The following is a 72089-nucleotide window of genomic DNA, read 5'->3' on the forward strand; positions in this document are numbered from 1 at the left end:
CGCACCCGCACCGTGAGAGGTATCAACCTGAGAACACTTGGCAGCCTGCACAGCTAACCCCGAATAACCTACACTCTGCTGACGAGGAACAACTATTCCGAAACACCGGTGTCCAGAGTTGGTGCTGCAATCTTGCTTTACACACTGTTTCGATATAGCGCACACGCTATCAAAAGACTGCATCTACCATGATGCTCCTGGGGCACACCTGCTGGTGGGTGGAGTCGGAGTGCGACCCATTGTGTATATTTAATTGGCTCCCTCGAGCTAGAGCTGACGAGCTCGGATCCTGCACCCGCGCCGTGAGAGGTATCAACCTGAGAACACTTGGCAGCCTGCACAGCTAACCCCGAATAACCTACACTCTGCTGACGAGGAACAACTATTCCGAAACACCGGTGTCCAGAGTTGGTGCTGCAATCTTGCTTTACACACTGTTTCGATATAGCGCACACGCTATCAAAAGACTGCATCTACCATGATGCTCCTGGGGCACAGCTTCTGGTGGGTGGAGTCGGAGTGCGACCCATTGTGTATATTTAATTGGCTCCCTCGAGCTAGAGCTGACGAGCTCGGATCCCGCACCCGCGCCGTGAGAGGTATCAACCTGAGAACACTTGGCAGCCTGCACAGCTAACCCCGAATAACCTACACTCTGCTGACGAGGAACAACTATTCCGAAACACCGGTGTCCAGAGTTGGTGCTGCAATCTTGCTTTACACACTGTTTCGATATAGCGCACACGCTATCAAAAGACTGCATCTACCATGATGCTCCTGGGGCACACCTGCTGGTGGGTGGAGTCGGAGTGCGACCCATTGTGTATATTTAATTGGCTCCCTCGAGCTAGAGCTGACGAGCTCGGATCCCGCACCCGCGCCGTGAGAGGTATCAACCTGAGAACACTTGGCAGCCTGCACAGCTAACCCCGAATAACCTACACTCTGCTGACGAGGAACAACTATTCCGAAACACCGGTGTCCAGAGTTGGTGCTGCAATCTTGCTTTACACACTGTTTCGATATAGCGCACACGCTATCAAAAGACTGCATCTACCATGATGCTCCTGGGGCACACCTGCTGGTGGGTGGAGTCGGAGTGCGACCCATTGTGTATATTTAATTGGCTCCCTCGAGCTAGAGCTGACGAGCTCGGATCCCGCACCCGCGCCGTGAGAGGTATCAACCTGAGAACACTTGGCAGCCTGCACAGCTAACCCCGAATAACCTACACTCTGCTGACGAGGAACAACTATTCCGAAACACCGGTGTCCAGAGTTGGTGCTGCAATCTTGCTTTACACACTGTTTCGATATAGCGCACACGCTATCAAAAGACTGCATCTACCATGATGCTCCTGGGGCACACCTGCTGGTGGGTGGAGTCGGAGTGCGACCCATTGTGTTTATTTAATTGGCTCCCTCGAGCTAGAGCTGACGAGCTCGGATCCCGCACCCGCGCCGTGAGAGGTATCAACCTGAGAACACTTGGCAGCCTGCACAGCTAACCCCGAATAACCTACACTCTGCTGACGAGGAACAACTATTCCGAAACACCGGTGTCCAGAGTTGGTGCTGCAATCTTGCTTTACACACTGTTTCGATATAGCGCACACGCTATCAAAAGACTGCATCTACCATGATGCTCCTGGGGCACACCTGCTGGTGGGTGGAGTCGGAGTGCGACCCATTGTGTATATTTAATTGGCTCCCTCGAGCTAGAGCTGACGAGCTCGGATCCCGCACCCGCGCCGTGAGAGGTATCAACCTGAGAACACTTGGCAGCCTGCACAGCTAACCCCGAATAACCTACACTCTGCTGACGAGGAACAACTATTCCGAAACACCGGTGTCCAGAGTTGGTGCTGCAATCTTGCTTTACACACTGTTTCGATATAGCGCACACGCTATCAAAAGACTGCATCTACCATGATGCTCCTGGGGCACACCTGCTGGTGGGTGGAGTCGGAGTGCGACCCATTGTGTATATTTAATTGGCTCCCTCGAGCTAGAGCTGACGAGCTCGGATCCCGCACCCGCGCCGTGAGAGGTATCAACCTGAGAACACTTGGCAGCCTGCACAGCTAACCCCGAATAACCTACACTCTGCTGACGAGGAACAACTATTCCGAAACACCGGTGTCCAGAGTTGGTGCTGCAATCTTGCTTTACACACTGTTTCGATATAGCGCACACGCTATCAAAAGACTGCATCTACCATGATGCTCCTGGGGCACACCTGCTGGTGGGTGGAGTCGGAGTGCGACCCATTGTGTATATTTAATTGGCTCCCTCGAGCTAGAGCTGACGAGCTCGGATCCCGCACCCGCGCCGTGAGAGGTATCAACCTGAGAACACTTGGCAGCCTGCACAGCTAACCCCGAATAACCTACACTCTGCTGACGAGGAACAACTATTCCGAAACACCGGTGTCCAGAGTTGGTGCTGCAATCTTGCTTTACACACTGTTTCGATATAGCGCACACGCTATCAAAAGACTGCATCTACCATGATGCTCCTGGGGCACACCTGCTGGTGGGTGGAGTCGGAGTGCGACCCATTGTGTATATTTAATTGGCTCCCTCGAGCTAGAGCTGACAAGCTCGGATCCCGCACCCGCGCCGTGAGAGGTATCAACCTGAGAACACTTGGCAGCCTGCACAGCTAACCCCGAATAACCTACACTCTGCTGACGAGGAACAACTATTCCGAAACACCGGTGTCCAGAGTTGGTGCTGCAATCTTGCTTTACACACTGTTTCGATATAGCGCACACGCTATCAAAAGACTGCATCTACCATGATGCTCCTGGGGCACACCTGCTGGTGGGTGGAGTCGGAGTGCGACCCATTGTGTATATTTAATTGGCTCCCTCGAGCTAGAGCTGACGAGCTCGGATCCCGCACCCGCGCCGTGAGAGGTATCAACCTGAGAACACTTGGCAGCCTGCACAGCTAACCCCGAATAACCTACACTCTGCTGACGAGGAACAACTATTCCGAAACACCGGTGTCCAGAGTTGGTGCTGCAATCTTGCTTTACACACTGTTTCGATATAGCGCACACGCTATCAAAAGACTGCATCTACCATGATGCTCCTGGGGCACACCTGCTGGTGGGTGGAGTCGGAGTGCGACCCATTGTGTATATTTAATTGGCTCCCTCGAGCTAGAGCTGACGAGCTCGGATCCCGCACCCGCGCCGTGAGAGGTATCAACCTGAGAACACTTGGCAGCCTGCACAGCTAACCCCGAATAACCTACACTCTGCTGACGAGGAACAACTATTCCGAAACACCGGTGTCCAGAGTTGGTGCTGCAATCTTGCTTTACACACTGTTTCGATATAGCGCACACGCTATCAAAAGACTGCATCTACCATGATGCTCCTGGGGCACACCTGCTGGTGGGTGGAGTCGGAGTGCGACCCATTGTGTATATTTAATTGGCTCCCTCGAGCTAGAGCTGACGAGCTCGGATCCCGCACCCGCGCCGTGAGAGGTATCAACCTGAGAACACTTGGCAGCCTGCACAGCTAACCCCGAATAACCTACACTCTGCTGACGAGGAACAACTATTCCGAAACACCGGTGTCCAGAGTTGGTGCTGCAATCTTGCTTTACACACTGTTTCGATATAGCGCACACGCTATCAAAAGACTGCATCTACCATGATGCTCCTGGGGCACACCTGCTGGTGGGTGGAGTCGGAGTGCGACCCATTGTGTATATTTAATTGGCTCCCTCGAGCTAGAGCTGACGAGCTCGGATCCCGCACCCGCGCCGTGAGAGGTATCAACCTGAGAACACTTGGCAGCCTGCACAGCTAACCCCGAATAACCTACACTCTGCTGACGAGGAACAACTATTCCGAAACACCGGTGTCCAGAGTTGGTGCTGCAATCTTGCTTTACACACTGTTTCGATATAGCGCACACGCTATCAAAAGACTGCATCTACCATGATGCTCCTGGGGCACACCTGCTGGTGGGTGGAGTCGGAGTGCGACCCATTGTGTATATTTAATTGGCTCCCTCGAGCTAGAGCTGACGAGCTCGGATCCCGCACCCGCGCCGTGAGAGGTATCAACCTGAGAACACTTGGCAGCCTGCACAGCTAACCCCGAATAACCTACACTCTGCTGACGAGGAACAACTATTCCGAAACACCGGTGTCCAGAGTTGGTGCTGCAATCTTGCTTTACACACTGTTTCGATATAGCGCACACGCTATCAAAAGACTGCATCTACCATGATGCTCCTGGGGCACACCTGCTGGTGGGTGGAGTCGGAGTGCGACCCATTGTGTATATTTAATTGGCTCCCTCGAGCTAGAGCTGACGAGCTCGGATCCCGCACCCGCGCCGTGAGAGGTATCAACCTGAGAACACTTGGCAGCCTGCACAGCTAACCCCGAATAACCTACACTCTGCTGACGAGGAACAACTATTCCGAAACACCGGTGTCCAGAGTTGGTGCTGCAATCTTGCTTTACACACTGTTTCGATATAGCGCACACGCTATCAAAAGACTGCATCTACCATGATGCTCCTGGGGCACACCTGCTGGTGGGTGGAGTCGGAGTGCGACCCATTGTGTATATTTAATTGGCTCCCTCGAGCTAGAGCTGACGAGCTCGGATCCCGCACCCGCGCCGTGAGAGGTATCAACCTGAGAACACTTGGCAGCCTGCACAGCTAACCCCGAATAACCTACACTCTGCTGACGAGGAACAACTATTCCGAAACACCGGTGTCCAGAGTTGGTGCTGCAATCTTGCTTTACACACTGTTTCGATATAGCGCACACGCTATCAAAAGACTGCATCTACCATGATGCTCCTGGGGCACACCTGCTGGTGGGTGGAGTCGGAGTGCGACCCATTGTGTATATTTAATTGGCTCCCTCGAGCTAGAGCTGACGAGCTCGGATCCCGCACCCGCGCCGTGAGAGGTATCAACCTGAGAACACTTGGCAGCCTGCACAGCTAACCCCGAATAACCTACACTCTGCTGACGAGGAACAACTATTCCGAAACACCGGTGTCCAGAGTTGGTGCTGCAATCTTGCTTTACACACTGTTTCGATATAGCGCACACGCTATCAAAAGACTGCATCTACCATGATGCTCCTGGGGCACACCTGCTGGTGGGTGGAGTCGGAGTGCGACCCATTGTGTATATTTAATTGGCTCCCTCGAGCTAGAGCTGACGAGCTCGGATCCCGCACCCGCGCCGTGAGAGGTATCAACCTGAGAACACTTGGCAGCCTGCACAGCTAACCCCGAATAACCTACACTCTGCTGACGAGGAACAACTATTCCGAAACACCGGTGTCCAGAGTTGGTGCTGCAATCTTGCTTTACACACTGTTTCGATATAGCGCACACGCTATCAAAAGACTGCATCTACCATGATGCTCCTGGGGCACACCTGCTGGTGGGTGGAGTCGGAGTGCGACCCATTGTGTATATTTAATTGGCTCCCTCGAGCTAGAGCTGACGAGCTCGGATCCCGCACCCGCGCCGTGAGAGGTATCAACCTGAGAACACTTGGCAGCCTGCACAGCTAACCCCGAATAACCTACACTCTGCTGACGAGGAACAACTATTCCGAAACACCGGTGTCCAGAGTTGGTGCTGCAATCTTACTTTACACACTGTTTCGATATAGCGCACACGCTATCAAAAGACTGCATCTACCATGATGCTCCTGGGGCACACCTGCTGGTGGGTGGAGTCGGAGTGCGACCCATTGTGTATATTTAATTGGCTCCCTCGAGCTAGAGCTGACGAGCTCGGATCCCGCACCCGCGCCGTGAGAGGTATCAACCTGAGAACACTTGGCAGCCTGCACAGCTAACCCCGAATAACCTACACTCTGCCGACGAGGAACAACTATTCCGAAACACCGGTGTCCAGAGTTGGTGCTGCAATCTTGCTTTACACACTGTTTCGATATAGCGCACACGCTATCAAAAGACTGCATCTACCATGATGCTCCTGGGGCACACCTGCTGGTGGGTGGAGTCGGAGTGCGACCCATTGTGTATATTTAATTGGCTCCCTCGAGCTAGAGCTGACGAGCTCGGATCCCGCACCGCGCCGTGAGAGGTATCAACCTGAGAACACTTGGCAGCCTGCACAGCTAACCCCGAATAACCTACACTCTGCTGACGAGGAACAACTATTCCGAAACACCGGTGTCCAGAGTTGGTGCTGCAATCTTGCTTTACACACTGTTTCGATATAGCGCACACGCTATCAAAAGACTGCATCTACCATGATGCTCCTGGGGCACACCTGCTGGTGGGTGGAGTCGGAGTGCGACCCATTGTGTATATTTAATTGGCTCCCTCGAGCTAGAGCTGACGAGCTCGGATCCCGCACCCGCGCCGTGAGAGGTATCAACCTGAGAACACTTGGCAGCCTGCACAGCTAACCCCGAATAACCTACACTCTGCTGACGAGGAACAACTATTCCGAAACACCGGTGTCCAGAGTTGGTGCTGCAATCTTGCTTTACACACTGTTTCGATATAGCGCACACGCTATCAAAAGACTGCATCTACCATGATGCTCCTGGGGCACACCTGCTGGTGGGTGGAGTCGGAGTGCGACCCATTGTGTATATAACCTCATTCTCTGTTGTACAGTTGCCAATTGCAATTAGTCAACTTGGTAAATTTGTGAATACGCAATCAGGTATTTCCAGTAATCTCTACGCTTTGAACACGTGGGTAGTTCCTCTTCATATGTACGCAGAGTGTCTGTACAATACCCCAGATCTTGAATCCATTGTTTAACCTTTGGGGCCTTTCTACTACCCAGTACATTGATATTCTGTGGTTAGCCAGGTAATGCAATTGCACAAAACTTGTGCCTAGTGGCACGCACCTTGGGCAACAGGCCCAACAAGCATACGCGAACAGTGCAGTCAATAGTAATGCCTACCATAGTACCTAATATTTGTGTCACTTTTACCCAGTATTCCGCCACTGCTGCACAAGACCATGCAAGGTGCATAAAATCAGCTAAGTCAGTATTGCAGTGTTGACATTTAGAATCTGTGCGTAGATTACACCTACAGCGCCTTGCAGGAGTATAATATGTCTGGTGAAGGTACTTATAATGTAACATGCGTAAATTCCCATTGGGTGTTAGCAAACCAGCTAGTGAGCATGTTATAGCTCATTCTTCCTCTGTCAATGGAACATCCAGGCTATCATTCCATTTCTTTAGCACTTTCTGTGTAGTGTCCCCTATATCTTCCTGCAATTTAACATATAGTCTAGACACCATGTGTTTGGCAGTAGGAGTGGTTAGCAATAGTTGTAATGTGGACAACTGATGTGGATCCTCAGGGTAGGATGTATATCATTTCTTTATCTCCCCCTGTAGTCTATGATATGTAAATCTAAACAGTAATGTGTGATTGCTTATGTAGGAAAGCTCATCAAGCGAACTAAAAAAAACCTTTAAGTATAAGTCCCCCATAGTATCAATGCCCACTCGTCGTAACAGACCCATGCCTTCTTCTTCCTGGGTAACCGATTTTTCAGGGTGAAATTGTAGCGGTAGTGTAGGGGCGTACAGTAGCATCTTATGTGCCTTTCGACCCATTTCTTGCCAAGCACTATTTGTCGCATCTTTTGTGTTTATATCTTGATTGTGAAGCGGTGGCCGGCAGTGAGTGATAATAGCATTTAACGGAATTGGTAATGCATCGCCTTCTTCAATGGCGACATGAGTTAGGTAAGGGATATGATGATACCAAAAATGCGTGTATTGCGCGTGTGTGCATAAGTAATAAAGCAAAAAATCTGGGACCTTTAACCCTCCTTATGAATAGGGCAGTGTAAGAGCACGTAGTTCGATCCTAGCCTGTTTACCTGCCCATATCAGGCGAAGCACCATGGTGGAGATTCTGCAAAAGACCTCTGCCGGGGGCTTAATCTGAATATTATTTGGAGAATCATTTTTCTTATTCTATTTTTTACTAACTTAGTTTGGGAATTTTACTCTGGTGTCTTCTAATGTAAACCGTGTTTTGGTTATGCTATAATATCCCACAAATTTTTCTTTGTTGAAAAGCCTGAGACATTGCTTTGTAGCTCATGGGGATTAAGCTCAGGTTTGCCCTGTTTTGACTTAGCAAGACGTGATATTATTAACTTCATCTGATCCCTAACCCCTGCAATAATACTCACAACTCAGTTATCAAAAGTCATTCAGTATCATCTCCAGCTGACACCTAACTATGGGGTCGATTACGATTGCGGACGGAAGGACGACCGCCGGCCTGGAGTAGGCGGAAAATGCCTTTTTCCAGTCCACCTGCCGCGGTCTCTCCGTCCGCCACATTAGGATGGGAAACACTGTCAAATGTCCATACGCGGTTGAAGAGCACGCAGGGCCGCAGAACTACACCCGACCCCGGGGCGGACGGAACCAATCCAGAGACACCGCCGTACGGAATGACGTCTCCGACCGTCCTCCAAATCACAATGGCGGAAAACACACATCAAATCGCTGCGGAAAAACAACCTGCCTGAACACGGCGGAATTACCACAGCGGAGAGACAACACATTGCAGAGATACCCACCACAAGCAGATCGCCGTCATGGACCCAGCACTACACGCATTTCCGATACTCTTCGTGCTCCACCCCCAGCAAGTCATGGCCCATCGCCGACGACGACGCAGGTACGCCAAAACACCAATTGCTGTCGGAAGGGGAGTACCTGCCAGGGCTGTGACGTAGGGAGGGGGAGTGTCATGTTTGAGAAACTGCATTTACGATCACACCAATATATCAACAATTCAAGTGCACAACCAGGGATGACAACGACAAACCACGACACATGATTGACTTGCTTTATTAAACATAATAGGGGTATAATCTTACACTACCCAAGAGCATGGGCACTGGATAGAACAGAGCAGGTACATCTGAAGCAGCACATGAGAGGGGCTATGTGCATCAACAGTCCATGGTACAGAACAGGTACATCAGAGGCAGCACATGAGAGGGGCTATGTGCATCAACAGTCCATGGTACAGAACAGGTACATCAGAGGCAGCACATGAGAGGGGCTAAGTGCATCAACAGTCCATGGTACAGAACAGGTGCATCAGAGGCAGCACGTGAGAGGGGCTAAGTGCATCAACAGTCCATGGTACAGAACAGAGCAGGTACATCAGAGGCAGCACATGAGAGGGGCAACGAGCATCAACAGTCCATGGCACAGAGCAGGTACATCAGAGGCAGCACATGAGAGGGGCTAATTGCATCAACAGTCCATGGTACAGAACAGAGCAGGTACATCTGAGGCAGCACATGAGAGGGGCTAAGTGCATCAACAGTCCATGGTACAGAACAGAGCAGGTACATCTGAGGCAGCACATGAGGGCACAATGCAGCATCCTAACAGCAACAGGGCAGTGTTCATAACAGAGCAGGTACATCAGAGGCAGCACATGAGAGGGGCTAAGTGCATCAACAGTCCATGGTACAGAACAGAGCAGGTACATCTGAGGCAGCACATGAGAGGGACTAAGTGCATTAACAGTCCATGGCAGAGAACAGAGCAAGTACATCTGAGGCAGCACGTGAGAGGGCACAATGCAGTATCAGAACAGCAACAGGGCAGTGTTCACAACAGAGCAGGTACATCTGAGGCAGCACATGAGAGGGGCCATGGCATCAACAGTCCATGGCAAGGCACAGGTACATCAGAGGCAGCACGTGAGAGGGGCTAAGTGCATCAACAGTCCATGGCAGAGAACAGAGCAGGTACATCTGAGGCAGCACATGAGAGGGGCTAAGTGCATCAACAGTCCATGGCACAGAGCAGGTACATTAGAGGCAGCACATGAGAGAGGCCAAGTGCATCAACAGGCCATGGCAAGGCACAGGTACATGAGAGGCAGCACTTGAGAGGGGCTAAGTGCATCAACAGTCCATGGCACAGAGTAGGTACATCAGAGGCAGCACATGAGAGGGGCTAAGTGCATCAACAGTCCATGGCAAGGCACAGGTACATCAGAGGCAGCACGTGAGAGGGGCTAAGTGCATCAACAGTCCATGGTACAGAACAGAGCAGGTACATCAGAGGCAGCACATGAGAGGGGCAACGAGCATCAACAGTCCATGGCACAGAGCAGGTACATCAGAGGCAGCACATGAGAGGTGCTAAGTGCATCAACAGTCCATGGTACAGAACAGAGCAGGTACATCTGAGGCAGCACATGAGAGGGGCTAAATGCATCAACAGTCCATGGTACAAAACAGAGCAGGTACATCTGAGGCAGCACATGAGGGCACAATGCAGCATCCTAACAGCAACAGGGCAGTGTTCATAACAGAGCAGGTACTTCAGAGGCAGCACATGAGAGGGGCTAAGTGCATCAACAGTCCATGGTACAGAACAGAGCAGGTACATCTGAGGCAGCACATGAGAGGGACTAAGTGCATCAACAGTCCATGGCAGAGAACAGAGCAAGTACATCTGAGGCAGCACGTGAGAGGGCACAATTCAGTATCAGAACAGCAACAGGGCAGTGTTCACAACAGAGCAGGTACATCTGAGGCAGCACATGAGAGGGGCCATTGCATCAACAGTCCATGGCAAGGCACAGGTACATCAGAGGCAGCACGTGAGAGGGGCTAAGTGCATCAACAGTCCATGGCAGAGAACAGAGCAGGTACATCTGAGGCAGCACATGAGAGGGGCTAAGTGCATCAACAGTCCATGGCACAGAGCAGGTACATTAGAGGCAGCACATGAGAGAGGCCAAGTGCATCAACAGGCCATGGCAAGGCACAGGTACATGAGAGGCAGCACTTGAGAGGGGCTAAGTGCATCAACAGTCCATGGCAGAGAACAGAGCAGGTACATCTGAGGCAGCACATGAGAGGGGCCAAGTGCATCAACAGTCCATGGCAAGGCACAGGTACATCAGAGGTAGCACATGAGAGGGGCCAAGTGCATCAACAGTCCATAGCACAGAGCAGGTACATCTGAGGCAGCACGTGAGAGGGGCTAAGTGCATCAATAGTCCATGGCAGAGAACAGAGCAGTTACATCTGAGGCAGCACATGAGAGGGGCTAAGTGCATCAACAGTCCATGGCACAGAGCAGGTACATCAGAGGCAGCACATGAGAGGGCCAAGTGCATCAACAGTCAATGGCACAGAGAAGATACATCAGAGGCAGCACATGAGAGGGGCCAAGTGCATCAACAGTCCATGGCACAGAGCAGGTACATCAGAGGCAGCACATGAGAGGGGCCAAGTGCATCAACAGTCCATGGGATAGACCAGAGCAGGTACATCTGAGGCAGCACATGAAAGGGGCTAAGTGCATCAACAGTCCATGGCAGAGAACAGAGCAAGTACATCTGAGGCAGCACATGAGAGGGCACAATGCAGTATCAGTACAGCAATAGGGCAGTGTTCACAAAAGAGCAGGTACATCTGAGGCAGCACATGAGAGGGGCCAAGTGCATCAACAGTCCATGGCAAGGCACAGGTACATCAGAGGCAGCACGTGAGAGGGGCTAAGTGCATCAACAGTCCATGGCAGAGAACAGAGCAGGTACATCTGAGGCAGCACATGAGAGGGGCTATGTGCATCAACAGTCCATGGCACAGAGCAGGTACATCTGAGGAAGCAGATGAGAGGGGCTAAGTGCATCAACAGTCCATGGCAGAGAACAGAACAGGTACATCTGAGGCAGCACATGAAAGGGGCTAAGTGCATCAACAGTCCGTGGCAGAGAACAGAGCAGGTACATCTGAGGCAGCACATGAGAGGGGCTATGTGCATCAACAGTCCATGGCAAGGCACAGGTACATCAGAGGAAACACAAGTACGTGGGTGAAGCGCCCCGTCCCAAGGACATTAACAATGCAAGGGTGCTTACAATGGACAATCTAGACACCAAGTCAAATTACATGTGAGTGATGGGAGCTACACCTCACAGCACAGAATCTGGTAGACTGCTTGAACTAGTCACCTCGGACACACTGCCAGCACCAGAAACAGGAGTGTGAGACACAGCCACAGCTCTAGTGACTGACACATGAGCTATAGACCCAGGCACACTGCCAGCACCAGAAACAGGAGTGTGAGACACAGCCACAGCTCTAGTGACTGACACATGAGCCATAGACCCAGACACACTGTCAGCACCAGAAACAGGAGTGTGAGTCTCAGCCACAGCTCTAGTGACTGACACATGAGCCATAGACCCAGACACACTGCCAGCACCAGAAATAGGGGTGTGAGACACAGCCACAGATGTAGTGACTGACACATGAACCATAGACCCAGACACACTGCCAGCACCAGAAACAGGAGTGTGAGACACAGCCACAGCTCTAGTGACTGACACATGAGCCATAGACCCAGACACACTGCCATTACCAGAAACAGGAGTGTGAGACACAGCCACAGCTCTAGTGACTGACACATGAGCCATAGACCCAGACACACTGCCAGGACATGTCCCTGTACAGTGACCAACAAATACCATGCCAGCATCTGACACATGAGAGTGGCTGACACACACAGTGCCAGTACCTGAAACAGGAGAGGGCACAACTGACACAGTGCTACTACATGATGCATGACAGCGAACAACAGACACAGTGCCACTATCTGACACATGAGAGTGAACTGCAGCTGAGCCACTAGGACCACTGAAATGATGAGCCACAGGGCTGTATGGGCCAGGAGGCAGGGTGGCTCTGGGAGCTGGGGACAGCTATACTGGAGCGACATTGGGGTGGTCAGGTCTCACTGGTGTGTGTCTCCGTTTCTTTGTGTAATGTAGGGGCACCCATGACATGACTGGACTGGAAAGTGGTGTGGCCTCATCAGACATCAAAGGTGGATCATGTGCTTGTGGTGGTCTGCTCTCTGTGGACGTGCTGGACCCTGCTTGACATTTGCTGTGGCCCTGCCTTCTGCCCTCTGCATCATGTGTAATGGGGGATGCAACTACAGTGTACTTCTTCTTCTGCTTCTGCGGTGTGGATGGGAGTTGAGGTATGTGGGGACTCCACCGCTGACACATGTGTTTTACATTCCTTCAACAACATCAGCTTCAGGGCAGCCAGGGTGATGTATGCCTGTCCTTGATGGAGCTCGTGTCCATGGGAGAACCCTTGGCCCTGGGATGTGCCTTGACCGTAGGAGGTGTCCTGTCTCTGGAATGTCCCTGATCCCTGGGAACAGACTTGTCCATTGTAGTGTACCTGTCCTTTGAAGTGTCCTTGTCCTTGGGAGTGTCCCTGCTCTTGGGAGGTGCCCTTTCCTTTGAAGCGTCCTTGTGAGTGTCCCTGCTCTTGGGGGGTGCCCTTTCCTTTGAATCGTCCTTGTCCTTGTGAGTGTCCGTGCTCTTGGGAGGTGCCCTTTCCTATGAAGCGTCCTTGTGCTTGGGAGTTTCCCTGCTCTTGGGAGGTGCCCTTTCCTTTGAAGCGTCCTTGTCCTTGGGAGTGTCCCTGCTCTTGGGAGGTGCCCTTTCCTTTAAAGCGTCCTTGTCCCTGGGAGTGTCCCTGCTCTTGGGAGGTGCCCTTTCCTTTGAAGCGTCCTTGTCCTTGGGAGTGTCCCAGCTCTTGGGAGGTGTCCTTTCCTTTGAAGCGTCCTTGTCCGTGGGAGTGTCCCTGCTCTTGGGAGGTGCCCTTTCCTGTGTAGTGTCCTTGTCCTTGGGAGTGTCCCTGCTCTTGGGAGTTGCCCTTTCCTTTGTAGTGTCCTTGTCCTTGGGAGTGTCCCTGGACTTGGGAGGTGCCCTTGTCTTGGGAGTACCTTTTGAGGGGGATGCGTGTGTTACATGTGAATCCCTTTCCACCAACACCCATTGAGGATCCTGTGTGTCAACTCCAGTGTAGCTCATGTCGTGATGGGTGAAAGATTTCCCTGTCCTAGGGGATGGTGTCTGTGCCCTCCGTGCCCTGCCTTGCTGCCTGTGGCTGCTTCTAGTGCAATACCCCGAAAATGACGCCTGGTCTGAAATTTCACTCTCCCCTGAGACATCTAGTGGTGTGGATGGGGGAACAGAAGTAGCACCCTGTCCATGGGACTGAAGAATGGCTGAAGACACAGTGTTTGCTAATGACTGAACTGTTCTGTGGAGACCAGCAACATCGCCATGCATCCCCTCCATGAATGCTACCACCTGCCCCAACTTCCTATCGTGGTCTTGGAATGCATTGATCATATTGGTCTGCCCTACACACAGCTGTCGCAGCAGATCAACAGCCTCAGCACAAAGTGCACTTTGTGGCACAGGGGCAGGGGCAGCGGTGCCTGCACCGAAGGCAACTCTGCTCCCCCTACTCTGGCAAGCACGAGCAGTACTTGTTGCAGTTGGTGGCAGTGTGGGCCCTGTGTGCTGTGTACCGACTGAAGGTGTTGATTGCCCACTCCCTGTCTGTGACAACAGTGCTGACTCACCAACACTGTTTGAAGATGAGGACGATGGTGTCTCCACATGTGAGTCCTCAGGGACGGTTCTGTCCTCCTCTCCGGGGCTGCCCTCTTCAGTGTCGTCCTGCGTGTGTGTGATCTCGGATCCGGATGCATTGCCACCACTCATCTCCATCGTCTGTGGGTCAGTGCCCTCGGCCAAAGCTGAAAGAGAGGGAAGAGATGTTAACCTAAGTGCCACACTCACGTACTGAAGGTTACAAATTCACAACTTTCCTTACAGTCGAATAACATGTAGCACCCATCCTGCACACGAACCACCCCTACCAGACATCCTCATATCAAAGAACCAGGGGTGCCTGTGAAACATGTACATCATACAAACAGGGCATGTGCATGCAGACCACCACACATGTCATGCCATGGGACCACAGACCTCAACGGCATGTCCTGGAACCCTCAACTACAAATCAACTGGTATGTCCACCTGGCGGACATGGATGCTAACGCTCACTCTGCTAATGGCACCAACATGCAATTGCTGCAAAACATACGCACCACAGATGTCACTACTGTGTCTGAGCACCAATAGATGCATGCATTCACAAGTTACAGACACATACAGTCTGCTTACAGCTAGTTTGCTGTTGATCCCCTCTCAGCCGGGCAGACAGGTCAGGATGCGTCACAGCAATTATACGGTGCATTAGAGGGGTCATGGTGCGTCGGGCAAGGCGGGTTGATCTTGGAATCATCCCCAGTGTCATCTCCGCTACATTCTTGCTGAGCCTGGATATGTCGTCCCAGCGCTTGTGGCAGTTTGTGTGTTGTCTATTGCATACCCCCATTGCCCGTACATCACGTGCTATGGTCCTCCACACGGCCTTGCGAAGGTGCAGCTTGACCTACCAGGATGGGAGACAAGAGGGGAACGTCAGTGGACAGTTTGACATTCACAAACATCGTAGAACCACGTATCTTCATGCAGCCATGCTCAGTACAACACATGTGAAGGTCCCACAGCACACCGCCAAGCTTGCAGAAGCCAGGAGTCAGTGACCACCTCATGCCCACCAACATGTTACCCACTGCACTTACCACCTGTCTGGGGGCACCGTAGAGCCGTTCATAGTGGCTGAGCACACCGTCCACAAGGACATCCAGCTCCGCAGCGGTGAAGGGACAAGACCGGATCTCTCACACTCTCTGGATGGCAAGGTCCAAGACTGTGGCACTACAGCAGCAGTTGTTGGATAGCTCAGCAGCAGCAGGTCGAGGTGACGGTTGCAGGCAGCAGTTGTTGGATAGCTCAGCAGCAGCAGGTCGAGGTGACGGTCACAGGCAGCAGTTGTTGGATAGCTCAGCAGCAGCAGGTCGAGGTGACGGTCGCAGGCAGCAGTTGTTGGATAGCTCAGCAGCAGCAGGTCGAGGTGACGGTCGCAGGCAGCAGTTGTTGGATAGCTCAGTAGCAGCAGGTCGAGGTCACGGTCGCAGGCAGCAGTGGCTGGAAGCAGTGAATGTGTGCAGAAGAAATTCACACATATATAGGGTCCTGAGCTCATATCTGTGGCACACGTCTGCAGCAATTGGTTTTCCCTGGATGCATCATTCAAAAAGAGCCAATGACTCACCCTGGTGCACGGTTTCTGCTATTTTTTGAATGCACTTACGCGCCCCGCGTAACCTGTTTCCATTGGCTACATGTGCACGGACCGTCACGGTCACACACCGGCAACCGCATGTGCGCGCTACCGCGACGGTGCATCATTTGTAAATAATCACTCAATGAGGTCGTTATGGCAGGGCACGCATTCCGCGGGGGCGGTGCAGGCTAACACATACATTTGAATATGCAATTCGAAATGGCAGTTGATACCCCCCCTTACAGTCACATTGCAGCACCCACTGCAGCCCGCCGGTCCTGGCCGGTCACCCACCGCCGGTCCTGGCCGGTCACCCACCGCCGGGTGCTGGCGGTGGGTGAGCGGCCTGTGCATTGAGGTCACCATGGCATGGATGGCCCTGGCCGGTCACCCACCGCCAATCCTGGCCGGTCACCCACCGCCGGTCCTGGCCGGTCACCCACGGCCGGTCCTGGCCGGTCACCCACCACCGGGTGCTGGCGGTGGGTGACCAGCCAGGAGCGGCGGTGGGTGACCAGCCAGGAGCGGCGGAGGTTGACTGGCCAGGAGCAGCGGTGGGTGACCGGCCAAGACAGGCAGTGGGTGACCGGCCAGGAGCAGCGGAGGTTGACCGGCCAGGAGCTGCGGTGGGTGACCAGCCAGGTCCGGCGGGCTGCGGTGGGTGCTGCAATGTGACTGTAAGGGGGGTATCATCTGCCATTTCGAATTGCATATTCGAATTTATGTGTTAGCCGGAGGTTGATGTGTATGTAAGGGTTGACGGATGATGATTCCGTGCCACCAGCACTGAATTATTCACCCTTGATGAGTCTGAGCCCGGTAGTGATAGAGAGGAAGTCGAGTTGGAGGGCCCGTTTCTGGTGTAGTGCCCCACTAGATGCACACTAATATTCCTTGTTCTGTATAACTGTGATGTGCTCTTCTCCTGGATATAATGACTGCACCTTCTTGGGCCTCACATAGATAACCTGATTCTTTAAGTACTACAATAATGATGCCACGCACGGGGGGGTTTGTTTTTTGTTTCTATGTTAAAATAATGTTTTATTATATACATTAGAGAAAAAGCAAAAATGCCTATCCGGAGAGATGGGAGTGAGATTATATAAAGGACATCGAACAGAGAGAACTTTGTAAAATTCAGCGAATACAATGGTATGTATGCATTCTTAATACATGGCTGAGTTTTTCTCGAGACATGCTCTAATTCTACGCCGCCCAGCCTCCGGGATGTGGGCCTATATGGCTGTGTATTGTCCTGAATATTGCATGTCAATGATCTTGAATTCGAGAGGCCTGCAATGCCATGAGAACTAGTGCCTTTCTATGGTTTCGCAATAAAAATATTTTTCAAAAAAAAAAATGTATGTGTTAGCCTGCACCGCCCCCGCGGATTGCGTGCCCCGCCATAGCAACGCCAGTGAGTGATTAGTTTCAAATGATGCACCGTCACGGTAGTGCGCACATGCGTTTTGCGGGGTGTGACCGTGATGGTCCTTGACCATACAGCATATGTCATGCTTAATTGCTGTATCAACGATCATCTTCTGTGTTGGTGGAAGGTGCCCCCAGATGGGGTATGTACAAACACTGCATGTCTCCGCACACATGTAATGTTCATAGTTGTACATGTGTGTCAGGACATGTCCGGAATGCTGCAAGAATAATTATGTCAAGGCAATGGCCCGTGTCCACGTGTGACATTCATGTCCATTTGTTGCAAGTGTGCTCATACTGTTGAACTTGCCAGTGGTTAACAAAGGCTAGTGATGTGCACCCAAGTTGCGTCAGATGTGCATGGCGACGTGTTGACGTCTTAGTTTTGCGGACGCACGTTTCCATTTGTACACATCTACACAGTACATCAAGGGTGTATACCCACATTCAGAAGCTGTTGTGAGTGTGTGGTTTGTGTGTGCAAGTAACAATGATGGGGGTGTACATGCATTCTGTTTATGCGTGTCTGTTGTTGTGTGCCCACGCATGTCATGTGAGGATGCCCAGCATTGTAGGTGGGGTCATGGGTGCATGAAGACAAGGAGGGTGTGTTCCATGTTCGTGTTGTGTGTGCACGTACATGTGTGTCTGTGGGGACGCTTGTCCACATTTGGGCCCTCAGTCATGTGTTGTTGCTAGATCTTTCAACATGTGTGCATGTTACATTGGACATGTTTGCACACAGGATGTTGTTTGTGGGTGAATATTGTGTGTGTAGTTAGCTGTATTGCCTTATATATTGGTCACGTCACACATATAATGACTGTCTGCAACATGTGTTATTTGCATTGTGTTTGTCAAGATGTGATAGTGTGGCACAGCTATGCGTTGTTGGTCAATTGACATCTGCTACCATCTACTCCTACACAGGAGGGCTCCAAATGTGCATCGACCTTACACTGTGCTGGAGGACATGGTTAACGAGGAAGTGATCCGCAAATTCCGGCTTGACCGACGTAGATTGCAGGAGCTTGTAGCACAATTGTCACCTCATCTGCAGCTGCGCAGGACATATCCAGGAGCTATTACACCCACAGCAAAGGCACTTCACTTCTTCGCAACTGGCACTTTCCAGTACACAGTTGGTCATGCCAGGGGGATGTCCCAATCCATGTTCACCATGGTACTGGGGGATGTTCTGAATGCCATGATGCATTACAAGGATGATTACATCCATTTCCCACGGCCGGCAGAGTTGGCAGCAGTCAAAGGGGACTTCTATGCCCTGGCCCAGATACCACACGTAGTGGGTTCCATTGATGGCACACATATTGGTCTCATTCCACCCCAGGCACGTGAACCTGTATATCGCAATCGGAAGCACTACCATTCGATCAACGTGCAAGTGGTGTGCCTGGCTGACAACATCATCTCCCATGTGTGTGCCAGATTTCCCAGGTCCGCCCATGACTCACACATCCTGCGGAGCAGCATTGTCCCCCAACTGATGGCTAATCTGCATCCAGAACGTGCGTGGCTTGTAGGTGAGTGTGCTGTGAGGACAATTGTGTTGTATGTGTGGCATGGTGTTCCCACCAATCCTGGTAATGATATTTGTGTCTGTCATCCCCTCACCTAGGCGACTCTGCATACCCAAACCGGCCGTGGCTGCTGAGCCCCATTCGGAATCCTACTACCCCCGGTGAAATGCGTTATAATGATGCCCATGGGAGGACACGACGAGTGGTGGAACGTACTTTGGGACTGCTGAAGTCTAGGTTTCGCTGCCTGGATAAAACTGGAGGGGCCCTGCCATACTCACCAGGCAAAGTATGCCAAATCGTGATTGCCTGCTGCATGCTCCACAACCTGGCCTTGCGCAATAACATAGAACTGATCATGGACCCTGAAGACCAACAGGTTGCTCCGCCTCCCATCCCACCCATGTCCACTGATGAGAATAGTGGGGAGGAAGAAGGTGTGGACCAGAGTCGTCAGCTCATTGATCGCTATTTTCCTTGAATGTAACTACCTCTTGTGTAGCTAGACAATGCGTGATGTATGTTTGCTGGTGATGTGTGGGTGTGGTGTGTCTATGCTGCCTATTCTGGTATGTTTTGTTTGCAAATGTGTGTGGGAGATGGTGTACATTCAAAGCTCCCTGATGTGTGTCCTGTGATCAACTTACTTGGTGATGAGTGTGGTTTGTGGGATGTTGCAGTACAGTGTGTTGTGATGGGTGTGAATCACTTTCCTGACCTGTGCTTGTTGTTCTCTCATTATCCCTAGGTCACTCCCACAGAGGCATGATTCTCCAGAACATTGATCCCTGCACCTGATAATGACAATTTATTAGACAAACATGTGATTAAAACATGGAGGTCACACAGCATAGAGTGTTTACGTGGTGTTTATTTACAGATTGTGGATTGATGTTGGTGCATATTTACAAGTAGGTGTTGGGGGGAAGTGATAGTTGAAGGTCATGGCAGATGAAAACACCGTGGGGACACCACATTGTGTGATGTCCACCTAGTCCAACAGACGTGTGCCAATGCTTGGCATTGTGGGGCAGGAAAGTTGACAGGGTGAATGCCAGGCTCAAGGAAGGGTGAAGTCAGTGGCGGCCCCTCTTCGAGCGGGTAGATGGTGAACTTCCACTGCTCTCAGCTGCATCCAGCCTCGGACGGCCCCTCCATCTTGGAGCCGGAGCGGAGACAGCTGTGTGGGCAGGTTGGTCAGGGGCCACCTCCTTGTCCGTGGCCTCTGGTGATGGTGGCGGTGGTGTTGGTGACCTGTCCTGCTGGGCACTTGGGGGAGGGGGTGGTGGTGTGCGCAGGATAACCACTCCCTCCACAGAGCAGTTTGCTGGCCCATGAGGTCCACAATTTGGCCAATGCGAGTGTCGATGGACCACAACAGCTGGCTGCTCTCTTGCGAGTCTTTGTGGGCCCGATCGGCCTGTGCCTGCGACCGCTCATAGGAGGCATTGACTCTGGCGATGGCTTCCAGGGTCTCGGCCCCAGGATGGGGTGGGTCTTGTTCCCGACCTCGCCTAGCAACTGCAGTCCTGGTTGTGAGCTGTGGCCTCACCTGTGTCCTCTCATGCCCACTCTCCCTGCTAGCCTGGGATGTTGATGGCCCATCATCGGGCGATGGGTCAGGCAGGGTGGCACAGGCAGGAGTGGTGGTGGTGGTGGTGGTAGCTGCACAGCTCACAATGGCAGGTTTTGGTGTAGTGACACAGGCCAAGGTGGTGGAGGCCGGGATGTCCTGGGAGCCTGATGGCCCTGGGAGTCTGCTTGGGCCAGCATCGTCCTCTGCACCCGAGCTGTCAATGGGATCGTCCCCAGAGAGTCCTGGCTGTGAGGGGGGTGACTGGTGCTGGCGGTTCCTGCTTTCGCCGGTCAAGTTTCGATCACCTGAGGGACAAGATTTTCTAAATTAATGCTGTGGACATGACATGTTTTTGGTAGCAACATTACAAATCACTATGGAATCAGGACATGGTTGTTGTTGTCATCATGTTGTGGTTGACAGTACAGGGCAATATGGTGGCATGGAGATGGGTAGGCACTACTTGGATATGTGTGGTCCTGTCCTGCAATTGGATGTTCCCCCTGAGAAGATGTCTATCTACCTGTCAGTTTGCAGGAGGAGATGTACTGGTCAGCAAATGGTGGGCGGACTCAATCTTGCTCTAGGGTTGAAGAACTCGAAAATTTCGTTCTCAGGGAATACTTACTAATATAACAAGAACTTGGCACAGACTCTGAAAATAATAAAAAGACATCTTTATTAAACTTAACATAGTGAGGCCACGTCACTGAGAAGCCGTAGCAAGTGAATGAGGTAGTCAGAGGAATGAAGAGGACAGAGGCCTTTTATATGTTTTAGTGTTACATGACTCAGTACAAAAAAGAAAGGGGCAGTTCTAGCTTTTGCAAACATGCAAAAAACCAACATTCCTTCTTACACAAGCTGCAGAAACCCATAATAAAAACCCGGCACATACCCATCGTAAACAGGCCATAAAGAAGGGAGCAGAGACAGGTGTGAGCAAGATTAGGCAGGGTGTGTGTGCGATGAAAAGGTTTATGGTAGGCTGTGCCTAGATGCTATCTCGCTCGGCCACTGGGAAAGGAACAGGTTTGACCTGGGGCGATGGTTCCAGCTTGCCCAGGTCGCAGAGAAGTCAACCAAGGTGTACGTGTCCTTTGGAATCATGTTTGGTTTTAATCATTGGCCTATGTGAGGGCAACTCACAAAATGGCTGCCGTACACAAAATGGAAGCCAAGGGTTCAGGACGCAAATTACGATTTCGAGGTGAAATCGTCACTCGAATATGACGAAAATGCTTGTACATAGTGTACTAGCCATTCTCGGTCTTTTGATACCAAAATCGTCATGATACGACGATGTTTATGACACAGGTCCAAATTTTTCAGTACCACAGACGCTCCTTTTGCCCTTACATACGCAATAACCTAGTCTCACGCTAGTCTGAGTCCGGGTCTATATTCATCAAATCATCAAGATGTTGCTGAAGCATAATTCTATTACTTAGCGACTCTCTCGGGACAGGTCTCCTTACACACGCAGTAGCACAAAGGCCATATATGGCAGGACCAAATAGGGAATGCCTCTATCTGTAGTATGTGGTATAAGACCACACACCCAACAATTAGTGATGTTCACTACTAACTGGTGTCGATGCAGAAACTGTACAAAAGGAATTATCAGTAACTCTGACCTCCTAACTAGTCCATGTTCAGGTAAAATCTGGAAAGAATGCAAAGAAGTAGAAGTAGGAAGAGACATAGGTTGGGAGGTGGGTGCAGATGTGAATTGGGCAGCAAAAACAATCCCACCCATAAAAGACAATGCCATGTTTAAAAAACACTAGAAAACACGTCATTAAGAACATATAGACAAAGTAGTGACCGCTATTACAAATTAAATCATAATTTTTCACAACCCTAAGCAAAAGGTAAATCCTAAAATTATCTAGTAACATTGTAGGTCTTCCTATGCATTTTCTGTAATTTATTATATGTTCAAGTGAAACAGTGCTGACCCTCATTAATGTTCTGAGGTGAAAAGGGGATACTCTTCCACAGGAAATGGACTTTATTCTGCTTTTACTAAACAGAATACTACTTAAAAATAATGCCAGTTGAACAATAAAAACATTCTCCTAACACTTAGTCTATACAATCACAAGGAAACCTCTTGTGAAACCAACTATGCCCAGAGTCTGTTCAAAAAGCCTCTCTGGCAGGCTTCTATTGTCCAATCAAGTCTGCTCCCGTTGTTGCATGGGCCTTTGGATTCAGGCCTCCCATGCTCTGATGCTCAGTATCTGTTGGAGTGCCCTCCTGGCAAACACTCATAGCTCATTCAAAAAGTCTCAATGTCTCAAGGCAGTGCACCGTATCTCTCCTCTGCGGCAGACACTACAGATATGGGCACAGATCATCTCGTGCAGACCCGGGACCATTCTCAGACTCCAACACTCATCATTCAGTGTCAGAGGACACTCAGGCTGCTCTTTCATGGGCACCAGAATGGAGTGCCTTTTGCCACTCTTGGATCCTCCGGTGCACTGCACTTCCGTTGAAGCAAAAGAAAAAGGGGTTGTGGGTGGCCAAAACTCAGGCCAAAGGGCTCAAGGGACTGCACACTGTCAGAGGCTAACCAGCACATGACAGGCGCTCTTTTGCACTGAAATTCGCAAGGCAATGCACACTGTCAGATGTTAACCAGCACATGACAGGCGCTCTTTTGCATTGAAATTCGCAAGGAACTGTGGCAAAAACCAGCTCCTCCTTCTTTTCTGATGTTGAATGCCTTCTGATGAAGCATGTGCGATGCTTTAAATAGTTCGTTGTATAACAAGGGGACTGCAAACAGGTGGCCTGCGATCTTCAAAGGAGTGGCCACACGCCATGGGACAATTCTGCGTTGAAATACACTGTCATTCTCAAAGGCAATACAAAAACAAAGGCAATAGGCAAAACAGTGCCTCTAGGCTCTTCAATTGGGTTTCCGTGTGAGAGCATATCCTTCACCATTTAAGGGTAAACATCGACATGGGAATTCTATCTGAATGGATGTCCTCACACATAGTGGCATGTCTAATGGGGCAAACACATTTTATCTCAATGATTGCATATAGGTGTTCCTAAATTCCTCATCTAGAACATCTCAAAAGCGGGATCACATACATGTTATCATAATAATTGTGCATCAGGTCGGACTATGCAATGCAAAAGCTAATGATCAAGATGTGGGAATAAAAGACAAGAACTAGAGAGTCCTGGTGTGAGAAGTTGGCCTGATGTGCAGTGTTCACTATTCTAGTGATCACTATATATCAGTCCAAACAACCCTTATTGATGATTGGTTGTAAGTCAACCTTATAGACCAGCTATCCTAGTAGCATGGATACGAGCAGTCTAAGGCTAAGACTCTAGAGGGCGTGTTAAGCCAGCTGTTTTACCATCACATTACCCCTTGAACACCCAGTGAAAGGACACCACACAAGTGTTATGAAAATAAACAATGTATTTATTAGAATCACAACAACCCTGTACTCTTTATGAGGACAGGGTGCTAGGCACACAACAACACTCTTACGAAAACACTTAAGTTAGCACGGTATACACAAATGCCCGAGGGGCACGAAAAACCATATACTTTAAAAGTGGAATGCGAAATTACTAGCAGGTAAGTACAGTACTAATAGGCTTTGGAATCGCTAGGACTTGACTAGGGAATCGTTAGATTACTTCTAGGAGACCTAGGGGACTCGGGTGCAGAGTGTGCACTCTCACGCGGGATGCGGGACAAAGTCTATGGAAGCTAGTAACGCTAAAGTTAGTGTTCACGGGCGAACCCGACCTGGTAGGGAGAAAACGACAGTGGATCCTGACCCTTAGATAGTGAGGCTATGCTGGGGCACCGAAATGCCGAAGTTAACTAGCCCAGGGGCTGCAGCTGCATAGGTCTCAAAAGACGTCGGGAATCCTCGTTGCCGGACCAGGAGCCTGGAAGAAAGATGCTGGCAGGCAACCAGTGAAGATTGTTCGAAGTGATCCAAGCCTGGATCTGGAAGATGGATGACACCTGAAAGCAGAGGGGACCAAGTTTGTGACTACTAGCCAGTAGTCAGTGGGCACCAGGAGGGCACCGGATGGTAGTCACCTCGACTAGGTGAGTGGGCGACGCTGGCTCTGCAGATCTCACGGACCAGGAGGCGTTGTCGGCGACCAGGATGGAGAGGCGAGCTGTCCCACGATGGATGAAGCTGTCGGCGTCGAAGAACCCAGGATTGGGCAACAAAGCCTTGGCTAATTCAAGCCCACGCGGTGGACTCAAAATGGCGTCTTGAGTGGACCAGGAGGGTCCGGGGTGCTCCTCTTCTGGAAGGGAGCAAGGGCCAGTCTGGAGCAACCAGACCAGCAGCAGTGATGTCGTCGGGCGTCGTTCAGAAGGCCACAAGCCAGCGGGCTAGTAGCCAAACAACGCGGTGAGCAGCAAAAAGCAGAAGGGCCCCACGCCGATCGTGGAGATGCTGGGGGGCTGATCTTCGGTGCTGGAGCTGCTCAGGGTCGGGGCTTCTCGGACCCCAAAGCACTCACCAGGAAATTACTCGGCGGGCTTGCTGTGCAGAAGTCATGCAGTCTTGGCAATAGTCGGTCCCTTGAGGTCTCGTCGCACTCACGGTTCTCAGCTTGGCTGTAGCGGTGAGTAGAGGTCGGAGGTGCCAGGGAAGCCGGGTCTTGTCGAGCTGGGCAGTCGGATTCCGGAGGAAGGACTTACAGCAGACCGCAGTGTTCTTGCGATGGTGCCTGCGGATGCAGGGTGACTACTCCTTAGCCACAAGGGAGAATCTTGAAGAAGGAAATCTTGAAGTCCTTTCGTAGAAAGTCGTATCTTGATTCCAAAGATGATCTAATTTGGAAGGGGGCCTGCTCCTACCTTTATCTGGAAAAAGGGGGCTGGCACGCGACTAAGTCCTGCCCTATGGGTGGGACCAGGAGGGGGGTGGTTACACCCACTTCATTGGCGGGCTTTTCCCCAGCTCAGGGTCTGGAGTGTCCCTGGAACTGGCTCAAGCCGGCCTATGCATAGTGAGCACCGGGGTGCCACTTGCAGTCACCTTCCTCTGAAGCCCTGCCTACCTGGAATACACAAAACCCTGTCTGGGACGGTGCTGGCACCGCCCCTGGCAGGAAACCCTTTGTCCTTGCCTCCTGCTCTGGGAGGACTCCCAGCAGCAGGAGGGCAGACTTGTGTCTCGGTGGCAGCATCCATTTTGTGGAGCTGAGGCTATGTCTGACTTTAACCGGGGTTACAGGTTACCTACATGTCGTGTCCCTCTAGAAGGGTGGAATGCTAACCCAGTCGCCAGAATTGGCGAGGGGTTAGTATTCCAATTCGTATGACACCTTACTCGACATGTTTTGATAAAGCGATACCAGAGTTGGCATATAACCGCGAGGATTATAATGCACTTAAGAGTATATGGTATGCGATATCATGGAAACGGCTAAGGGATAGATCCCGAAAGCCGCAGACAGGCTCAGCTCATGCCAGAGCACCATCTCACACGATTCCAAGCACTCTGCCTTCAGGATTGTTAAGGCCTGCCATAGGAGTGACTGATAGGAGATCTGTGTGTCCATTTTAGGGTTAGATATAGGTATACTATATCTAAAGCAAAGGGTGATTACACCACCTTGCCCCAGCTGTCAAGCAGCCAGTTGTGTCAGATTTGGATGGCCAGCCAGGGGTGGCATAATACATGCTGCAGCCCCTGGTAGGCCCTGGGTACACCTACGCCCTGGGTACCTAAGGTACACTGTACAGGGACTGATAAGGTGACTCAGTATCCAATTTAGATATGTACCTAAGGTACATGGAATCCATTTTACAGAGAGAGCAGTAGGCCTGGGGCCCTGAATAGCAGGGTCCCAGGTCAACTAAGTCAGAAAACCAGCAAAACACCAGGCAAAAAGTTGGGGGCAACCATAGTCAGGGATCTACCTTCCTACATAACCCCCCCCCAAACGAAAGGAGATAAGGCTAGCCTTGCCAGGTAAGCCTATATTGCCTGAGTGGCCATATAAGGAAGTACCAGCACTGGCATGGTTACCCCCTATCTCATGGTCCACTAAGCAATCCCTCACCCTAAGGGTGTCTGAGGGTCTCCACCATAGGGAATCTCTACCTGTGGTGTGTTTTGGCAAAGTAAAAGGCTGGTGCTGAAATGGAGTACTGAAGTGAGGCTCCACTAATTGTGGGCTCAGCTTCCTCCAATCATTTTCCACCATAGAGGCCTTTCTTTCCAAGACTGAGTTGTTTTGGGCTCTCAGGGTCAACCTCTGGCTACCTACAGCTGGAGGTTGGGTCCCTCTGTTTGGCTTACTGGAGGGACAGGTCAGGTTTGGGGCCCTCAGGTCCCAGGTTTGGCTGTGCCCAACAGTGTCCATCTGTGGGAGGTCCCTAACTAAATTTAAGGGGGATCCCTCAGGAGTTGGTTTTATTTTCACTTGGCTAGGACTACTAGCTTCAGTGCCCTTAATCTGCTGATTGGGGAATTCTTTTGGACAGGGGGCCCTTTGGGGTCCACCACTGGCCTCCCTGACCTCTACAGCCCTGGGCTGACTGAGGCAGGGTAGAGAGGGGCAGGTTACCTGCTCCAGACTGGGTCCCACCTTGGAAGGGTCCACTGACATCAGGGGTTCTGCCAGGCTAGGCCTGACTACCTCTGTGGCAGTTTCTTCACAAGGGGTCAGATCAGTTCCCTGAGGAGGCTGACCCTTTCCTAAAGTCTGGTGGGAGGGAGATTTCTCTTCCTCCTCAATGCTCTCTGTCTGAGTGGAGTGATCCATAGTTTCAGGCTTCACAACACTATCATCTGTCTGAGTTTGAGCTGTGGCCATCACAACTCTCCCAACCTTTTCAGGAGGGGGCTCAGTTTGGGTGTGGGCTGTGACCATCACAGCCTTGACAACCTGTTCTGGGAAGGAAGTTGTCTGAGATTGGGCTGTGACTGGCACAGCCCTCCTGACCTGTTCAGGGAGGACATCTTGGACTGGGGCTGTGGCTATCACTGCCCCACTAACCTTACCATGGATGTTTACCATTTTAAAATGGGTTTCTTGCTCTACTTCAGCCCAGGCTGAGAGCTCTAAATCATTCCCCAGTAGGCAATCTACAGGCAAGTTTGGTGACACTGCCACTCTCTTGTGGCCAGTGACACCTCCCCAGCTGAGATTGACCACTGCCATGGGATGATCTCTCTGTACTCCATCAATATTGGTCACCTGGTATGTGGCACCAGGTAAAAGTTGCCTTGAGGGGACTAGACTCTCAGTCACCATAGTGATGCTAGCCCCTGTGTCTCTATAGGCCTCAACTTTTAAACCATTGATGAGGGGCTCCTGTCTGTACTTGCCCAAAGTGTTGGGACAAGTTGTGAAGTTGGCAAACCCCATGCCAGTCTCACAGACGAGAGTATCTAAGTTTGGGGACCTGGTTAGGCCAGAGTCCCCAGGAACTCCCAAAGAAAATGCACCCAAATTCTTGGGGGCACTCCCACCACCTGGGGGATTACTACTAGTAGTAACAAGAGGTTTTGGAATGTTACCTGGGGGTATGTTCTCCTTATTGTTATTCTTTGGGCAACTGCTGTCAGTTTTTAAATGACCCACCTGTTTACAGGGATAACAGTAAGGCTTTTTCTGGTTATTGGAAGGATTCTGGGACCCACCCCCCTCAGAGGATTTTTGGGGCCCTGATTTGGTTTGATCTGGAGATTTATTCCCACCCTTCTCTTGAGGCTTGGTTGATTCCTTTTTCTGGTCACCACCTTGGTTCTTGGGCCTAATCCTGGTTCTGACCCATTTGTCTGCCCTCTTACCCAATTCTTGTGGAGAGGTCAGATCAGAGTCTACCAGGTGCTGGTGTAATAACTGGTTCTGACAATTATTTAAGACTTGCTCTCTCATAATTAGATTATACAATCCCTTGAAATCAGTAACCTTACTACCCAGTAGCCAGCCTTCCAAAGCCTTAGTGGCACAATCAACAAAGTCAGACCAGTCCTGAGACTGAGTTTTCTGGGTGTCTCTGAACAGCAACCTGTACTGCTCAGTGGTTAAGCCAAACCCAACAACCAGTGCATTTTTCAGGACCTGGTAATCATTAGCATCCTCCACTCTTGTAGTGAGGAGCTTATCTCTACCTTTACCATCAAAGGAGAGCCACAGTATAGCTGCCCACTGACTCTGGCGAATGCACTGCACAGTGCAGGCCCTCTCCAAAGCAGCCATCCATTTCTGGATGTCATCCCCTTGCTTAAAGGGGGGCACTATCTTTGTCAGGTGTTTAGTATCTAAACCCTTCTCTTTTTCTCTTGGGAGATTGCTGCCACCAGTGGGAGCTAACCCACTCATCTTCTGCTCTCTAGCAAATGCAAGCTTTTCTTTGGCCAGGGCAAGTTCTAAACCTTTCTCTTTTTCTCTTGGGAGATTGCTGCCACCAGTGGGAGCTAACCCACTCATCTTCTGCTCTCTAGCAAATGCAAGCTTTTCTTTGGCCAGGGCAAGTTCTTCCCTTTCAATCCTCAGTCTAGCTTGTCTCATCCTTGCTTCGTGCTCTCTTCTCTGAGGGGAAGTCAATCTCCTCTGGGGAGAGTTCCTTCTCCCCTGAGAAGAGGCATTAGAGTGCAGAGATCTAATGGAGTCCCTAGAAGGAGATCTATCTCTCCTAACTCCAAGGTTAGGCCTTATTAGTGTCAGTACTGGGGGTCCCCCAGATCCTTCCCCAAGTAGGTCTAAGTTGGCCCTAGTTAGCCTTCTGACTACCTCAAGACCTTTGTCTACCTCATCCCCAGAGAGTTCCTCCTGATCCTCCTCCTCCTCCTCCTCAACTGCAGTAGCAGTGTTGGGGAGGTCTGGATCCCCAGAGGTTCCCTCTAAGGCTGGCATGTTCTCATGTAACTGAGAAATCTTTCTGGCATCATATGTCTCTAAGAGACCTATCAGAAAGGGAATGGTGGGGTTAGACCCCTGCTTCAGTTTCCTGGAGGTACAGACTTGTCTCATCTCCTGGAAACTGAGAGCTGCATATCTTGAAGTGACCTGTGGAGGGTCAACACTTACCAGGGGAGTCTCAGTGGACTCTCCATGGTTAGACATGCTTTTCTAGTGAGGTGTAAGTGGTGCACTTACCTACACTATGTGTTTGCCTACTGATCCCTTGCTAGAGTTGTAGTTTAGGGTGTGCTAGGCCCTAGGAGCTACAACAGCTGGTTCAGTAGAACTCAGAGTATTCTAAGCTAAGTTATATGTACCTTTAGTACTTATGTGATCTTTCACAAGATATTCTTAGGGCATGTGTGGTAAAACAACAGCAAGCTCAAATCCCAACGCTGCCCACCAATGTGAGAAGTTGGCCTGATGTGCAGTGTTCACTATTCTAGTGATCACTATATATCAGTCCAAACAACCCTTAATGATGATTGGTTGTAAGTCAACCTTATAGACCAGCTATCCTAGTAGCATGGATACGAGCAGTCTAAGGCTAAGACTCTAGAGGGCGTGTTAAGCCAGCTGTTTTACCATCACATTACCCCTTGAACACCCAGTGAAAGGACACCACACAAGTGTTATGAAAATAAACAATGTATTTATTAGAATCACAACAACCCTGTACTCTTTATGAGGACAGGGTGCTAGGCACACAACAAAACTCTTACGAAAATACTTAAGTTAGCACGGTATACACAAATGCCCGAGGGGCACGAAAAACCATATACTTTAAAAGTGGAATGCGAAATTACTAGCAGGTAAGTACAGTACTAATAGGCTTTGGAATCGCTAGGACTTGACTAGGGAATCGTTAGATTACTTCTAGGAGACCTAGGGGACTCGGGTGCAGAGTGTGCACTCTCACGCGGGATGCGGGACAAAGTCTATGGAAGCTAGTAACGCTAAAGTTAGTGTTCACGGGCGAACCCGACCTGGTAGGGAGAAAACGACAGTGGATCCTGACCCTTGGATAGTGAGGCTATGCTGGGGCACCGAAATGCCGAAGTTACCTAGCCCAGGGGCTGCAGCTGCATAGGTCTCAAAAGACGTCGGGAATCCTCGTTGCCGGACCAGGAGCCTGGAAGAAAGATGCTGGCAGGCGACCAGTGAAGATTGTTCGAAGTGATCCAAGCCTGGATCTGGAAGATGGATGACACCTGAAAGCAAAGGGGACCAAGTTCGTGACTACTAGCCAGTAGTCAGTGGGCACCAGGAGGGCACCGGATGGTAGTCACCTCGACTAGGTGAGTGGGCGACGCTGGCTCTGCAGATTTCACGGACCAGGAGGAGTTGTCGGCGACCAGGATGGAGAGGCGAGCTGTCCCACGATGGATGAAGCTGTCGGCGTCGAAGAACCCAGGATTGGGCAACAAAGCCTTGGCTAATTCAAGCCCACGCGGTGGACTCAAAATGGCGTCTTGAGTGGACCAGGAGGGTCCGGGGTGCTCCTCTTCTGGAAGGGAGCAAGGGCCAGTCTGGAGCAACCAGACCAGCAGCAGTGATGTCGTCGGGCGTCGTTCAGAAGGCCACAAGCCAGCGGGCTAGTAGCCAAACAACGCGGTGAGCAGCAAAAAGCAGAAGGGCCCCACGCCGATCGTGGAGATGCTGGGGGGCTGATCTTCGGTGCTGGAGCTGCTCAGGGTCGGGGCTTCTCGGACCCCAAAGCACTCACCAGGAAATTACTCGGCGGGCTTGCTGTGCAGAAGTCATGCAGTCTTGGCAATAGTCGGTCCCTTGAGGTCTCGTCGCACTCACGGTTCTCAGCTTGGCTGTAGAGGTGAGTAGAGGTCGGAGGTGCCAGGGAAGCCGGGTCTTGTCGAGCTGGGCAGTCGGATTCCGGAGGAAGGACTTACAGCAGACCGCAGTGTTCTTGCGATGGTGCCTGCGGATGCAGGGTGACTACTCCTTAGCCACAAGGGAGAATCTTGAAGAAGGAAATCTTGAAGTCCTTTCGTAGAAAGTCGTATCTTGATTCCAAAGATGATCTAATTTGGAAGGGGGCCTTTTCCTACCTTTATCTGGAAAAAGGGGGCTGGCACGCGACTAAGTCCTGCCCTATGGGTGGGACCAGGAGGGGGGTGGTTACACCCACTTCCTTGGCGGGCTTTTCCCCGGCTCAGGGTCTGGAGTGTCCCTGGAACTGGTTCAAGCCGGCCTATGCATAGTGAGCACCGGGGTGCCACTTGCAGTCACCTTCCTCTGAAGCCCTGCCTACCTGGAATACACAAAGCCCTCCCTGTAGACATGGGGGCCTATTGGGAGTTGTAGTGCTGGTCTCTCATACACCCCACCCACCCCTCTCACACACCCCACACCCCACCACCCTCCCTGTAGACATGGTGGCCTCTTGGGAGTTGTAGTGCTGGTCTCTCACACCCCCTCCCTGTAGACATGGGGGCCTATTGGGAGTTGTAGTGCTGGTCTCTCACACCCCCCCAGCCCCCACAACCCTCCTTGTAGACATGGGGGCCTGTTGGTAGTTGTAGTGCTGGTCTCTCACACACCCCACCCACCTCTCTCACACCCCCACCCCCCACCACCCTCCCTGTAGACATGGTGGCCTCTTGGGAGTTGTAGTGCTGGTCTCTCACACCCTTCACCCCCCACCACCCTCCCTGTAGACATGGGGGCCTATTGGGAGTTGTTGTGCTGGTCTCTAACACCCACCACCACCCTCCCTGTAGACATGGGGGCCTCTTGGGAGTTGTAGTGCTGGTCTCTCACACCCCCCACCACCCTCCCTGTAGACATGGGGGCCTGTTGGGAGTTGTAGTGCTGGTCTCTCACACACCCCATCCACCTCTCTCACCCCCCACCCCCCACCACCCTCCCTGTGGACATGATGGCCTCTTGGGAGTTGTAGTGCTGGTCTCTCACACGCCCCACCCACCACCACCCTCCCTGTAGACATGGGGGCCTCTTGGGAGTTGTAGTGCTGGTCTCTCACACCCCCCCAACCCCCACCACCCTCCCTGTAGACACGGGGGCCTGTTGGGAGTTGTAGTGCTGGTCTCTCACACCCCCCACCCACCACCACCCTCCCTGTAGACATGGGGGCCTCTTGGGAGTTGTGGTGCTGGCTGCTTTGACAACTTGCAAGGCTGGGAACGTAGGAGGCAACATTTGTGTTTGGTCATGGTGGGTGCATTTGAGCCCAGGACTTCACATTTGGGTGACTATGTGGCACACATACATGGATTGGAGCCAGGGATATGTGTGTTGGCAGTTGTGCAAGGCAGACCATGGCAGTGTGATAGTGGTCATTGGTTTGTACTTACCAGCCTCTAGTCCCTCTTCGATTCCTTCCAGGCTCTCAGGGCGCAGTATGCCCAGCACCTTCTCCTCCCATTCTGCAAATGGTATGGGCTCCGGGGGAGTGCTGCCGCCAGTGTGGTGTGCCCGCAGGTGGTTCTTGGCCCTGATGCCTTTCACCCTTGCCTTGAGGTCGTGCCACTGCCTCTGGATCTCGTGTTTGGTGCATGGCACGGTCCCTGACGCATTCACTCTGGTCACTATCTTGTCCTACATGTTGTTTTTGGTTGCCAAGGTGGTCTGCTGGATTAGGGTGCAGAACAGATGTGGTTCGACACGGATGATTTCATCCACCATGACCTTCAACTCACTGTCTGTGAACTTTGGATTTTTCTTTGCTGCCATAGTGTTTGATGTGCAAGGTGTTGGTGGGGTGGGGTGGGATGTGCAGGTGTGTGGTGTGTAGGGATGGTGTTGTGGGGGTTTGTGTGGTGGGTGTGTTTGTGTGCAGGTTGTATGTGTGTTTGTGTGTGTCTGCTGTTAGTGGTATTCTGGCTCTTGCTTGCAGCTATGCTGTGATGCAAAGGACTGTGGTAGTGGGAGGGATTCATTTTATACTCTGTGTGGTGGTGGTGTCCCAATGGTTGTTGCCAAGCAGGTGTTCGGTGGGTGTGGTGATTTTGGTGCATTTTTCGGTGCTTGGGGGGGTGTCATTGGGGCGTGTAGTTGCTTGGGGTGGGTGTTTCAGGTGGTTGGGTGTCCTGTTTAGTGTGTTTTCTATTTACTTCCGTCTGCCATTTTGTAATCGGTTTGACGGCAGGGATGGTGTTTGTGTGGTCCTTCCGCAGTCATGGTCCGTTTCGCGATGCATTGTTTCCACGGCGGTCGAGGACGGTGGTGAGTTCCGTTGGAATGGCGGCGTTATCCTAATCGCGCGGCCGGACCCTCCGCAGGTATAGCAGCGGTTGGGCCTGTTCCTGCGGTCATGTTCATCCGCGGCGGAGGGTGTTTCTTTGGTAACGTCCGCTTACGGCGGTCTTTGGTGTGATCCGTCCGCCGCGTTAGGAATTTCTTGACATAAATATCCTAATCGCAACCGCGGATTCTCCGCGGTGCGGTCGGGAGTGTTTTTGCCGCGACCATGGCGGATGGAGCACATTTCCGCCATCCTAATAGGCCCCTATATCAGTAAAGCCTTGCGACTAACGGAGCTATTCATGAAGGTATGTCTAAATTTGGTTTTACAGTTGTGAGTGTCTTCACCACTTTTTGCCATTCAAAATATCAGAGTGTAAAGTTACTCAATAAAGGGGTGGAATATAACTTAATATTCTAAGTTACTACTAAAAAAAATATTGGTAAGTCTACCACCACACATGGCCACCCCGTGGTAGTGCTACTCCCTCCCATGAAACACAATGGCAAAAGGGACGTAAATTTAAACACCATAGGACATAATGGTAATTTAATTTAAAAAAATATATAAAAAATAATGTGAAATAAAACCTATATGTTTAATAGAATTCCTTACTGCATTATTTTTAAATACAAAAACAGTACATAAAATATGATATAAATTATTTAAAAATATTTACAATTTTTATGTATTTTGTTAAAATTAAATAATATTTCTTCAAATTATTGATAGTTTAAATAAGTTTATTTAAATTTAAAATTATTTGCAATGTGATTTTAGTTAACCCGTTGGCCGCAGCCACGATTTCGCGGCAGTGCGGCCGTTTTAAAAACGGGCGGGGCTGCGTAGGCCGTTGAACGTGCGCAGCACCAGCCAGGTAGTGCTCCGAACGTTCAACGGCCAACGGCAGCACTTAACGGGTTAAAGTCCCTTATTCATTAATTTCTGTGGGAGGGTTTTGCAGTACCAGAGGTGCAGGATCTATTCCAGTTTTGAGTTGGAGTAATATACAACCATTGTGAGTCTGTTTTTGGCTGTAGTAACTTTAGAAGTGAGGTTTGTTAATTGGAATGGATTTATTATTTTGTGGGTGGGCAGCTGTTCCTATCTAAACCTCTACATGATTCTCCATTAACCCCTTCTTAATCCTCATAACTCCCCTTTAGTAATAAGTAGTCCTCATCTTCCAGCCACTTCCCTGCCCCTCTCACATTTAATACTAAATTGTATTCTTACATGTCTGGAGACTCCACACTTGAGGCAGAGATCTCAACGCAAAAAGATAGCAGAGGAGGAGCTGTTACGCCCTAAATTTAGCAGCAATTCTGAATGAAAGCTCAGGTAATGCTTTGAAAGTAGTAGGACAACATGGTTTTACCTTCACTGTTTGAAACATCAATTTCAAGATGCTAGCCTATAAATGTAACAGTTAACATCTGTGCACACAACTACGTCCCAAAAATCACTGTTTAACAAAATCATGCATAGGAGCATTTTTAGAGTTATTTTCTTCTGCTAGCATGTTAATATAAGTGTGTTTGGTCCTTCGTGTTGTTATTTTGGATGTTACAAATGTTAAGCAACCTGCTCATAGGTTGGGGCATTTCATTCCTTTGTGGTAAAACTACTGGGCAGAGAAGGGCACAGCAAGGTGCAGTCTTTCGCCAGGTCACTACAAAATACACAATTACAAATTATTGATCTTGCATGCCAGGATAATGCATAATGACGGCAGATGTGTCCTCTTTCAATCATCTACTTCCTGTTCACATTTTGCTATAGAAACCATTTAATGTACAGTCATTGTGCACAACGTGTAATTTTTCAAATTGCCGCAACCACCCGATTTGGTTCAAGTCGAAAAGATGGGACCAGTCGCAAGGAGAGCCATACATTATAACCACAAATCTTTACAAAATTCAAAGAGGTGGAACCTTCCTCTAAATAGAGGTAGAATCTGTAACATGTTTACTACTAAGTTCCCTTGCTTTATAGGGAGGCTCCATTGCCTTTCAGCTTCCTAGTTTGCATTCCTTTACCTTGAGGTACACTTCAGCTGCTTGCTCTTCGATTAATTCATTAAAAAAATAGTCGTGGTTGGGGACGCACACCAAACAACAAAATACATGGAGGGGCAAAGAATTAGCATTCCTTACATTTTAAAAGGTGAGCTTTAAACCTGACAGCTCAGTTCAAATCACTAAGATAAAAGAAATGCTTTACCTTGTTGTTCAGTTCAGCAGAAAACGTATAGTGTGCATTTAGGATAAAATGACAGCCTCCTGCAAGCCAGCGGTTAAAAATCTTTGCTGAACAGTTCACATTCTCAAGTGGTGATTAACTGTGAGATAAATGCAAACACTGGAGTCACTCTGAATTAAAGTCTGAAAACATGAAACACATAAAGAGGGGTGGGAAATATGATGTGTTGTAGGCAGTATCTTTGGGAGATGTTATGTGTGAGAGGGCAACATTGAATAGCTTTTGGAGAACAGGATAAAGGAGAGGCTACCTCTTCAAGAGGAGAGGGACATAAAGTAAGTCTTGAAGGTTAATTTGAGGGGACATGAAGAGAGCTAACGATGTGCGAAATTAAAATAAGATGCCCGCATACTTGAGGTAATTTACAGTTTATGAAATCATTTTTGAGTATCTACAGTAGAACTCCAGCCTCCAGTAGTACTGCTTTGCATGATCACAAATGATATTTATAAACCTGCAAACACAATGCGACAATAGATGGTTGTGTGATTCATACATGTTTTATTTGTACATGAGGGACATTTTAATGAAAAAACATGACCGCAAATTCCTTTTTTACATTTAGTTCGTTGTGACGAGATCCCGTGTAGGTGATGGACCATAGCCTGCGGGGGATCACGTCACAACGTACATTTCATATGGAGGGCCAAAATCGATTTTTAGAAAAAATAATAATAGTTCTTATGCCCACATAAGATAATTCTGGACCCCCCTACAGTTTACCAAGAGCTTAAGCTGGGGTTTCATCGCTCTAGTTCTTAATTTGTAGGGCTGGTGAACATTAAATATCTATATGCTTATGTGTTTGTTTGCATTGTTTCTTGCATGTTAGTTATGTTGAAAAATATGTTATTTTTCACTTTGAAAAGCGTGGAGGCAGCACCAATCGTAAAGTAAATCGCAAGAGGCCAGAATTGTGCAAAAATAGATTTTTATTTTTAGGACAGCCAACGCGTTTTCCGTCTCCAACCACGGGAGCTTCGTCAGGGCAGATTTAATTGATGTTTTTCCTCTATCAATGCAGTAAAAATGAAGAAAGTGCTACACCACTGTAATGGTAAAAGTACTAGTGAAAGGTTCAGAATTGCAAGAGTGTATCCAGAACCGAGGGTGGCCGTGGAATGTGTCGAGCAAATCACAAAACATCAAAATATCCTCATTAGGTTAATTTTAGTGTCAATTGAGGTATCGCGAATCAGAGAGACGTATAGGCAGTCCTTGATAAGCTGCTATCGCACACGTACTTAATTAAGTTATATGGACGCGACGACCCCCGGCGGATTTTAACTTTGACCACAAAGTCTTTCCCCCATACATTTTTTGCACAATTTGATATTCATCCCTGGTCATTTCTTTCTTTCGTGTAAAAATATTGAAGTTTGTAATGTGTCCAAACTAAATGTAAAAAAGGAATTTGAGGTCATGTTTATTCAGTAAAATGTCCCTCATATAGAAGTAAAAACGTGTATGAGTCACACAGCCATCTATTGTCGCATGGTGTTTATAGTTGTCTGAGGCCCAAGGTGGTTGTAGTTAAGGGCCCAAACCCCATTGAGACATAATTCATTAACCTACAGCAAGAGATCTCCACTTACGCCAGCCCTACCTTTTATATACAGAGTTCTGTGCCACATGTGTGGCGAACTCCACACACAAAAATCTCTGGGTAGAAATTGGGGAGATCTACTACCAAATGTGTGGAGTTAAGGGATATGTAAATACTAAAACACACCAGCAAAAAAGTAAGAATAATATCAGCCCTAAAAGTTACACTATACACCTATGTGCTACAGTAGTATTTCGTAAATTTGGTGCCATTTGACGAATTTTCATGAACTTTCCCAAAAAAGTCTCATCCACTTTAGCTCTCTCCTGAAAAGTTTCAGGGTAATTTGTCAAGTAAGGCAGAGCAAAAGGAGGCAGTCCCAAACACACATTTCCCCTATTCATTTTTACATAGGAAATTTAGACACAGCTATAGCCCAAATCACTAAATGGATTTACACCAAATTTTACAGAAAGCTAGATCTTGGTCCAGATAGCGTGCTTTTTGTGGTTTGGTGTAAATCCATTCATTAGGGTATGAGAAACTAAGGCTAACAATGTATATGTATTTCATGCCGCAGAAGATCCGCGGAGCTGAGAGATATCAAGATGAGATCTGAATGGCTGCTACCACATCAACAGCGATGTGGTGGCAGCCATCTTAGGTCTCGGAATTCAGTCCTAGAAAAAATTTAAAAAACAGATATAAGTGGGCAGGGTAAGCCTAAGGATACTCTGCCCCCATAGCCCTGGTTGGGGGGGTAAAAAAATTAAAAAAAAAATTTTCTCACAAATTCTTGGTGAATCCCATGCTTAAAATGTATTTATTTATTTATTTATGTGTATTATAAAGCCCAAACCTAACCCGTTAGAGTATCAGAGCGCTTTACTGGACAACACAGTACAGAGTAGGCATAGCATCATCCAGTTACGGATCGAATGAAGGAGGGCAGGGTGCAGGGTACATGAGGGAGAAAGGGCACCTATTTACAGAATAAATAACCAAATACTCAAGATGAGATAACATATTTACAGATTACTTTAACCAGCGTTCGGGACAAGGCCCCAGGTTTCTGATGGGGTGAGCTAGCTAATCTGAAGGGAGGCAATAGATTGCTATAGATCAATGCCATGGTGGTGGTAGAGGCAAAGTTTAAACAAGCTATTTGCTCATGAGGAATGTTTTGGCATCCTTTTTAAAGCGAGTCAGAGAGGGTATTCTTCCGATCTCCGGTGGGAGAGAGTTCCATATTCTTGGAGCAGCCACGGAGAAAGCCCGGTTGTAGGTTTTTTTATTTTCCGAAAGCGTGCAGGTTGGAGCAGGAGGTCTCTGGCAGATCGGGAGTTTCTGATTCCTCCGGAAATCACAAGTTTCTGCCTCAGATATGCAGGGGAGTTAGAATATAAGGCCTTGTGCGTGATGCATGCTACTTTGAGCTGTATTCTTGACTCCAGGGGAAGCCAGTTGAGAACTTACAAGTGCAGGGAAATATGGTCGTATTTCCTTGTGCTGGTGAGTAGTCTGGCAGCCGCGTTGAGGCAGGCTTTTAGAGGTGCCAGGGAGATCTTGGGTAGACCCGAGAGGGTAGAACAGCCATATTCCAGTCTAGAGATGACAATTGCTTGGACTGCCATTTTTAGGTCGAGAGTATCGAGGAAGGATTTCAGTTTTCTAAGATAGCTCAGGTGGAATCTGGCTGATTTGGCCATTGAATTGATGGCCACATGTTTGGCCAGGGTCCAGTAGTGGCACAAATTGTGTTTAGGGGTAAACATGCCAGTTAAACATACCTGTTGGAAAATGGCACTCTCTACCGAGTCAACCAAACATTTATTTTCCTCCTCTTTTTCTGAACTTTTTTTTGTTGGCTTTAGGTCTCTGAGCACTTTACCACTGCTAACCAGCGCTACAGTGCCTGTGCTCTTTACTTAAAATGTAGAAAAGTTGGCTTATCCACAATTGGGAAATTTATTTTACTTATAAGTCTCTAGTAATATGCACTGATTGTGCTCAGGGCCTGTAAATTAAATGCTACTAATGTGCCTGCAGGACTGGTTGAGTCAGCCACTTAAGTGGTCAATTAAAATTGTCTTAGGCCTGCCGCTGCAGAGCCTGTGTGTGCTGAAATAAATTGTCACGTCTACTTGGACAGATAAACCTCTTGCCTTCCCCAAAACCTTCCTTTTTAATACATATGTCACCCTTAAGGTAAGCTCTAGATAACTACAAGAAAAGGTGCAGTGTATTTAAAAAGTAGGACATGCAATTAACATTTTTTAATGTCCTGGTAGCGACTACTGCAAGGCCTATCTCTCCCACAGGAGAACATTGGGATTACCATATTACATTTTATACATGTAATTTTCAATTAGAAGAGATAAGACCCTCTAGTCTGGTGTCTCTGGAATCACAACTCAAAATCACAACTATGAAGACGTCATATTTTAGACTGAAATTTTGAAAATGCCACTTTTAGAAAGTTGCCATTTTCTTACTTTAGCTATTTTGTGCCTGCTGACTGTCTGATCACTTGCCGGGGATAGGTGACAGCTGGACTTTGTGTATTGCCGATAGACAGCCATACAGAAAGGGAGTTTTGGTGTGACTTGATGGGCCATCTTGGGAGATGTGGGGAGGAGCCGGGCACAGCCTCACACTTACACCCGAATAGGTTGTGTCCTGTAAACACACAAAGCGCTGCATACCCGCTTGTAGTGAACCTGGAGCCAGTGCAGGAAAGGAGGACCTCTGTGTACATCAAAGGTCCTTCTTTGAAGTCTCCCCCACTTCAAAGGCATGACTGCCACCACCACTTCAGTACACTTCTAGACCTGTAACCACTCTGTCAGGAAGACGAACTGCTGTGCTGAAGGATTGCCACTCTGCTAGACTGCTGCTCTGGAAGAACTGCTGCCTTGTTGTGTTTCCATGCTGCCTACTGCTCTCTCTTCCTTGGGCAATAAAGACTGCACCTACATCACTTGAGACTAGAGTGACTCAAAGGGCTAGCTTACTGGCCTCCTGATCTGAAGTTTCAGGGAAAAAAATGACTTCCAACCACCCTGATCCTAGACCTGGACCACTGGAAGTAGGCCTAGTGTGCTTGCTCCAGCGAAACCGAAGTATCCTTTGCTGCAAGAGCAGAATCTACATAGTGTTTCTGTTGCAGGAACAGGAGCAGCTTATCGTATTTGGAACCAGCACATCACCATTGGAACTGCCACTTTGGAACTAATGAGAAACGATCAGCGCATCCCCTCTATTGGGTGGAGAAACCCAGTGCATCGCCTTCAGGACTGATAGCGCATAGATCTTATCTCCTTTTTAGGGGTACATTATCATCACACGTGTAGAGCGCACCTTCATATAACCCTTTGTTGTATTAACGTAAAGTGTTAGAATCTTTGTTAGAAATGGGGGTCTCTTGTTGGCAGAGGTAGGTACCTTTGTGCAATTAGGGACCCTTGCTTCTAGTCAGGGTAAGGGGGATAAACACTTTAGATAACCGCTGCTCACCCCCTTGGTAGCTTGGCACGAGCAGAAAGGCTTATCCCAAAGGCAATGTGTAAAGTATTTGTACTAACACACAGTAACACAGTGAAAACACCACAAATGGACATCACACCAATTTAGAAAAATAAAATATCTATATCTAGACTAAACAAGACCAAAACGGCAAAAATCCTACATTCAAAAACTCAGTAGAATGTCTTTAGAAAGGTTGTTGCAAAAATAAACTTGTAGATGATGAAATGCAACACTTTACTCACAAAGTACCCGGAATGCGTAACCAAAACAAACAAAAGGGTCGCAGAGAAGGCGATGCGTTGATTCTTCCTGCGCTCCGATTCCGATGTGAAAAGGTGGCGCCTAGATGCATTGCGGCGATCTGGTGCGATGCAAGAAAATGGCTTCTTTGTTGCAATGCGACAACATGGAGGCGATGCGTACACACCCGACGGGTGTGCGGCAAACCCGGTGGTCTTCTGAGCCGCAAAAGGCACTGCGACACGCTTATCCGATGAAGCGACGGCGGCTGCTGTGGCGGCGTCATGCACCTCTCTCGTTGCATCGCGCTTCCAGCTCCCCACAGCAAAAAGGCCTCACACACATTTAAAGGCCCTCCTGGCAGACTGGAACTCCCAGCAAGGAAGTTCAGGGAAGCTGAGGGGGAATTCCTTTTGTGCCTGGGACTTCAGAAACAGGAGGCCAGCTCTTCTCAGGCTCTTGGAGACTTTTCTTCAGAGGATGACAGCACACAGCAAAGTTCTTCTTCAAGCAGGGGACACAGCGCACAGCAAAGTCCTTTAGTCCTCTCCTCAGTAGAAACAGCAAACTGCAGGCCAACCCCAGACACACAGCAAGGGCAGTACTTCTCAGTCTATTCAGCTGATCTTCTTTGGCAGGGATTCTTCTTGATCACGAAGTAGTCTAAATTCAGGGGTTTCAGCTCTCATATTTATACCCCAAAAGTATGTGTTCTCTATGTGTGAGGGGTCCTGGACCCAGCCCAAACTAGTTCTGGGTGCACTCTGCCAGTGCACAACTTCTACCTTTGTCAGTGTGGGCCAGGGTCATCACACAGGAGATGGAGCCAGCATTGTGGAAGGGAGGCACAGCCCTATTCTGGCCCAGGTGCTACTCCTCCCTCCACTCTAAATGCAGATAGGTCTATTCAGACTAGTGCTGACTCACCCAGAATCCTGGAGCAACTGCAGCCGCTGTCACTCTCAAACCAGACAGTCAATCCACAAACAGGCAGAGGCACACAGAAAGGTTGACCAAGAAAATAGCCACTTTCTAAAACTGCTATTTTCAAATACAGAATTTAAAAACCATCCTTCCTAAATTATGTGTTATTAAAATCTGAGTTCAGGGATACCCGATTCCAATTTTCTATCTCACTCCAATGGGAAGATATGCAGCTAACATGTTACTCAGCATTCCCCATTCTGTCCTATGGGCAAGATAGCCATTCAATAGTGAAAAACAAAATTGGCAGTATTTCATGATCAGGACATGTTACCCACACTAGTACATGTCCTACCTTTCACATACACTGCACCCAGCCCAAAGGGGTACGTTGGGCCTACCATAGGGGTGTCCAATGTGTAAGAAAAGTGAACGGTCAGTACTGGCAAGTGAGTACACTGGCCAGGTCAACAGGGCAGTTAACAAACTGTGCACAGGCAGTGTGGTGGCAGGCATGAGACCTCTTTTCAGCGCTACTCATGTGGGTGGCACAACCAGTGCTGAAAAAGCCCACTAGTAGCATTTGAATTACCAGCCCTGGCACACTCAGTGCACTTTACGAGGGACCTACAGGTAAAAGAAATAAGACAATCATGGATAACCAATCACAATAACAGTTTACACAGGGTGCCCTTGCACTTTGGCACTGATCAGCAGTGGCAAAGTGCCCAAAGCATCTTAACCAGCAAAAACGAAATCCAGAACAGTGTCAAAAATACAGGAGGTAGTAGAAAAAAAAAGTCAGGGCAAACCTTGCCAAGGATGCCAGGCCTAACATGTGACCCCTCCAGCTGAAAAGTGGGGAGAACTACCTACCCTCCTGGGAGGTCTTATCACTAAGGCGGAAGAACCTGGACAGACCATCAGCATTGGTGTGTTCTGTACCAGGTCGGTGTTCCATGGGAAAGTCCATTCTCTGTAGGGAGATGGACCAACTCAACAGTTTTGGGTTCTCACCCCTCATCTGCATTAACCATCTGAGGGGCCTGTGGTGTGTCTGTACCCGGAAGTGAGTCCCAAACAAGTAGAGGCTTAGCTTCTTCAGTGCCCAGACCACAGAAAAAGCTTCCCTTTCAATTGCACTCCACCTCTGTTCAATGGGGAGTAGCCTCCTGTTAATGAAAGCTACGGGTTGGTCCAAGCCCTTCTCATTTTTTTGTGAGAGTACTGCTCCCACTCCATGCTCTGAAGCATCTGTCTGCACCACAAACTCTTTGGAGAAATCAGGCGCCTTGAGCACGGGTGTGTGCACTTGGCAGCTTTCAGGGCATCAACCGCGGTCTGGCAGGCATCTGTCCAGAGCACCTTCCTGGGTTGCTTCCTTGAAGTCAGCTCTGTCAAGGGGGCAACAATGGTGCCATACCCCATGACAAACCGTCTAATACCTGTCAGACCTAAGAAGGCTCTCACCTCTGTCTGGGTCTGGGGGGGCTCCCAAACCAGAAGGGTATCAATATTTGCTTATAGGGGCTCCACCTGGCCGCTCCCTACCTGGTGTCCCAAGTATGCCACAGATCCCTGCCCTATCTGGCACTTACTGGCCTTGCCAGTGAGGCATGCACTTTGCAGGGCCTTCAACACTTCACAGAGGTGTTGCACATGTTCTTCCCAACTGGTGCTGAACACAGCAACGTCATCCAGGTAGGCGGCAATGAATTCCTCCTGCCTGGACAGTACCCAGTTGACCAGTCTCTGGAAGATGGCAGGGTCGTTGTTCAACCCAAAGGGCATGACACGGAACTGAAAGTGCCACTCTGGTGTTGAAAATGCTGACCTCTCTTTGGCCCCCTCAGTTAAGGCAATCTGCCAGTACCCAGTTGTTAAATCAAACGTACTGAGGTACTGGACAGCGCCCAACCGATCCACAAGCTCATCAGCTCTGGGGATGGAGTGTGCGTCAGTCTTGGTGACCGCATTGAGCCCACGGTGGACCACACAAAACAGGAGTTCTGGAGTGGCACCGGGTGCAGCAGCTTTGCCTACTAAGACCACTGGATTAGCCCACGGGCTGCTGGAGGGCTCAATTACCCCTAGCGCCAACATCTTGGAAACTTCTTCCTTGATGCTGGCCCTGACCTTGTCAGCTACCCTGTTTCACAGGTAGAATGTCCCCAGTGTCCACATCATGGACGCACCGATCAGGGACTCCTGGTGTCAGGGAGAACAGGGAGGTAAACTGACCTAGCACATGGTGACAGTCCCTCTGCTGTTCTGGGGTCAGGGTAGGCAAGTGTTTCATCCCATCCACTGACCCATTCTGCTCCTCTGCTGACAGGAGGTCAGGAAAAGGGTCACGTTCCTCCTGCATCCCATCATCTGTAGCAAGGAGCATGGTCACATCAGACCACTCAAAGGGTGGCTTGAGGCGGTTCACATGTAGGACCCTCAAATGGTTCCTGAGAGACTACAAGTCAACCAGATAGGCTACATCGCTCTTGCGCTCCACCACCTGAAATGGCCCAGTCCACTTGTCTTTGGAGCGTGCAAAGCTCCACTGGCGCCATCACCCGCACCTTCTGCCAAGGCTGAAATTCCACCAGAGTGGCATTCTGGTCGTACTATCTTCTCATTTCTTTCTGGCTACCTTCCAGGTTCATCTGAGCGAGTTTCCTGAAGCGTTGAGTCTGGTTGCGGAAGGCCAGCATGTAGCTGAACACATCCTGGGGGTCTTACCAGGGGATTTCTCCCAACCCTCCTTCACCATACTCAGAGGTCCTCTCACAGGGTGACTGTACAGGAGTTAAAAGGGACTGAACCCTAAGGACTTCTGAGGTACCTCCCTGTAGGCAAACAACAGGCAAGGCAAAAAGATATCCCACTTCCGTCTCATGGGCTCCGCAAGGCCCATTATCATGCCTTTCAGGGTTTGGCTGAATCTCTCAACCAACCCATTCCCTTGAGGATGGTAAGGAGTGGTGAACTTGTAAGCTACCTGACACTCCTCCTACAAAGACTTCATGTACTTCGAGATGAAGTTGGTATGCCAGTCAGAGACCACCTCTCTGGGGTACCCCACACAGGAAAAGATCCCCATCAAAGCACGGCCCACCATGGGGCTGTGATTGTTCGGAGAGGTACCAAGACCAAGATAATCTTGTTGCATAAGCTGTCTTGGGTTCCAGTGGCCCTACAATATCAATGCCCACCTGCTCAAAAGGGGTGCTCACCACAGGAAAGCGTTGGAGGGGAGCCTTATACTTCCCTCCACTCTTACCACTTGCCTGGCAAGTCTGGATAATCCTGCAGTGTGTACTGACGCGCTTCCTCATTTGAGGCCAGTCAAAGTAGGTGGCAAGCCAGGCGTGGCTACGCAACATGGCCGACAGGACGTGAGCTCCTGCAGCTCCCGGCCAGCCTAGCCCTAAAATCCTGATTCAGCACTGATCCTGTGCCCACTTGGCGGCGAAACTTCTTGATTCGGAGGACCGATGTCCAGGGGCACACTCCGATGTCGAGATTGAGGAGGTCGGACGGCGGGAGGTGGCGAGAGACGCTTGGGCTGCGGGCGCCGGCTCCCTGTTTACGGGGGGCCGGGGCTGCGGCTTAGCTGCTGGGCCGCTGCCGGGCGACTTCAGGGACCGCTGCTGCTCCCCGGACCACGGCGGATCGAGCGTGAGCGTCCCCGGGCCGGGAGCTTGAGGTATTGGAGGCGATTCTTCCCCCTCATTGGGGTCCGGATCCTGGTGGCTGGCAGTGGGGCTTGGAGCGGCCGCCGGGGAAGTGCCGCATTGACCCGGAGTGTGTGGGGTGGAGCGGGAGCCCCTGCTGCCATCGAGGGCCGCCTGCTTGGCTGGAGGCCCGTTGCCCCCTGAGCGTGGTGGAAGCCTGCCCCCTGGTCGTTGGAGGTACGGGGAGGCCTTGTGGCGCTCTAGCGCCGAGTGTGGAGTGCCAGTGGGCCCTGCTGGGGGCCGAAGAAGATTTGCACGGCGGACACTGCAAGTCGGGGACTGGAGCTACGTGGGGGTTCTCCCCGGGCACCTGAGACATTTGCTGCCCTTCCTCTGGACGGCGGTGCGGTGGCGCCGCCCTGAATCTCGGGGACTGCGTGGGTTTGGACGAGTGGCGACTGACGGCACGGACTCTGGCCTGTGGATCCCCTCCCGGTTGTGCTTGTGGCGGAGCTGCTGGTCTCGAGTGGGGCTGAAGGGGTGAGTGAACTGTCTGCCCGTGGCCCCCGCCCCTGCGTATTGGAGTTTGTGGGTCGTTTGGTGCCCTGCGGGATCTTGTGTTCCCCCTCCCTGAACTAGAGAGGTCCCTTGCCGCTTTGAGACTCGCTGGAGGGAGATACACCTGAGAGGGCTTCATTAGGCAGCTATGATGCAGAAGGACAGGACGGCCACTCCTCGCAGCCCAACACCATCACCCAGTACATGACCCCACGGCTCCCGTCGCAACGTATCACTCCCACCGCCGCGGCCTGGAACTCCGCCACGAGCCCTCATCGCTAACATTTTTAATTATCGCGACAGAGACTGTATCCTGAGAGCGGCGAGGGAAACGGCAGACCTCACGATCGAAAACTCCAAGGTTTCTGTGTACCCGGACTATACCCGTCAAGTCCAGGAACAGTGCAAATCCTTTTTGGTGGTTAAGCAAAAGCTACGGGACATGGGCCTCCAATATATGTTACAGTTCCCCGCCAAACTTAAGGTCCTCTCCCAAGGCAAGGCCCATTTCTTCGAAAGGCCAGAGGAGGTGTGGGAGTAGCTGGAAATCAGGGGCGATGCTATCCACCCTGAGGAAAGGGCCATTTCGGGGACATGGCCTGTGAAGAAGCGACGCTCCAGGCGGCGGCGGTCCACTGTCACCTCCGGCGATGCTGAGCGACGACAAGTCACGGTGGGGGACGAAGGGGCTCTCAGCATGGAGTCCACGGGGGCTGAGGACTTGCTGGTGGCGAGTGCGGACAGCCCGCGAGATGATGTGTTGGTGCCGGACACAATACCGCCACAGCTGGACGCCCTACCACCCACAGTGGACACGGTACCGGAGACACTTGCTCAGGGGGCCGCTGCTGCGGAGATCTGGCCCTGAGGGACATATCCTTGCATGTTAGCTGGACCTTTGAGCTGTGACCTTTTTGCTTATTCAGGGGATTTGGATGCTGTGTTGGTCTGGCCTGGTTGTGTGCGGGGGGGGCTTTGGGGAGCGGGGAGGGTACATGGGCCGCCAGTCCTTCGTATTTGGAAGTCTGAGGGGCGCGGAGTGTGTTCGGGGGGCTAGCTGTGTCGGGGGTTGCTTGGGGGGGAGTGGGGGGGTTGGTTCCTCAGTATTGTTGGGGTGGTTGCTATAATTGCGGGGATGGGGTTGCTGTGTACGTCCTGGCACAAGCAGGGTAGAGAACCGGCCCTTATGGGCCAAGCGGCGCAGGGCACATCTAATATCTCCGGGTTCACCTGCCTTGTCGAACAGAGACACGAGACACTCTGTTGGGCGTAGAAAATCAGGTTTATTAGCTGCAGCTAAGCCCAGTGGTCCTAGAAGTACACCAGCGGTAAGTTCTCAGGAGACTGCCACTTAATTCCGTGGCGCACAATCTATTATAGTACACAGATTTACAATGCCCACTCCCAAACATACAAAACTGACGAATAGGAATAGTTCGAAAACAAGCTATCGAATGTCCAAAACACACCCTTCTTTCAGACCCCGTGTGCTCTCCTCCCCTCAAGTTAATCAACACTAGTGCCCGTAATTCAATTTGCAGGTGGTAGAACATGTTTAAATGCTTCAAAGGATAGTTTATGTAACAAGAGAATACACGAAGAGAATACGAAGGCCAGTCAAATAAGATAAAGTCAGAAAGAATGGTGGGATCCAAACAGTGGAGTAAGACAAGGATTAATCAGTCTAGACATTGGTTTAGCAAACTCGGCCAGGCCCTGACATCGGTTTCGTAAACAAGGACAAGGGGTTACTCTTTAACAGACAAGACACGTAGCAGCTGAAAAAGCAAAAACACCGTGTTTGCCGTGCTGCCTGAGTGAGGCAACACAAAATGGCGGCTGGACACAAAATGGTGACTAGATAAGAAGCGGAGTCGAAAACCACGGAACCTCAGACCCTCCTTTTGCCATACTCAGGCAAGGCACAAAGGACTCATGCAAGTCTGAGTCGATGTCAATGGTCATGAGGTCATTGAGTTTGAGTTTTAAATTATTTATAAAGCGCGCGTTCACCGAAACGGTTCCATGGCGCTATGCTGAATCAAGTCCTCAGAGACGAGAATGACAGGGGGGGACTAATGATAATTTATTTGGGGAAGGCTTTGGAAAATAAAAAGGTTTTTAGAGCCTTTCTAAACTGTGAATATTGGGTAGTACATCTGAGGTGGGCAGGAAAGGAGTTCCAGAGGGTAGGGGCAAGGGTGGAAAATTTAGAGCCTCCCCATTTTTTTCTACGAAATCGGGGGACAGTCAGCAGATATTGGGAGGAGGAGCGAAGATCCCTGGTGGGGGCGTAAAGTTTAATCTCTGACGAGATAAACGCGGGGGCTGAGCCTAGCTGGGCCTGGAAGACGAGGCAGCCTACCTTAAATTGGGACCGTTCATGGATGGGGAGCCAGTGTAGGGATTTCAAAAGGGGAGTAACGTGGTGAGATTTAGAAAGGTTGTAGACCAAGCGGGCAGTTTGGTTCTGAACCAGCTGCAGTCATCGTACGTTGTAAGCAGGCATGCCGTGGTAGAGGGCATTGGCATAATCCAATCGAGAGACGACCATGGCCAGGGTGATCAGCTTAAGGGCTGTGAAGGAAAAGAACCGGGAGACCCTACAGATGGTGCGGAGAGACAGAAAAGAGGAGGAAACCACCGAGTTTACCTGGGAATGCAAAGTGAGTTGCTCATTGAGTTTAATACCAAGGGTTTTAACAGAGGGTGAGGGGGAGGGAGGGGGTCCAAGGGAAGGGGGCCAAAAGAGGGGGGACCAGGGACTGGAGGAACCACCTGTCAAGACCAGCTCGGTTTTATCTGGGTTTAGTTTCAGATGGTTGAGTTGTTGCTGTAACATCATTATAATATTCTCTGTTTTCTGTGATACTGGCTTTGGAACGCATACAGTGGCACAAAGTCCACAGATGGCTGGGCCACACTGTAAACAGAGGCAACAAGAAAAGGTGATTGCTAGAATCGCTCCAAGGAAAGTTAATACTTTCCATCCCCATGTGGACAGTAGTCCCAAAAACCATCCCATCACAGACCAATCTCCAGTATCCTGACGAATGGACTCGGAAATGACATGTAGCTTTTGAAATGGCTTGGTATACTGTAGGGGCATTATCAGGAACGTAAACGCAGCAACTAGACCCAATTAATTTACAGACTCCTCCTCTATCTGCAAGGACAATATCTAAAACCATTAGGTTTTGTAAAGTCATAAGACGATCCACCTGAAGTTCAACTGTCAGATTATTCAATGCTCCAGAAGTCACGTTTATGGTAGCATCGACCACACGGACTAAACGTCTGATGTTTCTGCTATTAACTATTGGACTCCAAAAGGGAAGAAACCCTTTCAGAAAATCTCCTCCCTCTTGTCCAGCTGTGTCTCCAGCATCAATAACCCCTCTACCATATCTCTTTCTGTGGTGATCTGCAGGAACAGTATATGTCGGAGGAAGAAGAAAAGCTATATAGCATGTTCCCGAGAAATATGTAGGAAGCCATGTATAGGCTCTATCGTGGCAGATAAAATATGTACCTTGAGATGGTACCAACGGTGAAGAAACTGCGGGTGTATAAATGTATGTATGAGAACAATTACTCTTTTCCTGTTTGATCTTAGTGTTCTGACCATTTATTTGCAAACACAAATTACCTTTATGAGGTATAGTCCAAATCGGTGAAGACCTTTTCTGCTTAACCTTGTCAGTGAGGCTAGTGATGTACCGAGTCACATTCCACCCATCATATGCTCATTTCTCATCTTTAGGAATTTTACTAATGTCAGCAATTTTCGCCATCGTTACTATTCCCTTTATCAAAGGACTGTGGCTAAAATCTACTCCACCATTATAGGACCCACCAGGAGGATATCGAAGTTGATTCTGGTATGCATTAGAAAACATAGCCAAATAAGCCCAAGCAGAACCTTCATATGAAAATGGGAGAACTAAATACGGCATCCCTCTCTCTGTAGTATGGGGCATGAGCCCACAGACCCAACAGTCAGTAGTATTTACTACCAATTGATGCTGATGTAACAATTGGATAAATGAATTGTTGAGATATTCCGTTCTCCTCATCTGCTCATGGTCTGGGAGTGCATAGAATTTGTGCGGAGAAATAGTAGTAGAGGAAATCAAAGAGACAGAAGTAGGAGCAGGTGCTGGCTGCATAATGTGTACAATCCATCCTTCACAAGCTAATAAACTACATAAACATACTAAAATGCATAATGCTACGCCACAACGACTAAACAGTAACTTCTTATAAAGGTTTCTTTTCATCATTTTAATATCACCCCCTTCCATTTCGTTATCCATTACTCTAAAGGCGTTGCTCAGGATAATCTTCCTTAATCACTTGGATGTGATTGTTAGCCGTCCTATGACACTGCAAGTCCTGTTGACCTAGTCACTATTCAGGTCACAGCCTAAGACTCCTACCGTGACCCTGCAACTTGATGGATAATGGAAAAGGAATGTTTTTTAATAAAAGCAAAATTATAAAACACAGAGTTCAATTGTCCTTGGTCAACCTTGGTCGTAGGTTGTACCGTGTCTTGCCAAGTATCGTTTGGTCTTTAAACAAAGTCTTTGGATCTGACGTGTTCAGACGCAAGTGCGATGGTACAGCTTCCTGCAAAACGTTGTCGTCTTCTTTTTCAGAACTTGTCCAATTCAGGCGTGCACTACTGAATGGTACAAATCTGGGTACTTTCTCACATTCACTATCACCAACACCTTTTCGGACCCACTGCTCATAAGGTAAAGGTAATGGTACCCTTTTACAGTGCACGCCGTGTATCCAGTTTTTCTTCCCAACGACCTTCACTGCTGTACGACTGGTCAACAAGACTTGTCTCGGCGGCCCCCAACAAGGTTCCAGGTTGTTTTTCCTCTGGAAATTCTTCAAACAGACCCAGTCCCCAGGTTGGATGGAGTGTCCTGGATCTGAGGAGGCCTCTGGCAAAGCGTTTTGGACCTGTTGACGAATAACACATAATTTAGTGGTGAGGTAATGCAGATAGTCAACCAACAATGGATACGGAATGTCCGAGTATTTCTTGGGTCGAGGGACTCCCCAAACATTGGCTGGGCGTCCAAAAACAATTTCATATGGGCTAAGCCCCAAACGAGAATGGACTGTCATTCTTGTTGAAAGGAGTGCCAAAGGCAAGGCATCAGGCCAGGAAAGGCCTGTGCTGGCCTGTATCTTTGCTAACTTGAGCTTGAGGGTGCCATTATAACACTCTACTGAACCCGCTGACTGAGGGCGGTTTGCCGCATGGAATTTCTGTCTAATACCAAGACCCACACACACCTTCTGCATAATTTGGCCTACAAATTCACTCCCATTGTCACTCCAGACAATGCGCGGCAAACCAAACCTCAGGAAGAATTCCTTCAAAAGGACTTTGGCAGTGGACAAAGCAGTATTGTCCTTTAGGGGGTAGGCCTCTATCCATCTGGAAAAGGCACAAACCACCACCAGACCATAATTGAGATTATTAAAATGTTCCATGTGAATGTAATCTATTTGCAATACCTCAAAAGGATACGTAGGGGGAGCAAAATGACCTGCCGGAGTTGGTGTTCCCTTTCCTGGATTGTGCATCAAACAGACAATAAAATGCTTCACCACATTTTCTGCACATTTAGGAATACCTTCATTCTGCCATACTGGAGCCAGAAGTTTACATATACCCCTTGCATTGATATGGGCTGGTCCATGTGCCATAGTAACTACAGGTAGTACATACGCATCTGGTATCAACCACCACTGATGCTCTGATAACTCAGTCCAACATCCCATCGTGTCCAACATTCCCGTACTCTCTCTCCACTTACTCAATTCTTTCTCAGTTGCTTCCTTCTGGACAATTTTCACGCTTTCTACTGTGTCTTCACACATACCTCCTTCTGCGACCCCTCTTGCAGGGCCTGCAACATACATGTGACTTTCAACATCTTTCGCTGTTTCTCTCGCTACTTCATCCACAAATGCATTCCCTCGACCCACATCATCAGTAATCCTTTTATGTGCGCTGAACTTCACAATCGCTACTTGAGCAGGCAAAGCAAGTGATTCAAGAAGGTCAGTTACCAACTGACCATGCTGTATTTTAGTCCGTGGGAGGTAAAGAATCCTCTTTCCTTCCACAAACGGCCGAAACTATGAGCAACGCCAAAAGCGTATTGACTGTCTGTATAAACAGTCACTCTCTTCCCTTTTTCCAACACACATGCTCTTGTTAATGCAATTAGCTCTGCAGCTTGCGCTGTTTTGTGTGTAATGCGTGCAGTTTCTGCTACTGTATGCAAAGTTGTAACAGCATAAGCTGCTGTCGTCTCGCCATTAGGAAGCTTAAAACAAGATCCATCTACCCACTGGATCCGCAAGTGGTGTATCTTTTAAATCAATTCGACCTTTAGTTTCCTCTTCTGCATAATGAAAACAATCATGCTGATCTTGTATATTTTTCTCATCTAAAACAGGTAACAATGTTGATGGGTTCAAAGCATTACATCTCTTGATATGTATGTGACTAGCTAAAAGCGTCAACTCATATCCAGACAAACGAGCACTCGTTAAATGCTGTGTCTTTGTTCTGTTCAAAAGGGTATCTACTGCATGTGGCACCATAACATTAAGAGTATGATCTAACACTAGTCCAGCAGATTGACAAATGGAGATCGCCGCTGCTGCTGTTGCTCTGAGACAACTAGGTAATGCCTTGGCTACTGGATCCGAAGTTGCCGAAAAGTAGGCACATGGCCTTTGTTTGTCTCCAAATTGTTGTGTGAAGACTGACAATGCACAACATTCTCTCTCATGAACATAGAGTGTGAAAGACTAACTATTGTCTGGAGTACCCAACACCGGAGCAGAACACAAAGCAGTACGTAAATCAGAAAAACTATTCTGACATTCATAAGTCCAAGGAAGAGGTTGGGGTGTATCTTTCAAAGTAAGTGCCAACAAAGGTTTGGCCAGCAAGGAAAAATTCGGGATCCATTGTCTACAATAAGAGGTAATGCCTAAGAAAGCACGCACCTCTCTTTGTGTGGATGGCACAGACATTCGTGCAATTGCATGGATACGTTCTGGGGTCAATCGCCTTCCCTCCTTTGACAAGAGATGACCTAAATAGGTAACCTCTTGGCAACAATATTGTAACTTAGAAGGTGACACCTTATGATGTAAATCAGACAAATGTTGCAGAAGTAACACCACAAATTTTTACAAACATCTTCCGAATCGGCAGCCACTAACAAGTCATCCACATATTGTATAAGAGTAGCACCTGGAGGCAAAGAAAAAGTGTCAAGCTGAGATTTCAAAGCCTGACTGTAGATGGGGGGACTCTCACAATAGCCTTGAGGTGCACGTTTAAATCGGAAGCTTTGGCCTCCGAGAGAGAAACCAAAGAGTTCCCTACTCTCCTCAGCAATGGGAATGCTAAAGAAAGCATTTTTGAGATCAATAACCGAAAACCAAGCTGCCGAAGCAGGAATCATAGTGAGCAAAGCAGTAATATCCGGAACAACAGGAAACTGAGGGACAACAATTTTGTTGACCTCTCGGAGATCAATCACAAAACGATACCCAGGTGGCTGAGAAGGATCAGTACGTTTAAGAACAGGCAGAACAGGACTATTGCAAACATTTCCTCTGGTCTCCTCGACCACACCCTTCTGAACTAAGTCATAAACAATAGCCAGCAAAGCTCTCTCACCATCATTAGAGATCTTATATTGAGGAATGCGTGGCAACTTAACATCAGGCTTGACAGTAATCACATAAGGTGGAATTTGAAGCAAACCAACATCATTCGGACCCGTAGCCCAAAGCGTAGCAGGAAGTGAACGCAATTCGAGTGGCAGCTGGTCTTTAGATTCATACATTGGAGAAGTCAATTTATAGCCCAAAGTAAGATGTATACCAGAGGGGGAACAATACAATGTAGCATGCAAGCGTTTTAATAAATCCAAACCCAATAAATTCTCTCCGCAACCCGTCGTCAAAAGAAGTGGAGCTTCTAAATCATACGGACCAATGGAAATAGGCAAAGGACAAGAAATAGGGTTACTAACTGGGGTGCCAGAGAATCCTACGGAAACATTCGTTAAGCCAGACAAAGGTGCCCCAGGGAGTTTGGAATGTATAATAGAACTTCTCATTGCACCAGTATCCAAAAGAAAGGGTTCTGTAACACCCAATGCTACAACATCAACATAAGGTCCATTCTGATCCACTGGAACTGATACGACTCCCTTACTTTGTCTACGGCTGTCCTAGCTAGTGTGGAAATCGGGACTTTAACTCTCTACATAATAATCGTTATTGTAATATTGCGCAGACTGAGAATTTTGCTGATCAAAATAATTCATAGTATTCTGCGGAGGTAAGGCACGCTGTTCTTGAGACAACGCACCTCGCCCTCTACCCCTAGGTGCTGACTGGAAACCACCACGACCTCGTGGCACGGATTGTCCACCAGTACGTTGTAGTAAAACCGGACAATTAATCTTAAAATGACCTTCCTCTTTACAATAGGCGCATTGATTAGGACCCAACGGAGGTCGCGGAACAAAAGGTGTAGGTTTCTGCAACAATCTTTGAAACTGTAAAGGCTGTTGCGATTGGGGCTGATCAGAACGAGGGGTATAAGCCTGTTGCAAAAGAATCTTCGTTTTCAATTCTTTAGTCTTTTTATCCGCTTTATCCTTTTTTTCCTTGTCCCTATTCTCATAATACTGGGCAGTAGCTAATATCTGGGCAGTCGATGAAACGGCCCATGAACTCTCTGATTGTTTCAATTTATGTGATAATTCTGGCAGCAAATTAACGACATATTTATCTACGAATAATCGCTGTCCACCTTCAGTACTCATATCTTGACCACTATGGTCGATGAAAGTTTCTTCGAAACGAGTAAAAAAATCGGAGACACTCTCATCCGTCTTTTGTTTGCACGCTGCTAACTTATCCCAGTTAACGCGTACAGCAGGCATCATCGTTTTCATAAGAGCTATTATTCTACCGGGTAATTCCGTGATCAAATCATCGGGTTTGGCACCACCTATTTGTCCTGCATCTGCGGCAACTATAGCAGCCCAATTTCCACCTAATGCTTGATCATGATTTTCCTTACGAATTCTAGCCCATAAAGCTTGTGGGACTACATTTCCCATCAGCAAATCAATATCTGCCAAATTCATAATACACGCATAAACAGTCTGGGACAACTGTTTATAATACCCAGCAGGATTCTTACGAAGCTCCGGTAAAGACTGTTTAAGTGCCAACACTTCCGATCTTTTCCAAGGATCATGTACCCATATACGCTGGAAATGAGCCGGGACACCTGGAACATTGCCTACCTGTGCAACCGCATCTCTCCATATTGGAGGAACTTCTCACATAGGATATTGTGTCATTTTACGCCGAACCGCAGGATCAGGTTTTAAGAGGAGCTTGAGAGAAAAAGGAAGACCGGTAAGTAACAAGCTTTTGAACAGCATGCTCTACATCAGGACCCACGATAAGTCCCTTATCAAATTGATCCTGTATCTCGAACAAACCCTGAGGAGGTAAATCCAAATCCATATCTCCCCATGCTTTGATAAGAGTATTACACATAACATTGAAGACATATCTCTGCGTAGGCGCATTCCATTGAAGAAAAGTGTCTAAGATATCTCACACACTATACTGTAGACTACTCATGATCCAATTACGAGCGAGAGAATCTAACTTAATCTGCTCTTCCGGATCTGGAATCTGACTACGAGATTGCCTTCGAGACGAAGCAGGAGAAAAAGAAAGAGGCCCAAGAAAAGGTGACAAAAGACCGGAAACAGTGTCAACAAATCGTTGTCGAGCTGTAGGGGAATCCAACACTAGAACAGGAGACAATGTATTCTGTACGGCAGTAGAAGAGCTAGTAGCAAAAGAAACTGAAGGTAAAGAAGACTGAGGGATAGAAAACTGAGGTACAGAAGTCGGTGGCAAAGAAGGCGGAGGTGGAATCACTGGAAGAGTCAAATGTGCGGGAACTGGAATAACTGGATTAGCAGCAGGTTGTAATGGGGGTGCATTAGCACCTAATACATAAGGTGGGGGTAATGTCAATTGATTTGGACATGAAAGGATCTTCGTCAGGACCCTTACTCTTTGAGGAAGTAGGCAACACAGGATAACACCTATCTATTGCCATATGATGCTGTCTTTCTGAAACTTCAATCAGCTGATCAGTCTCATCATTTTTAAACTGCTGGGCAGCCTGTAATATCGTCATGTCTTGTGCTTTTTTATCTTTCTTTGCTTGTTTAATTTCTTTCTGTTTGGCTTCATTACGCCAGAGGCGGAAAGAGTCAAACATTGCCGGCCGGGCTTTTCTCTTAAACAAAATCGCTTCCAAATTATTTAATATATCAGGTTCAAAGCTACCATTTTGTGGCCACTGTAAAACACCATCTTTTTTCGTGTATCGAATCCATGTTACATTAAAGATAATAGGACCAAGACCATGTTTCGAATAGAGATCATAAGTGGGAGTTCCAACCGGAGGAATCGGACAAGAATCCTCTAGCCGGGAATCCCTAGAACAACCAAAGCAACAAAATTTCCTAAACTTACTAAATCCAGGCATTTCGTAACGAACTGAATTTTTTCCAAACGTCAAGAGGTTTTAAGAAAATATAGTCCCAGAACAAACGTACTTACCCCTTGGCTTCGATTAGTGCACTGATCGAATAACAAAAACCAAAACAAAGAGTGGGCGCTACCCACGAATACTTAACTAAATATTTTCTCACGCCAACAGATGTCCGTCTAACGTCTCGCGATACCAATCATCACCAGATGGGCCAAGGCAGGGCGACAGTCAGGGCAGCAGTCGTCAGCACCCGTCGGAAAGGAGTAGCCGCGCTTCAAAAGACTTTCGGTCCACTTCGACATACAGGGGTCGCTCATGTGGTTCGCGAATCCTCCAGAATTTTCTTGCGAAGCTCCTCACGACCCTCGGGCTGAACCACTACCACTGAAGTCGAGCCCCACGTTGGGCGCCAATTGGAGAACCGGGCCTTAAGGGCCAAGCGGCGCAGGGCACGCCTAATATCTCCGGGTTCACCTGCCTTGTCGAACAGAGACACAAGACACTCTGTTGCGCGTAGAAAATCAGGTTTATTAGCTGCAGCTAAGCACAGTGGTCCTAGAAGTACACCAGTGGTAAGTTCTCAGGAGACTGCCACTTAATTCCGTGGCACACAATCTATTATAGTACACAGATTTACAATGCCCACTCCCAAACATACAAAACTGACAAATAGGAATAGTTCGAAAACAAGCTATTGAATGTCTAAAACACACCCTTCTTTCAGACCCCGTGTGCTCTCCTCCCCTCAAGTTAATCAACACTAGTGCCCGTAATTCAATTTGCAGGTGGTAGAACATGTTTAAATGCTTCAAAGGATAGTTTATGTAACAAAAGAATACACGAAGAGAATAGCGAAGGCCAGTCAAATAAGATAAAGTCAGAAAGAATGGTGGGATCCAAACAGTGGAGTAAGACAAGGATTAATCGTTCTAGACATGGGTTTAGCAAACTTGGCCAGGCCCTGACATCGGTTTCGTAAACAAGGACAAGGGGTAACTCTTTAACAGACAAGACACGTAGCAGCTGAAAAAGCAAAAATACCGTGTTTGCCGTGCTGCCTGAGTGAGGCAACACAAAATGGCGGCTGGACACAAAATGGCGGCTAGATACGAAGCAGAGTCGAAAACCATGGAACCTCAGGGGTAAGGGCATTTTGGCATGTTTAGTTGTTGCAGGAATATTGCTCGTGGGAGGGGGGAGGGGGATCGTTGGGGGGGTTTGCTGTTTTTTTTTTTTACAGGCATCAGTTGTATTACAGTGCGGGCACGGAATGGGAGAATTGCTGGATGTGATGTTGAGGCCCTGTGATAGCAGGCTAGACAGGATCTTGGTCGACAATGTGGATGCTTCCATCTCATTGGCGGTCACACATCAGGCTTGCTTTCTCTCTGACCACTCCCCAGTGACGTGCATGGTGACATGGGAGGGGCGGCCTTCCTGCCCTCGAACCTGGCGGATGCCGGGGGATCTCTTACAGGAACCGGTAGTGAGGAATTCTGTCCAAAATGCACTCAACAGTTACATTGACTTGAACTGGCAGGAGGGGTCCATTGCCTACTCCACCAAGTGGGATGCACTAAAGGCGGTCATAAGGGGTGAGTGTATGGGCCACACTTATGGGGTCAGAAAGCAGCTTCTCCGGGAACTGCTGGACGCTGAGAGTGAATTGTTGCACCAGCAAACATTGCTGGACCCGGATGAGGCACAGCAAGAGGCGGAACGGGCTTGTGTACATGACATCCTGGATCGGCTTGATAAGTACACTCTCGGCCAATTTAGACAGCGGCTTCATCGGGAGGGTTATAAGGCGGGTCGGATGCTGGCCTGGGTATTGCGGCGGGAGTTTGATCCAGAGAGGATAGTGGTGCTGCAATATGTAGCAGGGCGCATGGTGCACTCTGGAGAGGCCTTACTCCGGGTCCTCCAGTTCCGTTTGCGGACGGTGTACCTGCCGTATTTGCAGGACTTAACCTTGCAGACCCTGTCTAGGGATGCAGTGGAGGACTTAGATGCAATATTGATGTTGGGGGAGGTGTGGGCTGCTATGGCCAGTCTCAAGGCTCCGGGGAGTGATGGTTTCCCCCGGGAATTTTATCAAGCTTATGCTGATACGGTTGCCCCTAGCCTGTTGCAGGAGTATGTTGAGGCGTTTGAGAGTGGCGTTCTACCGCCTACCATGAACCAGGGCGAGATCTGCATGATGATAAAACCAGGGGGTGACAAATGTGACCCGGCGGCGTACAGACCCATTACCATGATTAATACTGATGTTAAGGTCTTGACAAAACTTCTGGCGGTCCGTTTAGCGCCGCACATGGCACACTTGATACACTCGGATCAGTGTGGCTTTATTCCGGGACGCAACACCGCCATGAACTTGCGGCGGTTGAATCATATTCTGCATGAAGTTCACGATCGGGAGGAGCCATTGGTGGTAGTGTCTATCGATATCGCCAAGGCGTTCGATACGGTTGATTGGGGCTACATCCTGGAGGTCCTCCGAGTGGTGGGCATGGGCCCCAATTTTTGTCGCTGGGTCCGCCTGCTGTATACAGCTCCCTGTGCCACAGTACGGTTGGGCGCGGGGCGTTCTGCGGAATGGCCACTAGGTCGGGGGACGCGGCAGGGGTGTCCCCTCTCGCCGCTCCTCTTTGCATTGGCTATAGAGCCTTTGGTGGTCAGGGACCGCGCGGAGATGGCACAATGGGGTATCCTGGTGGGGGACACATGTAACGTGATCTCTTTGTATGCGGATGATGCCCTCTTCTATTTGAGAGCACCGGATGAATCGTTGCCGTTGCCCGTATTGTTGCGCCATCTCGACCGCTTTGGAGAGGCCTCGGGTTTGCGGATCAATCGTAACAAGTCCTTGATATTTCCTCTGGCGGGGTATGGGGATGGACCGGCAGTGGGCCTCCCAGACCTTGGACTGCGCTAGGAACTGGAGGCATTTCGGTATTTGGGAATTCAGGTGGCCCCGACAGACTCCCAGGTACTTGCTCGAAACATCGGTTGGATACTTACGTCCTTGCAGAGCTCGGCAACCTTTTGGAATACCTTGCCGCTCTCCCTTATGGGATAACTCGCTGTCGCAAAGATGGTGATGCTTCCCAGGATGCTATATGCCCTTCAGAATTCGCTCTGCCCTATTCCACCTCGAATATTTCGCACCCTTAATACCTTGCTAAAGTCACTGCTTTGGGCAGGAAGACGTAGCTGGGTTGCGCTACACACCCTGGTTCGGAGTTGGGAGGAAGGTGGCCTGGAGGCCCCGAGGTTTGATTTATATTACTACGCAGCACATCTGTTGCCGGCAGCGAGGTGGTTCGCGGATGCGGATGGGTGGGAGATGCAGCTTTTGGCTGGGAGTGCCACCGAACGAATGTTGCAGGTGGCATTGACGAAGGGGAGGGGAGCGGATGTGACCCTACCATATGTGGTGCGCCACACGGCTGCAATCTGGCAGAGGTGTGTGGAATGAGTACTGTGAAGGGCCCCTTTTCATAGGGAGCTGGCGGTTTGGATCTTGGCACCCATTGTGGCCATGGAGGAGCACATGTCCTTTAGAGACTGGAGAACTGGAGGCTGCGATACCTTGGCTGATCTCTATCCGGGAGACTCGTTTGCTTCTTACGAGGAGACTGTGGAGGCCTTTGAGTGTGGGTGGGACAGTATCTACATTACCGCGGCATTCTGGAGGTGGCGAGGGAGTTGTGGCCCTAATTCCCGGAGACTTCTCACACATTGAACATCATTCTCTCCTGTAGTAGGGGTCGTAAGTTGATATCCTTGCTTTATTCTGCACTGCGTCAGGACACAGAGCCACCGGTTCAGCCTGCGTGGAGTGCCTGGGAAACGGATCTGGGGGAGACCCTGGAGGCTGGTCAGCGCAGGCGTATTGGGGGTCTTACACATAAAGTGTCATGTAATGCATGATTTAAGCTCACACAGTTTAATTTTATGCACCGCACTTATATGACACCGGTCTCCTTGCAGCGCTTCTCACCGGATAGGGAGGACACTTGTCCCAGATGCGGAGCTGAGAGGGCGGGGTTCCTACATTTGGCCTGGGATTGCGCCCTAGTGTGAAGTTTCTGGACGGCGGTGGTGAGACGCATAGCCGCCGCTACCGGCCTTGGAATAGACTTGACCCCGCTCCACTGTCTGTTGGCTCTGGTTGCCCGGCCTAGGAAACGGAAAATCCCCTACAAGTTGTTACAGCTTATGTTGGTTCTGGCGCGGTGTAGGGTGGCCATTACCTGGATGGGGCGTAGGGCCCCGGAGATTTCCCGCATGGTTGAGAGATGTTCGGGAGTTTGTCCCTGGTGGAGGAGACTCATATGCAATGTGCGCGCAGGGATGAGAGACTGCAGGATGACCTGTTGGCATGGAGCGTTATGTGCACTGCTGGTCTGACCTTGAGTGATTCTGAGGGGACTAGTGCAGAGCTGTTCACACCTGAGGGGCGGGGACTGATGGGGAGGGGGAGGGAGATGGAGACGGATAGATTGGGGTTGTAGTTTGCGCTCGGCTGCTACCTCATGTACAGTGTTGAAATGTCCTGTTTGTAATGTCTAGCTCTTCTTATAGTCCCATTGTCCAATCTTGCCTAGTGATATTTGTGTCCCTAATGTGCCTTAATGAGGTTATCTTTCTGTATGCAACAGTTCTTGTATGATGCCGCAATTGGGGGGGAATGTTTATGTTCTTTGCATAACCAAAAATAAAGTTAAAAAAAAAAAGTGGGCGTAAAATCTGTTTCGGCGGCGAATTTGCGGATTTTTGACGATTTCGCGATCCGCGAATCGCGCAAAATTGCCCAATAATCCGCAAATTCACAAGCTACGAATTATTTTGCTTGGTCGCGCTTGAAAAATACAATATAAATATAAAATACAATATCGCGCGCGCGGCGTTGACTCTGAGCCTGCCGAGTTGTTTTTCTCCCGATTTTGCGTGTGCTGCGCCATTTTCGACCCTGCTGCGTGATCGCGCAAGAGTTTTGCGAACGCAATTACGTCATCGCGGCTTGCCATCTTGCACGGCGAGAGTTTGACAACGCGAGTACGTCATACATACCCACGACGGCGCGCAGCTGACTTCCGGCGGGAGGTTTGAACATCTCGCGTTCCCGAAATTGCAAAAATTGCAATTCTGCACAAGAAATCCACCGCAGGAAGCATAAACCTTGTGAAAATTATGATTTTGATCAGAATAACTCCTCAGATTGACATTTGGCTGCACCTTTTGATGCAGGAGTCGATTTTTTGGGGTGGGGTGGGAGGAAGGAAGTGCCCCAGAGTCTCCAACTTCCTGTTCCTGTCCAGCAGGCTCCTCCCAGTGCTTTGTGCACGTCCTGGTCACTTTTCATTTGGCTGTGTAGCTGGAAGGATTACTTTTTCTTGCTGCTGGTGGATTTTTGTATTTGAGGACTTTTTGGGCTTTGGAGTTTGGATCACTTTTGGACTTGAGATTTTACAAGTAAGTTGGTGTTGTTTGTTTGGGGCATTGCAGTTGAGGCAACTCCAGTTCTAAAACTTTTTTCACAACTTTAACAAAATATATATTGTGGTGGGTAGCTAGCCACTTTAACTTCATTCTCATTTATGTCATGGAATTTTAGCTCACTGTTATATGTTGGGTTTTTTAAATTTTGGGGTGCCTGTAAAGCCTCACTAGCCAGTAGGCCCAGGGGTAGCTAGTGAGTGGTGCATGGACCAAGTCTTTCTGTGGGGTATCTTGAATGTAAACATCATTGAGGGCATGGATGGCATTGGATTGTGGTGATTTTTATGTGTTTTTTGATTTTTTGGGGTGTTGATGGGGCATGGCCATGTGGGTGGGGGCCATTTTTAAGACTGGTACAGGCAGGGCCTGGCCGTGTGGTGGGGCTCAAGGGGCCATTTTGAAGCCAGGCAGTGTGCTTTGTGCCATAGGCCTGCATCCAATGTGCCTTGCTTTCATCAATTATGCCCAGGGTTACTCAGTGGTGCATGGGCCTAGTCTTTCTGTGGGGTGTCTTGAATGAAAACATCATTGAGGGCATGGATGGCATTGGATTGTGGTGATTTTTATGTTTTTTTCCGATTTTTTGGGGTGTTGATGGGGCATGGCCATGTGGGTGGGGGCCATTTTTATGACTGGTACAGGCAGGGCCTGGCCATGTGGTGGGGCTCAAGGGGCCATTTTGAAGCCAGGCAGTGTGCTTTGTGCCATAGGCCTGCATCCAATGTGCCTTGCTTTCATCCATTATACCCAGGGTTACTCAGTGGTGGATGGGCGTAGTCTTTCTGTGGGGTGTCTTGGATGTAAACATCATTGAGGGCATGGATGGCATTGGATTGTGGTGATTTTTGTGTGTTTTTCGGTTTTATGGGGTGTTGATGGGCATGGCCATGTGGGTGGGGGCAATTTGAGGACTGGTACAGGCAGGGCCTGGCCATGTGGTGGGGCTCAAGGGGCCATTTTGAAGCCAGGCAGTGTGCTTTGTGCCATAGGCCTGCATCCAATGTGCCTTGCTTTCATCAATTATGCCCAGGGTTACTCAGTGGTGCATGGGCATAGTCTTTCTGTGGGGTGTCTTGAATGAAAACATCATTGACGGCATGGATGGCATTGGATTGTGGTGATTTTTGTGAGTTTTTTGATTTTTTGGGGTGTAAATAGGGCATGGCCACGTGGGTGGGGGCATTTTGAGGACTGGTTCAGGCAGGGCCTGGCCATGTGGTGAGGCTCAAGGGGCCATTTTGAAGCCAGGCAGTGTGCTTTGTGCCATAGGCCTGCATCCAATGTGCCTTGCTTTCATCAATTATGCCCAGGGTTACTCAGTGGTGCATCGGCCTAGTCTTTCTGTGGGGTGTCTTGAATGTAAACATCATTGAGGGCATGGATGGCATTGGATTGTGGTGATTTTTGTGTGTTTTTCGATTTTTTGGGGTGTTGATGGGGCATGGCCATGTGGGTGAGGGCTATTTTGAGGACTGGTACAGGCAGGGCCTGGCCATGTGGTGGGGCTCAAGGGGCCATTTTGAAGCCAGGCAGTGTGTTTTGTGCCATAGGCCTGCATCCAATGTGCCTTGCTTTCATCCATTATGCCCAGGGTTACTCAGTGGTGCATGGGCCTAGTCTTTCTGTGGGGTGTCTTGAATTTAAACATCATTGAGGGCATGGATGGCATGGGATTGTGGTGATTTGTATGTGTTTTTCGATTTTTTTGGGTGTTGTTGGGGACTGGCCATGTGGGTGGGGGTCCATTTTGAGGGCTGGTACAGGCAGGCCCCGGCCATGTGCTGGGGGTCAAGGGGCCATTTTGAATGCAGGCAGTGTGCTCAGGCCTGCACCCAGTTTGCCTTGCTTTCAACCATTATGCCCAGGGGTACTCAGTGGTGCATGGGCCTAGTCTTTCTGTGGGGTGTCTTGAATTTAAACATCATTGAGGGCATGGATGGCATGGGATTGGGGTAATTTTTATGTGTTTTTCGACTTTTTGGGGTGTATAACTGATGTTCCTCTGTCTTCCATTGCTTTTAGTTGCACAAGAGAACCACCAGTGCCAGGAAGAAGTCCTGCAGCGTTGTGTGCAGCACAACGTCATGCGACGACACGTGTGACCACAGACAAGACAACTCTGCAACTCTTGCAACCGCGGCCTGCTGTTCTGACATCTGAAGAAGATGGGCCCAAAGAAAGGTGGCCGTAGCGCCTCAGCGAAGAAAGTTGCCAGTGCCACTGCCAGTAAGAAGGAGCAGAAGAAGCAAGTGGCACCACCTACCAAGGAGACTGGTGTGCCCACCGACACCTTTTTTGGGGGAAAAAACTACGCCTGCAGCAGCAGCGGTGTCCGCCGGGGACCAAGCTGGAAGCAGCACCTCCGCTTCATTGGGCTCAGTGCCACCACGCCAAGTTAGGTCCAAGACCATAAGTGCTGCTGCGGCAGCCACTTTGGTTGTTCAATCACCATCGACCAGTGATGTTGGCTCATCACAAGAAAGTACTATCCAATCAACGCTGGTATAACTCAGCTGACGAGTGTTCAACAACCACAGCCACAACGACAACCACAAGTGCAACTAGTACAAGCGCAAGCACATGGGCAAGGAGAGGCGCAAGTATATGGGCAAGGAGAGGCGCAAGTACATGGGCAAGGAGAGGCGCAAGTACATGGGCAAGGAGAGGCGCAAGTAGAGGGGCATGGAGAGGTGCAACTACTAAAGGTTCATGGAGCGGCACAACTGCCTACAATGCTTGTTCCTCCAGAAGTAGGGGCACATCAGGAAATTGATATTCAAGTGGAGGTATCATCCGAGGAAGGCATTGCTCCTGAGGATGATACATTGTCTCCCAGATCCCCAGCAAGAAAAAGGTCAAGGAGGGCTGCTACTACTACTACTAATACTACAAGTTCTTCTTCAAGCCCCCATCATTCTGATGACCTTGATCTTGATTGGAACCCAGCAATACAGTCTGACAGTGCGGCACGCCATGAGCCGACAAAGGTAGCTAAGCCTAAAAGCAAGGTTCCCGCAAGGCTTCGACTTATGGGTGAGGACGACGAACAAGAAGTGGTGTCTTATGCTGCTGATGAACAGTCTGATGATGACCCAGTCATCACAGACGTCACTCCAGCCACAGCGGGCATGCAGCAGACAAACATTTTAACCCTAGCCCGAATGGCTGCTGAGCGGGATGATGGCGGCGTGGCACTGGTACCACCACCAACGCAGTTAACTACAACACCAACACGACCTACAGCTTCCATATTTTCTCGTCAGAAGGGCCGGCAGGGACCTCCATCCATCTCGACCTCCATTACCTCAAGTAGTGGTGCTGTAAGTGAGCAACAAAACAAATTCAGCCACGTCCATCCTCCACTTCATCTGGCATTGAAAGTCAAAGTAGCACCTCCACCACCAGCAGAAATCTCCAGTCCCCAGTTTGGGACTTCTTTACTGTTAGCAAAAAGGCGGAAAACATGGTCGTTTGTTCGATTTGTAAAGCATGCGTTAGTCGGGATAAGCTTGGTACCAACTATGGTACCGGAGGCCAGAGAAGTCATCTCAAGCACCACCACACTATCATTTGGGAAGCACATATGAGGAAGATCGAGGAAGGCAAAACAAAAACAAATCCAAATGTATCCCTTGATATTTCATCTGATGATGATGATGAGAGGCTGATTGTGCAGGGGGGAAGTAAAGAAGCGACAGACATTTTTTCTGGTACACCCAGTACCCCTGGCAGCAGCACTGCAGTGGTAGCGCCCACACCCTCTACCCCTGCAACATGCATGAGGCACACTTAGAGTCTGGGACAGACACCAATGCTAAAAACTAAATCAATGAGCCTAACTGGTTTGAAGTCTGCATCATCATCATCATCATCACGTAAAATGGTCCAGCCCACCATTAGCGGAATATTCTGGTCGGATGCGCCATTTGAACGCAACCACCCAACGGTGCGTCTGTATAACACAAAGCTGGCTAAAATGCTAGTGCTGGACCTTCTCCCTTTCTCTTTCCTGGAAGGGGTGGGTTTTCGTGAATTGGTGGCAACAGTCTGCCCTAAATGGAAGGTTCCTAGACGGTCCTATTTTGCAAGGGTTGTTGTTCCAGCACTACATAAAGATGTGCTGGAGGTGATTGGCGCAGCTATTCGGAAGAGTGCTGTTCACACTATCCACATGACAACAGACATGTGGACCAGTTGCCAAGCCCTTGATTACATGTGCATCACTGCACACTGGGTCTCTTTTGCAGGGGTCGAAAAACAGTTAAAACACAAAGATGTTGACACAGAGGAAGTTTTTAAAGCTACTCGCAAACATGCAACAGTAGGCATGTTTGCCATGGGGAAATCTCACACTTCACCTAACCTTTTGGAGGAGTTCGACAGGAAGGTCAATGAATGGCTGCATCCAAGAAATCACAGTTGGTTATGTTTCCACGGATAATGGCAGTAATATAGTTAAGGCCATGGAGCTAGGTGGCTATTTCAGAGTGCCGTGTTTGGCGCACAGTATAAACATCGTGGTGCAAGCCTTTTTGAAAACAGAAGTGCCCGTCGCCGAATTACTGACCATCTGCCGAAGAATCTGCTCACATTTCAACCATTCTTTTAAGGCCCGGAAGCAGCTGAGGACCCTTCAATATGAACGTAAACTGCCAGTCAAAGGACTAATACAGGCGGTGGCAACACTTTGGAACTCAACCTTTTACATGCTTGAGCGTCTGTCTGAGCAGTGGGAGGTAGTACATGAGTATGTCTTTAAACTGGGTTCTAATCATAAAGATATGGGGCTAGAGTTAGAGGAATGGAAGCTAATTGCAAGCCTGACAGACATGCTTCGTCCTTTTGAGCTCTTCATGCGTGCAATCAGCAGGGAGGACTGTTCTTTGAGCAAAGCTATCCCATTGTTGCGCATGCTAGAGCACCAACTGAAGAAGGTGATTTCAACGTTCCGAGATGATGGTGAAAAGCAGGAAGCATATGATTTGGCGGAGAAGTTATTAAGGCACCTACTTGACAATGAAAGGCTTAAAAAGATACATACAGAACAACATTACATTTGTGCCACTATTCTTGATCCACGGTACAAAAAGACAGTGGCTAGCAAAGCATTCATTCCTTTTGATGAAGCAGATGTTTCAAAGTACAAACATTGGCTAGCTGTGTCAGCCACTCGGTTCGAAAGAGAGCGGCAGAACCTTCAAGGAGGCAGCACAAGTACAACTGAATCAGCAGGCCATCCGGCGTCAAGTTCCACTTCTCAATCCGTGGCCGAAGGGAGTCACTGTCCCTCACAGCCATTAAGGACACCAGCAACCGTATCATCATCCACCTCACCTGCACCAGGCCGCCCAAAAATATTGTCGGAAGGGGATTGGCTATCTCAGCAAGGGTTAGATCGGTCCACTGATGAAAAGGTCTCATATGGTACGCAAAGTGGATCAACCCTGGAGAACCTTGAGTTGGTGGTGCAGGCCTATCTGGATGACCCAACAGAGGTCTGTCTCAATGAGAACCCATTGGAATATTGGTATACGAAAAGCTCTGTATGGCGACTGATCACCAACCTGGCTCTGAATTATTTGTCTTGCCCACTCGCAAGCGTGTCTTCTGAAGGTGTTTTCAGTGCTGCTGGTGCCATTGTTACTTCAAAAAGGACCCGCCTTTTGTCCAAAAATGTGGAGAGGTTAACAATAATCAAGATGAAACAGCACTTCATACCACCCGATTACAAAATACGTGAATGCACGCAGGAAGAAGAGGACACCGACTTAGGTGACGCCAACGGAAGTTCTTCTCGGTCACTAGACCTACTCCCGTCCCAATTCGTAGACTTGGAGGACGAGCTCTGCTTCCCTGACACCGAGGACTGAAAATTACTTCCTTTTTTCCGTACTTATTCCCTTTTATTCCTGTGTGTCTTTCTTTGTTTTGCTACTTTTACCACAACAAAAAAACAGCGCAATTTGCCATGTTTTGAATATACCAGTTTTGCAGGTTTTTGGGGGTTTCCTTGGGGTTGTTCTAGATTTGCGGTGCTGGGTCGGGGGGTCTGGGAGCACTGCTGGCACAGTCTAATGTTGATTGCATTTGGTTTTCAGGAAATCCTTGGTGGAAAAGGAGAGTTAGGGCCTAGCTGCACAGCGCATTTGGACTGAATTCCAGGTTGGCCCGAAATTTGCTAAGTCTCACTTTTTAAGGTTTTGCTTTTTGGCTGTTTGGGGGTCTTCTACTTGTTTCTGCCTGGGTTGACGGGTCTGGGGGCATTGCTGGGAAGGTTTTGGAGAAAATCGGAGGTGAAAAAGTTTTTGCGTTTTTGGTTACTTGCTTGTCTTTGGGGTGCTGTTAGGGGGGTTCCTGGTGTTTGGGGGTGGGTTTTGGGGTCTTGGAGCAACGCTGGGTATGGATTCTTTTGATTGCAAGAGTTTTGAAGCAAATCCATGGTGGCAAAGGGGAGTTAGGGCCTAGCTGCAGAACGCGTGCGGAGTGATTTTGGAAATTTGCCTGAAAATTTCGAAGTTCCCATTTTTGTATTTTTGCTTTTTGGCTGTTTGAGGGTCTTCTACTTGTTTCCCCCTGGGTTGACGGGTCTGCGGGCATTGCTGGGAATGTCTAATACCGGATAAAGGTGTCTTGGATAAAATACATGGTGAAAAAGTTTTTCACTTTTTAGCGTTTTTGCTCACTTTCGTGTTTTCGGGGGCCTGCTTGGGGGGGATCCTGATGTTTGGGGGTGGGTTTTAGGGTCTTGGAGCAACGCTGGGTATGGATACTTTTGATTGCAAGAGGTTTGAAGCAAATCCATGGTGGCAAAGGGGAGTTAGGGCCTAGCTGCAGAGCGCGCGCGGAGTGATGTTGGAAATTTGCCTGAAAATGTTTGTCCCCATTTTTGTATTTTTGCTTTTTGGCTGTTTGGGGGTCTTCTACTTGTTTCCGCCTGGGTTGACGGGTCTGGGGGCATTGCTGGAAATGTCTAATACCGGATAAAAGTGTTTTGGATAAAATACATGGTGAAAAAGTTTTTCACTTTTTAGCATTTTCGCTCACTTTCGTGTTTTCGGGGGCCTGTTTGGGGGGGTTCCTGGTGTTTAGGGGTGGGTTTTGGGGTCTCGGAGCAACACTGGGTATGGATACTTTTGATTTCAAGAGTTTTGAAGCAAATCCATGGTGGCAAAGGGGAGTTAGGGCGTAGCTGCAGAGCGCGTGCGGGGTGATTTTGGAAATTTGCCAGAAAATTTCTAAGTCCCCATTTTTGTATATTTACTTTTTGGCTGTTTGGGGGCCTTCTACTTGTTTCCGCCTGGGTTGACGGGTCTGGGGGCATTGCTAGGAAGGTCTAATACCGGATAAAAGTGTTTTGGAGAAAATCGTAGCTGAAAAAGTTTTTGCGTTTTTGGTCACTTGCTTGTCTTTGGGGTGCTGTTTGGGGGGGTTCCTGGTGTTTGGGGTGGGTTTTGGGGTCTGGGAGCACTGCTGGCACAGGCTAATGTTGATTGCATTTGTTTTTCAGGAAATCCATGGTGGAAAACGGCAGTTATGGCCTAGCTGCACAGCGCATTTTGACAGTATTGAAAGAAGGCCAAAAATATTCTGAGTATGAGATTTTCCATTTTTGCTTTTTGCCTGTTTGCGGGTGTTCTGCTTTTTTACGGGTGGCTTGGCGGGTCTTGGGGCATTGCTGGGAATGTATAATACCGGATAAAAGTGGTTTGGAGAAAATCCATGCTGAAAAGCGTTTTGGCACTTTTTTTTTAACTTAGGGCTCGTTAGGGATAGCAACAGTATTGCATGTGTTTGAGGGTGTTCTAGATTTTTGCAACTGCGTTCTGGGGTCTTAGAGCACTCGTGGGAATGTGTAATTTTGGTTGCAAGTGGTTTGAAGAAAATCCATGGTGGGAAAGGGGGGATTTGGCCTAGTTAAAGAAAGCATTTGCCACTATTCTTAACTTAGGGCTCGTTAGGGTTAGCAGTATTGTATTGCATGTGTTTGGGCGGGGGTTCTAGATTTTTACGACTGGGTGGCGTCTTGGAACACTTGTTGGAATGTCTCATTTTGATTGCAAGTGGTTTGAAGAAAATCCATGTTGGGAAAGGGGGGTTTTGAGCATACTTTCTGAGTGCGCTTTGGCACGATTTGAAATTAGGCCTCTGCGAGGTAGCAGCAGTATTCTGCACGTTTTTGGGAGGGTAATGTGGGGTGTTCTAGATTTTGGTGATTGTCATCTCTGAAAGTGACAGTATAATTTTTGCACTACACAGCGTGCCTTATATATTTTTTTCTCCGAGGTGTCTTTAACACTTACTGTTGTGTTTTTCCATCATCAATTACAGGCAGGCTTTTACCTTGTGCCATCGATGTACTACTCAGGCATACAATTAGCGATCCGCAAATCCGCATCAGGCAGGCAGTGGACAGTCAGTGTGTCTGGTCACCAAGAGTGATCGACGGAGCATCCGATGGAATGAAGGAGTACCGCGAATAAGAGGAGTGGCTGGATGCATCAACTTCACAAATTCAATGGGACAACTACAAAAAACAGTAACAGTATCCAAAATTCTCCTTATCTTTTAAATGATATTCTTGTGAACTTGAACTTACTTCTACGAGTGTGCCTCTGTGCGTTTGTTTGATCTCTGCTTCAAATTCATCCCTCCAGCTATTTGATACGTCTTTGCTATGTTTAACACTAATTTAATGTTCTAAGTGTTTATTCTCTGAGGGCAGAGAGGCAAGTGAAATTGCGTAATGACTGCAGCCCTGTACTGCCAACTTGTTCCTTCGTAGTCACTAATAAGTTGCAGTAAGTAGTAGTACTACTTTTCAGTAAGCTAACCATCCATTTAGTAAACAACTTCTGGCATGCAGTAGTGCACTTCCTTTATGTCCCTTTAAAGATTTATCAAAATATTCAAATCCAAAAATGTGTTTCTCTTCATTTGTTGCTTCACTGTCCATGCTGTGATTTTTCCTCTCTACCAAACTTTCCCAAAAAAAACCATTCCCATCCAATTTTCAAACCCTAACCCTCTTCCCCCGGGCTGTGTGGTATTTCATTGAGGTGTGACTGACAACAACAATAAATTCCACACACTTGCTGGGGAGGATAAGGTCAAAGCAACCAGAAGTTTATGTGCGCCATCGTGGATTGATAAGAACATCCTCCTCCTACACGACGTGAACAATCTAATGCTTAATGCTTACCTTACGTTGGCACTGCTTAGGCTACAATTTAGGGCACTGTTCTGTACCGTACTATCTATTGTACTGTTTCTAATGCTACGCTCAGGCCACTCAATGTTTAATTTCCTCTTTTTCTTGGTGATACTGCAAGTGTGTACCACTTCTGCTACCAGCACAACAATGATATTGCATCCGTCGAGGATTCAAGTCAACAACCAACCTTAATTACCATTTGCAATG

The sequence above is a fragment of the Lissotriton helveticus genome, chromosome 6, assembly GCF_964261635.1.
Source record: "Lissotriton helveticus chromosome 6, aLisHel1.1, whole genome shotgun sequence".
NCBI classification, from domain to species: Eukaryota; Metazoa; Chordata; class Amphibia; order Caudata; family Salamandridae; genus Lissotriton; species Lissotriton helveticus.